This window comes from Schistocerca americana, chromosome X, assembly GCF_021461395.2.
Source record: "Schistocerca americana isolate TAMUIC-IGC-003095 chromosome X, iqSchAmer2.1, whole genome shotgun sequence".
Lineage (NCBI taxonomy): Eukaryota > Metazoa > Arthropoda > Insecta > Orthoptera > Acrididae > Schistocerca > Schistocerca americana.
Genome location: NC_060130.1, coordinates 378,708,513 through 378,780,601, shown reverse-complemented (window position 1 = coordinate 378,780,601; position 72,089 = coordinate 378,708,513). Strand labels below are relative to the sequence as shown.

The 72,089-nt window shown below is 39.4% G+C and overlaps 1 long non-coding RNA gene across 2 annotated transcripts; it reads left to right on the top strand.

Moving 5' to 3' along the window:
* The first annotated feature begins 21,223 nt into the window (after positions 1 to 21,223).
* On the top strand, positions 21,224 to 49,271 carry LOC124556665. Of its 2 annotated transcripts, XR_006968651.1 has the most exons (6): positions 21,224 to 21,256; positions 25,672 to 25,764; positions 26,534 to 26,774; positions 30,483 to 30,592; positions 40,626 to 40,700; positions 43,543 to 43,680. It is a non-coding gene; the product is annotated as an uncharacterized LOC124556665 (long non-coding RNA). The 2 variants fall into 2 exon arrangements; XR_006968652.1 differs by lacking the exons at positions 26,534 to 26,774; positions 40,626 to 40,700; positions 43,543 to 43,680 and adding an exon at positions 48,921 to 49,271 and having other exon boundaries at positions 21,226 to 21,256.
* The last annotated feature ends 22,818 nt before the right edge of the window (positions 49,272 to 72,089 follow it).

Here is a 72,089-nt window from a genome sequence, read left to right as displayed (position 1 = left end):
ATCCTCCCCCATCTAGAGCCGGAATATGTGCAACGACGGACATTCTTTTCCCTGCTCCCTGCAACATCATTAAACTCGCTCAAAACTAAGGAATTGTAGAACTTTTGAAAATGAATGCGTATACTGTGACTAGATTGTCGACTATCAGTCGTGAGCTACGATCCAAAGCACAATAAAATTATTCTTGGCAAAACTTACTGCTGATTTCATCTGTAGAAGGTATTCAGCAGGTATTCGCTGGCGCAACGGCTAGGGCATCCGACTGCAGACAAATAGGTCACATGCTCGGATTGTGGAAGGATGATAGATTTTTAGAAGTTTTACACGGAATATGATAATAGCGTTAGCAAGAACTGATTGTACCAGTTGTTTTGATTGTGGGATGTATTACATATAGCTTCACATTAGTCTTAGTCTGAGAATTGGACAACAGAGGATAAATGCATTTAATTTGCAAACAAACACTTCACTTTTCTGGAAAGGATTACTAGTAGGCCGGCCGGGCTGGCCGATCGGTTCTAGGCGCTACAGTCTGGAACCACGCGACCGCTACGGTCACAGGTTCGAATCCTGCCTCGGGCATGGGTGTGTGTGATGTCCTTATGTTAGTTAGGTTTAAGTAGTTCTAAGTTCTAGGGGGCTGATGACCTCAGAAGTTAAGTCCCATAGTGCTTAGAGCCATTTGAACCATTTTGATCACTAGTAGTGAAGATATGACCACACACCCTCAGTACAACGTAGTGTATAAAGATGTTGTTTTCCATACGGGGAGATGTATGGCGTGCACAACATGCAAATGACACAAACAAAAGAGCTGCGATGTTTGTGAGTGTAAACATCGCCAGTGTCTGAAGCAGACTTACTTCACCTTTATGTAAGATGATGAAACTGCAAAAGTTTAAACAATAGGGACGCTAGCTGGACAGTACGAAGATAAAAACATTGCTTCTAGTAAAGTAAAATGTGAATGGTCACATTAACTACAAAATATCTTTTCGAACGTGACGTGTGTGAACAGTGAATACAAATGTAAGCCCATGTAAACAGTAAGGAAAACACAATAACATTCTGTTTCTGATCGGTATGGTGAAATTTAGTAACTGTGATTTGGTTTTCATATGAGAGGAATGTCGAGTCATTTTACAAATAATTTAAAATGTTCTTTCAGGATACATTCGAACAAGCGATCTATAGAGATTATCTTCTAAATTTCGACGCTCTACCGCTGTAACAACTGAGCTTCCGAATAATGAACGTGTATTTGGGTAAACGATAATTTTCACTTGGAGTTTAATTTTTTTGAATGACACTAGGCTTCGTTGCAACAGTGGGGGAGTATATCTGGCAGGTAAATTAATTTTAACTTCATAGTGCAACACATTTTTAATTAAGTTAGTGAACTTGTGTGTCGACGTGGTGACAGTTTGCCGATACAGTGAAACCACATTTTACGCATATTCTCACTCTCTGGAACACTCAAAAACGACTTTCCAAGAGTTTTTACAGATTTATGGATGTGATTATACAGTTTGGTACTACACATCATTTGTAACCCATTTTCCGAAACGTAAATTCCAAAACAAGACATCACTGTGAATTAGCTTTAATACAGTAGGAGCAGCTAGCTAGCCAGTGAAGTCACAGAACTAGACTCGAATGGAGAGTTTTAGCGGGCTTTCAAATAATCTGAAATTCATTTCCGTTTTTGTAGAACAATATTGAAATTCAAGTGAAAATAAGCATGTTAGGAGGATAAAACGGCTTAATTAATCATTTCGATCACAATTCGGATTTCGAAACATTTTCACTCTCAATCTTGGCAGGCCCCATTCTTTCTGTGTATCCAATGCAAATAAGTTCAAAAGTATATAAGAAGCTCTTATTGTTTTACCTTAGTCCTTATTTCTCATCCTGCTGTTACTCATTCCTTTTCCACTGCGGATTCTATTGCCCTTTTGTGTCTTTCACTCAACAGACCACGTTATTGCATACTGCAGAGTTGCTATATTCTCTGGTCACAGTGCTTTGCTTTTGCTGCATATTCCGGGAATGTGTCTTTTAAAGTAGGCAGATTTCTTAGGAAAAATTAAATCAAAATTGTCTTCCATCACCGGCTGGGGTGGCCGAGCGGTTCTAGGCACTGCAGTTTGGAACCGCGCGACCGCTACGGTCGCAGGTTCGAATCCTGCCTCGGGCATGGATGTGTGTGATGTCCTCAGGTTAGTTAAGTTTAAGTAGTTCTAAGTTCTAGGGGACTGATGACCTTAGAAGTTAAGTCCCATAGTGCTCAGAGCCATTTGAACCATTTGTCTTCCATCCACCAGCAAAGAGCTTGGACCTGTTGTGAACCGTTAAAGACGACTTACAACTGATAAAATCGGACGTTTACAAAATTCTCTGTGAGTGAGTTACTGTACATATATAGGCCAGACGACGCGAACTGTCCGGGAGCGTTGTACAGAACACGAAAGATCGTCAAGCGTTAAATCAGCAGTACCTGAACACTGTATTTCCATGGAAAATTGAATGGAATACAACAGAACAAAAATTTTAGCTCCAGTTTCCAGCTTTTGGGATCCAGTAATCAAAGACTCGGTGGAAATACGTCTTGCCGATAATCTTATAAATCGTGACAACAGCTTTAACTGGATGAGAACTGGAAACCTACTATTAAAATTATCCAGACACAGTGGAATTGATGGGGTCATTCGATACTCAATGTTTAAATCATCTCTCACTTCCACTACCGTGAGAACTCGGCTGTCCCGTCCATGCTATCACCTGACGCGTGCCCCGAAAGACGCCAGCACACTTCACATGCGCGAGATTCGGTATAAATATCGTGAATGTACGCGGGCTCCTCAGTAGTTGTCTACACACCTGAAGATGGACGGACGTCTCTGAGACGAAATATCGTGGTAGAATGTCGACGGGTAGTCCCGAAAATTATTAGAAGAAATACGCCGGGAAAATTTCAGAAATTACATCAAATACACAAAATGTTTATGTCAAGTGTCACAGTGTTATTTTCATCTTCTAAATGTCCATCATGCACAAAAGTTGTAACTTTCGGTATTTCCGTGTCTAAAACTTACGTCAATGTATGTCAACACCATACAAAGTGTTTATTTCAAGTGTTACAATGGTATCATCGCAACCAAAATATCTGTCAAAATACGTAAAGGTATTGACTTCTCGTTCTCACGGTACATTAATATTGGTACAAAGAACGAACCTTCACCACAAGATAATTTTAGTAATTTTTCAGCATTGCTTCAGCACAGCAAGCACCATTTTGGGGGGGGGGGGGCGGGGAAGAAGATAATACATCATAATCTACACCAGTAAAAATGTGACATTATTGCGTATTTATAATACCTTTTTTAAACCTTCATATACCTGTAGTTATATTCTACTGGTGTCCTGTGCACTGATGTCATATTTTCGAAAACTTCAGCACAAAAAGCGTACTGAAGAGGAATATTTTGATGGCATCTTTAATTTGTTGAATCATGTAAACTCTATACTTTTGGAATACACATATATAACTTCATAATGCATGAAATATGAAATGTTTACATACGATATGAATGAAGAAAATAATGGAACGAACTTCCACACAGAGCAATGTTTGATACCTCAAAAATAAGGTCTCTGGACCAATATAAAATTCTTTATCAAACACACACAGGTTAGTTGTCGCAATACAGAAGTATAATTACAGATCTCTGACCACGTATGGTAATTCCATCTTTGCACAGAAGTATAACTACTTATCAACATACCTAACAATTTCGAACACAAACCAAATGTGACATCATTGCCACGACTTAACGGTTCTATAAAATTTTAAAAAACACAATACTACTCAAACTTACAGATTGAGCAGTACTTCTCGATGACTGAAGTTCAGTATTTGTACCACAGTTTGCAAGCTACAATGGACCAAAAAATGATAAATTTCCATATCTAAAGTGTCGATGTTACTTATCAAAATACACATTGCTCACATAATAGCGCAGTTACTAAAAGTAACAGTCTAAGCACCACTTGACTATGCCTAAATTTCAGTTTCTGTACTACATTTTGCAAGGAACAATGGTTCCTCACATTTGTTATTTCCACATCAGAACTATCTATATTACCTATCAAAACCCACACATCTTGCTTTTTGGCAGTACTTGTAACATACAGTGTAAAGTGCACTTGTTGTTGAGAATAGTTTGTTCATGGCAAGAGAGTAAACAATATTATTCTCTAGCCTATAATGTGTGTATTATTTCTCAAAAATTGGTCTTATAACATTTCAAACTGGTATCAGTCAGACAAATGTTATAGGAACCTAGAATATTAATTTCATATTGAAGTTCAAAACATTTGTTATCTCCTGCTAATAATTGTAACTTATGCTGTCACACAGTGGAGACTATATGACACTTCAATTAAACTGCATACTGCAAGATAGTAATACACATTTAATACACATTCACATAGAGATAAAATGAGGGCTGCTATGTTTTCAACTAACCACTTTCAAAGTTACCTAAATATTGTAGTGACTCCATGATAAAGTTATTATCTTGGAGTACAAATCGTTTCTCGAATCCCTGGTAGATACCACTGGGGCAATGATAGTCATTTGAAATGGTGACTGCCTTTACCCTGATCGTTGTGACTACTGTTACCCCAAATGCGTAGTGGATACTACTGACCATCAACAATGGTCAGTTTCCATAGTGATTGCCATTACCCCAATCACAGTGATGCCCATTTCCTTGGATTCATCGTCGATAGTATCATGTAGGAGGGGAGGGGGCAATGATGATTAGTTTTCATAATGAATGCCATTACCCCAATAATGGTGACAACCATTACCCTAACAAATGGTGGGTACTTCTGGATGGGACAGTAATGGTCAGTTGACATATGGGCATTGTTGTTTCCCTGATCAGAGTGACTACCATTACTCTAAATGTATAATGGATTAAAGAAAAACTTAGTTTCCACAGGGAGTCATTTAACACTCTTACAAAATGCCTTTTCGAGACTGATATCTAAAATACTCCTCTGTGGTGCTAACAAGGGAGAAATTGAGTCAATAATTAAGTCACTGAAGACTAAGGACTCTCATGGATATTATGGAGTAGCTAGTAGAACAGTAAAGTATTGTGCTGCACATGTCAGCCCTGTACTTAGCCATATTTGTAATTTTTCCTTTAAGAATGGCCAGTTTCCTGAATTTTTAGAATACTCAGTAGTAATTCTGCTTTATAAAAAGGGAAAAAGGGAACTTTCTATGCCTAAGTGTTTGCTAAAGTTATTGAAAAGGCTGTGTATATAAGGATGAATGATTATTTTATATCACATAATTTGCTATCAGATATACAGTTCAGTTTTAGAAATGGTTTAACATCAGAGGTAGGGGATAGATTAAACAAAAGGTTTTTTGATTTAACTAAAAACTTTGATTGTGTTGATCACAAAATATTGCTCCAGAAATTAGACCATTACAGAACACGGGGAGTAGCTCTCTATTGGTTCACCTCTTACTTTAACATCAGAGAGAAAAATATCATTATCCACCATGTTGAGAATGGCTATGATGTGGAGCCTGAATGGGACACAGTTAAATGGCAGTGCCCCAGGGCTGGAGCCACTTCTGTTCCTTATTTATATTAATGATATGCCCTATAGTATTACAGGTGACTCTAAAATATTTCTGTTTGGTGATGTCAATAGCTTGGTAGTAAAGGATGTTGTGTGCAATGTCGGCACTGTTTAAAGTAGTGCACTTCATGACATAAGTTCATGGCTTTTAGAAAATAATCCAATGCTAAATCACAGTAAAACTCTGTTTTTAAAGTTTCTAACACAAATTCAACAAAACCCAACGTTATCATTTCACAGAATGGGCATATGATTAGTGAAACTGAACAGTTCAAATTTCTAGGTGTTCAGATAGATAGTAAACTGCTGTGGAAAGCCCACATTCAGGATCTTGTTCAAAGACTTAATGCTGCCATTTTCACTATTCAAACGGTATCTGACGTAAGTGATAGTTCGACGTGAAAAGTACTCTATTTCGCTTATTTCCGTTCGCTTGCGACAAATAGTATTATATTTTGGAGTAACTCTTCCCATTTTCAAAGGATATTTTTGCGTCAGAAATGGGTGGTTTGGGCATCAAGTGGTGTAAGTTTGAAAAACCTCTTGTAACACCTGTTCATTAGTCTGGGTATTCTGATACTGACCTCTCTATGTATATAGATTTTTAGCTGTCGTTTCTTGCCAACGATATAAGCTTATTCCCAAGAATTAGCAGTTATAACTCAGTTAATACTAGGCAGAAATCCAGTCTGCATTTGGATCACACTTCCTAGACACATGTGCAGGAAGGTGTGCAGCATACTGCTGCATCCATTTTTAGTAGGCTACCACAAGAATACAAAAATCTTACCAGTAATCAACGTGCTTTCAAATCGAAACTGAAGAGTTTTTTCATGGGTCAGTCCTTCTATTCTGTTGAGGAGTTCCTTGAAACATTAAGCTGATTCCTGTGTTATATTGTTGAATGTGTTTATATAAACTTATGGCTTGTCTTCTTTTGGATTCATAAACATGTAATTTCATCTACTGACACGTTCCATGATCTTGAACATTTGCTCCTCACTCTGGTCCTATGCAGCTAGATGTGTAAAATAAAAAATAATATTGGGGAGCAGTGAAGGTTCACTGACATGGTGACTATTATTACATCATCCTTGGTGACTCCCATTACCACAGACACATAGCTAATACTTTTAGGTAGACCAACAATGGTCAGTTGACATATGGTGATTGCTTTTACCTTGATCACAGTCACTACAGTTACTATGAACGCTTGGTGGGTACTACAAAGCGGCAATGATGGTCAGTTGACCTGGAGATTGCCATTATCCCGATCATTGTGGCTAACAAAATGGTTCAAATGGCTCTGAGCACTATGGGACTTAACATCTGAGGTCATCATTCCCCTAGAACTTAGAACTATTTAAACCTAACTAACCTAAGGACATCACCCACATCCATGCCCGAGGCAGGATTCGAACCTGCGACCGTAGCAGTCATGCGGTTCCGGACTGAAGCGCCCTAACCGCACAGCCACTGCGGCCGGCTGTGGCTAACACTACCTCGAATGTATGGCGGGTACAGTTGCGTGAAGCAATGATGGGCAGTTTACTGGGTGAGTACTGTTACCTCAGATACCATGAGGTGGCGGCAATGATGGTCAGTTGACATGTGTTGACTGTCATTACCCATACTGTGGTTACTATTCTTGTACTGACTGTATGGTGCACACTATTATAGAAGCAGTTATGATCAGTTGACATAATGACTGCCATTATCCAGATCACGGTGACTATCCTGAATTCATGGTGAGTACTATGGAGTGGGCAAATGACCATCAGTTGACAAATGGTAACTATCATTACCCTGGCTATGATAACTACTGTTACAATGAAAACATGGTGGGTGCTATTATGGGAGGAAGGATGGTTAGCTGAAGTGATGACTGCTGTTGGCCCAATCATGATGACTGCCATTATCCTGAAATGCACTGTATTATTCTACAATTAAGAAAAATTATGTGCTTACAATTGGTGTCAGTTAATGGATATTAAAATTGTATTGTAAAACCAGAAGCTGACCTGATTTAACGAAAATAAAAATTTTCTGTATTATGTGTCAAAATCAACTCCAAAAAACTATGACACCTTCATTGGGCATGTGCAAGTGTCAACAAGCCCTGACTTTCCTGAGACAGTTCATGTGCATTTACGTCAACTCGCGAAAATATGACATCCCTGGATATTGTGTCAATAATGCACATGCACAGGCATCAACAGGTCCAATCATTTTGTCACTTCCAGTTATGCCTCCTAAATTGAAGACAACTCTCGACTCATCTGAGAGCTTACTAATTAACAATGTGTACACACCTCAGGACAGCCTCTCTGACATCTCGTGCATGCAATGAAGAGGGAGGAGAAGAGGTCAGAGGTTGGATGGATGTGTGAAACTTATGGCTATGGCGACTTGGCCCAGGATGATCTCCAATCATCTGCTGAAGGTCATCACTCATCCATCATGTGCAAGCATGATGTCATAATTGACTATGACTGCATGGTGTCATCAACAAAGTGGTGGTGGGAAATTTAAAAGTGCAAGATAGTTTTGGTGGGAACTTAAAAAGAATGCAAGACTACAGTGACAGTAACATTTTTAAAAAAACTGGGATGGCACTGGTGGAAACTTAAAAAAGCTTAACATCCATTAAAATGAAACATCCAATCACAGCACAATATGCTTTTACCTATAACGAAAAAGTCAAGGAATACGTAGTCAGTGCATCAATAATGCTGCATTGTTTACCATAAATAAAACGTACTACTTACGTTATGGATGTAGGTTAATGATGCAACTGATGTTTATCGATATTGTGTTTGATGTTTCTATTAACCACTATGGAAAGTATTGTAAATTTCGTTTTGCAGCTCATGCTTGTCGTCAATGAATCTGAATTATCACAGCAAAATATGACACTTGTTTTGATTACTTGGCAAATAACTGAAACTCAGAACTTGTTGCTGAGCATTTTGCTTGTTGGGATAAGTTGTAACTTATCCTCACTTGCCTGTGAGGAAGCACATTTCCATTTTTGTTGAGTCGGGGAAATGTGACAGGCTTGGAGTTTACAAAATTACTGACATGCTGACTAAGTGAAAAAATAGGTAATAAAGTAAGGTGGCTACTCTTAGAAAATTATTAATGTTCAGCCAGTGGGACAATCACTCAGCGCTTTCTTCACACACACACACACACACACACACACACACACACACACACACACACACACACACACACACACAACTCCACAAAAAATTGAAACTCTGACGTACATTACTGTTAACAACTTTACATTTTCCAGCTGCTGATTATTTATAGCAATTCAGGAATGTTTTCTCTCATTCAGTATTGCACAATCTGAAGCAGCTGGGAGCACAAAATGTACGCAGGGGCAGCTGTCTCCAAAAAATACCTGACCATGATATCATTCAGAGCAGTGGTCATCATCGTGTATCTGAAGGACTGCAAAAGACTGAAGACTGAATTGAGTTTCTGATCTCTGGACATATCTCAGTAGGCTGAACAACAAGGACACTGGGGATATTTGAGATCGACTTCTAATATAGCCCACTGCAACATATTTAATGAACGCTCAAAGTGCCTCTTCCTCTTTGGGACTAATAATCATCTGTTTATTTTGCAACAAGTCATTTTTATGTAGTCTGCAATCAGATGCAGCTGTCTGCTAAACCTATCGATGCAGTCAATATTTCAGTACCGCTGAATCTCCGAATATTCATCAGTGTAACCGCCGTACACATAAAATGCAGTACTACGTGGTTTGTAGACATGAATTTCGTTGCTAACGTCCCACTGTATCAGGGAGTCAGCGTCTCAATAAATGACAAATGGTAACTTTAATTACTTGCTATATCAGTCGAATTTTATATATTGTTTCTCTAACTGATATTGCATTCCACTTGAAAATAAAACGGAGGTTGGACTAATGAAAGACATTCTGATGACGCTGTTACTGAATTTGTTGGTCTGTATGCTAAAACATATGTGCTTAAGACTGAGTCCAGATGTGTTACTTGTAAAGCAAAGGGTATGGAACAGCTTTGTGTTAAAGAGTTAAGCATAGCTGATTAACAGCAATGAGTGTTGAATTCTGGAGTTTAATTAACTGTACAGCATCCCATTGCTATGTCCTTTCTAGTGTTAAACAGCACAAGCCATGTTTATTAGCATAAAATGATAAACGTTTTATATTCCCAGATAAAGTGAATGTGTTAGCTTAGAGTCAAAAATTACCTGAAAAATGGTGATGATGACTAATTTTGTGGCATGTGTATAAAACTACAAAATGTTATTTTTAACTGATTTTTACTAGAAGATATAGTTAAATGTGATTTCTGTGTATGTATGAAAGCATACAGAACATTAAATGTGATTTGCAACTAATTAATTACATGAAAATATGAACAAAGAATTAAATGTGATTTCTAACTGATTTACTACGTGAAAAATAAAAAATTAATGTATAATATATTTATTTTATTCATGTAATCAGTAAGTATCTTCAGTTCTTTGGTTTAAGAGTGCATCTACATCTACATCCATACTCCGCAAGCCACCTGACGGTGTGTCGCGGAGGGTACCCTGAGTACCTCTATCAGTTCTCCCTTCTATTCCAGTCTCATATTGTTCGTGGAAAGAAGGATTGTCGGTGTGCTTCTGTGTGGGCTCTAATCTCTCTAATTTTATCCTCATGGTCTCTTCACGAGATATACGTAGGAGGGAGCAATATACTGCTTGACTCTTCTGTGAAGGTATGTTCTCGAAACTTTAACAAAAGCCCGTACCGAGCTACTCAGCGTCTCTCCTGCAGAGTCTTCCACTGGAGTTTATCTATCATCTCTGTAACGCTTTCGCGATTACTAAATGATCCTGTAACGAAGCGCACTGCTCTCTGTTGGATCTTCTCTATCTCCTCTATCAATCCTATCTGGTACGGATCCCACACTGCTGAGCAGTATTCAGGCAGTGGGCGAACAAGCGTACTGTAACCTACTTCCTTTGTTTTCAGATTGCAATTCCTTAGGATTCTTCCAATGAATCTCAGTCTGGAATCTGCTTTACCGACGATCAACTTTATATGATCATTCCATTTTAAATCACTCCTAATGCGTTCTCCCAGATAATTTATGGAATTAACTGCTTCCAGTTGCTGACCTGCTATTTTGTAGCCAAATGATAAGGGATCTATCTTTCTATGTATTCGCAGCACATTACACTTGTCTACATTGAGATTCAATTGCCATTCCCTGCACCATGCGTCTATTCGCTGCAGATCCTTCTGCATTTCAGTACAATTTTCCATTGTTACAACCTCTCGATACCCCACAGCATCATCTGCAAAAAGCCTCTGTGAACTTCCGATGTCATCCACAAGGTCATTTATGTATATTGTGAATAGCAACGGTCCTATGACACTACCCTGTGGCACACCTGAAATCACTCTTACTTCGGAAGACTTATCTCCATTGAGAATGACATGCTGCGTTCTGTTCTCTAGGAACTCTTCAATCCAATCACACAATTGGTCTGATAGTCTATATGCTCTTACTTTGTTCATTAAACGACTGTGGGGAACTGTATCGAACGCCTTGCGGAAGTCAAGAAACACGGCATCTACCTGTGAACCCGTGTCTATGGCCCTCTGAGTCTCGTGGACGAATAGCGCGAGCTGGGTCTCACACGACCGTCTTTTTCGAAACACATGCTGATTCCTACAGAGTAGATTTCTAGTCTCCAGAAAAGTTATTATACTCGAATATAATACATGTTCCAAAATTCTACAACTGATCGACGTTAGAGATATAGGTCTATAGTTCTGCACATCTGTTCGACGTCCCTTCTTGAAAGCGGGGATGACCTGTGCCCTTTTCCAATCCTTTGGAACGCTACGCTCTTCTAGAGACCTACGGTACACCGCTGCAAGAAGGGGGGCAAGTTCCTTCGCGTATTCTGTGTAAAATCGAACTGGTATCCCATCAGGTCCAGCGGTCTTTCCTCTTTTGAGCGATTTTAATTGTTTCTCTATCCCTCTGTCATCTATTTCGATATCTACCATTTTGTCATCTGTACGACAATCTAGAGAAGGAACTACAGTGCAGTCTTCCTCTGTGAAACAGTTTTTGAAAAAGACATTTAGTATTTCGGCCTTTAGTCTGTCATCCTCTGTTTCAGTACCATTTTGGTCACAGAGTGTCTGGACATTTTGTTTTGATCCACCTACTATTTGACATCTCTTGGTTCTGACAAAAGAAGGGGTAAAATGTGGGTAAGAGGTGCTGTGACGACCTTCTCATCGATTGACACCTCCACGGTGACGTTGGGCAGAACTGTGGAGAAACCTCGTGCTAACGTGACATACAGCTCACATAAACCTCTGAGCTGTGGCATTTTTTCAAAGGTGATATCACTAAATGAACGTACAAAATGTCACTTTTAACTGATTTGTACTGCAAGAGAAAATTAAATGTGATTTTTACGTGTGTGTGATATTATAAAGACAATTAAATGCGATTTGCAGCTGATCAGTGCTGCTAAAATCTAAAAAACGAATTAGATGTTGTTTGTAATTGATTTACTGCGTGAGAAATCAAAAATAAACATATAATACATCTATTTAATTTATCTCATCTGTAAGTTCCTTCAGTTTTTTGGTGTAAAAGTACTGTAGTGTTGTTAATATATTTGATAAGTGATTCGATACTCTCCAACGTGATGGCTACATACTGACTGGTTGTTTCTTTTTAATGCCCAGTAGAATACTAGAGGTACTGTGACGATCTTCTCATCGTGTGACACTTCCACGATGGCGTTGGACAGAACTGTGGTAAAATCTGGTGCCAATGTGACATCATTTACCCACCTTACGGCTCACATGAACTTCCTAGCTGTGCCCCTTTTTCCTATGGGATGTCCCTAAACATCTTAAAACGAATTTCGGTGTAGTTCCTTTGAAAGAGCAAGTCCTATTTCTTATTACATCCCGAGCTTCCGCTTCATTTCTAATGATGTAGGCGACGGAACGTCCAGTCTTAAAGTTCATTACATACTGTTCAGGGATAGATTAGACGCATTGCGTCACGTGATGACAGAGAAAATCAGTCAGAGGGAACCGGGTCAAAAGACGTGAACCTCACAGTTTGCAAACATACAGAGTTATACCGGAAACAGATGGACGAAGTGCTAAATAAGGTTAGAGAACAAGCAGTCCACGCCATCGACAAAGGTACTAGAAGGCAGAACGCGAAAGGCAATCATGTTTCAGTGGTCGAAAAGGATGTAGCTAGAATTAGGAAGAGAGTCACACATTAGGCTCAGACACGTATATACCCACAAGAGCACATGCTGGAAATTCCTCTCCCGAAATTCGAATGTAACAAAGCATTAAAGAAAGTTTTTCTCTTTTAGTCACATATTTCGAAATTAAAGATACTGCTGAATACCATAAACCATATTTATATCTGACGCTAATCATTTGCACTAAAACGGCTAGAGAATGAATGGTTTCGGGATAGGGAAAAACAAACACCACTACAGCGACATAAATCGTTAACAACACCTTACCACTGATTTGTTCCTCTGTGCTGAATCCTATCTGCCAGGTCATGAGTGCCGAGGAAAAAGTCTTGCTCATCCGCTGTTCTTGAGTGCCCAGAAAGAAACTTCCTTTTCGAGCTGAATCGTCTCTAGAATGGTTCCCACAGTGAATGTAACTGATCAGTTCTCCAAGGTAAGTCCTAAGTGAGGAGAATGTAATGTGGAGGTCGCTCATTCTGCTAAACAATTAGTAAGTGGCTAGAAAGCTACTCGATCGAGGGCCTCTCATCACTTCATAAACATCAGTTACTTGTGATAGGTGGCTGAGGACGCTCTCGACAGGAACATAGACGAACCTCTGCCATTCCACCACTCTAGCGATATGTACACGGTGACAATTATTGAACTACATGAAAAAAGAAAATTAGTTAAAAACTAAGGTGTGCACACACTTTATTTGACATATAAACGTCACTACAGATATCCGGATATAGGCTATAACATGTTTGATATGCCTGCCACCATTGACGACGATGTGGCGCAAACGAATAGCGAAATTCTGTATGACCCGCTCAAGCGTCACAACATCGATCCTGTCGGTGTCCTCCTGAATGGCTGTTTTCAGTTCAGCAATGGTTTTGGGGTTATTGCTCTACACCTTGACTTTAATATAACTGCACAAAAAGGAGTCACGTGTGTTCAGATCCGGAGAATATGGAGACCAATCGAGGCCCGTGCCAGTAGCCTTCTGGGTACCCAGAGTGAGAATGCGGTCCCCAAAGCGCTCTTCCTGGATATCAAACACTCTCGTGCTTCGATGGGGTTGAGCTCCGTCTTCCATGAGCTACATCTTGTCGAAATGAGGGTCATTTTGAATAATGGGGATGAAATCATCTTCCAAAACCTTCAAGTGCCGTTTGGTAATCACGGTGCCATCAAGCAATATCGCACCGTTTATTCCGTGAGTGGACACTGCACACCACACAGAGAGTGAAGAGACTTCCCGATCGCGGAATACGGATTCTCAGTCCCACAAGTGCGTCGGTTTTGCTTATTGTCAGGCCCAGCCAAATGAAAGTGGGCTTCGTTGCATGCATGCGCATATTAATTCCCATCATGCTCCGCGGCCAACCCAGCTGTTTGAACGTCCTAACGAAAACCGCTCAGAAATTATGACGATTTTATTTCGTATAGTTCAATAACTGCCACCCTGTAACTGGAGTGTAAAAAACGTGGGCACATGGCTGCAGTCGGTCAAAGCTTGCCTAGGCCTTAGCATGGCGTGGCACATCATTGCAAAGCATCAAGGCGATGCCATCAAACGATGGCAAAAATCCACTCAACCTGATGTTCCCACTGATCATCAGCAATATGGACGTGGATCCTCAAGTGGATACAAGAGTTTCCATGTGCCTAATTAACGTTAGAAGCTGCAGGTGCATCGTCTCTTATTCTTTGGTACTACTACTGTGAACATCATATCATAATATATAGAGTAGTCAGCACATTACAAACTGGCAGAATGCGGCGCTGCAGTCGGCAACGCCTATATAAGACAGCAAGTGTCTCGAGCAGTTGTTAGAGCGGTTACTGCCGCTACAATGGCAGGTTATCAAGATTTAAGTGAGTTTGAGTGTGGAGTTATAGTCGGAGAGCGAGCGATGGCACACAGAATCTCCGAGGTAGCGATGAAGTAGCGATTTTGCAGTACGACAATTTCACGAGTGTATCGTGAAAATCAGGAATCCGGTAAAATATTAAATCTCTGACATCGCTGTGGCCGGAAAAAGATCCTGGAAGAACAGGACAGACGACGACTGAAGACAATCGTTCAACGTGACAGAAGTGCGAGCCTTCCGCAAACTGTTGCAGATTTCAATGCTGCGCCATCAGCAAGTGTCAGCGTGCGAACCATTCAACGAAACATCATCGTAACGGGCTTTCGGAGACGATGGCCCACTCGTGTACCCTTGATGACTGCATGATACAAAGCTTTACACTTCACCTTGTCGCGACAACACCGGCAATGGACTATCGATGACTGGAAACTTGTTGCGTGGTCGGACGAGTCTCGTTTCAAATTGTATGGAGCGGATGGACGTGTACGGGTATGGACACAACCTCATGAATCCATGGACCCTGCATGTCAGCAGGGCACTGTTCAAGCTGGAAGAGGTTCTGTAATGGTGTGAGGCATGATCAGTTGGAGTGATGTGGGACCCCTGATACTTCTAGATACGACTCTGACAGGTGACACGTATGTAAGCATCCTGTCTGATCGCCTGTATCCATCCATGTCCATTGTGCACTCCGACGGATTTGGGCAATTCCAGCAGGACAATGCGACACCCCACACGTCCAGAAATGCTACAGAGTGGCTCCAGGAACACTCTTCTGAGTTTAAACACTTCAGCTGGCCACCAAACTCCTCAGAGTTGAACATTATTGAGCTTATCTGGGATGCCTTGCAACGTGCTCTTCAGAAAAGATCTCCACCCCCTCCAGGATTCATGGTGTCAGTACCCTCGAGCACTACGTCAGACATTAGTCGAATCCATACCACATCATGTTGCGGCACTTCTGCGTGCTCACAGGGGCCGTTCACAATATTAGGCAGACGTACCAGTTTTTTTGGCTCTGCAGTGTATAAGACCATGTATTTAGAGAAGAGTATCATTTTTTCACGAGTAGCAGTTAACATTTTAAATTTGGACTCCTTTACTAGCTTTAGTTTTCAAATACAATATTCAGGTTTCATGTTTTCTAATAGTTTCTCTTTTAGTGTTTTCCGCTTTACGTAAGGATACTTTGATTTATTTGAAGCTTATCTGGGCTATGAAAAGAACTTTGAAGGACATATGCCATTGAAACCTAACGCTATTCCTCCTTTACTCAGTCTCGACACAAGTCTTTTGGTATGAAGCAAATAGTGAAAGCAGAACTCGACTGTTTGGCGGTACAAGGTTAGACACCAATTGCATCTGACAAATAGGCGACGCCCATGGCAGTAACTAAAAAGCATGGCAGAATCAAATTATTATATGGCAACCATGTAACTTTCGAGCTATATCAACCATTTAGTGTTGCTAGAACCCCACAATATTTCAAAAATGCTTGGATCAGCTTATACAAGAGTACCACCAGCAATGAATTACTCGACGATGTTATAGTTACTGGAACTACCAGGAACCAACACTTAAGAAATTTAAAATGACTGTTAATAGACTTTGAGTTAATGGGATCAAATGCAAATTAATGATACGTAGTTTCTATACCTGAGCAGTCAATATCTGAACCATATACTGAGCGAAGGTGCTCTCATGCCCTTGCCAGCCCAAGTCGAAACGATTATCAATCTTCCTGGATTCAGAGATTTGAGATAACCCCAGTCTTTCTTGAACCAGGTAAATTATAAAGGCAAATTTATGCCGAATTTTGCGCAGCTGACATACCAAATGACTCTGAGCACTATGGGACTTAACTTCTGTGGTCATCAGTCCCCTAGAACTGAGAACTACTTAAACCTAACTAACCTAAGGACATCACACACATCCATGCCCGAGGCAGGATTCGAACCTGCGACCGTAGCAGTCCCGCGGTTCCGGACTGCGCGCCTATAACCACTAGACCACCACGGCCGGCTTACATACCCCCTTAATTATCTTCGGAAAAGGGAAGTTAAACTTCAGTAGCCCGTGACTTGCAAGTCAGCGTTCTTTAGCAAAAAAGTGTTTGATGCCTACTCCTTGTCTGATAATACTTACTCAAGGTTGGTGTTTAGTCCTAGTAACAGATGCTTCATATGGAATACGCGCCATTCTATCACACAAGTCCCAAAATGACATGTAAGAACTGAGTGCGTATGTGACTAAAACACTTACAATAGGAAAGGTTAATTATAGCCAAATAGAAAAGGAGGCACTGATTAATATTTACGGTGTTGAGAATACCTGTATTTTCTTGTACAGAACAAATTCCACATGGTCATGAACCACAAACTGCTTATTTTATTCTTTGGCTTCCAAATGAATCTATTAGATAAGATGGCATAATAGTTAAAGTAGTTGATGGAGTTTTGGACCAACTACCACCATCGGATATACTACTGACTGACTACTCATCATACTAATTCCAACTCCCTATTGTGTCTGCTGTTGGTTTCTGATTATCAGAAAGATAAGCCAGAGGCATTTTGTTTCCATCTCGATGAAAATATCCTCACAATGGTACAGAAGACGGATAGATTCACAGATCAGGACCAATGCTCGGCAAAGTAGCACGCTATGGGTGACTCGACAGGCCTGAGCACCCATCCAAGCTATTGAACTAGAACTATGAGCGTATTTCTCGAGGTGCCATAGGCTGTTCTGCTGATCACAGAAAAGTCAGTGTGCTAGGTTGTAATCCAGACTCAAATTCACAAGCTAAACTACGCTCAGTGAGAGTTGTTGAAGATGAAGGAGATTGTAACGCACCACACACTAACGGAAAAAGCGTCAACGCCAAGAAGGAGCTGTGCAACGTAAAAGAAAATTGGCTGGTATGTTTCTACATCTGAAAGCTGATGTCTGTTCAGACTGTGCGCCAGTCGCATAGGAGAGGCGCTAGTAGTTCCACTATGAGGACATAAATCAGGTTTGCTTTAAATACAAGCTGTAACAATAGTGAGCATTAGTTACCTTTCACATTGGACGTGGTAAATTGATATTAGTCAAGAATGCTGTGGAGACCCACATTCCTACCAAACTCATCCACCCTCACCACACTACACTTTCTCTGCAGGCCATACTTCTCTGTAAATCCCATAGGCTCTATCGCTCATTCCTCTGCACCCATGAGCAGAATACTCTCCTCTGCCACTGGCAATTACAAAGACACATTGGCAATCTCCTCACAGCAAAGAAATGCTGGGTGTGGCGCCAGAGATGTACACACCTCAACTCCACCCTCCTTGTCAACTCCTCCAAGTACTGGTCTGCTTTCCACCACCGTACTGGTAGCCATCCTGTCCCGCATAACCCTCTTCTCCACGACAACTGCCCCTTCCCTGACAACCTCAGTAAGACCTCTCTGAGGTCTTCTCCAGTCCTGACGATCCCCATTTTGATTACTTCCTCTTCCCCACCATCCTTGAACGCATGATACCTCTGTCTCGCCACTCCTCCTCCCCCCCCCCCCCCCGGCAGTTTCTTGTACTTGGATCAGCTAATCCCTTCCGACATAAACACTCCCATTAGCGTACATGACATCACACTCGTCCTCTATTCCAAACGCAACACCGCTCCTGGTCACGATGGTGTCATCTACTGCCATCTCAAGGAATCCCCCCTGTCCTTCCTCGCTGCCTTTGCTACCCTGTACAAGGTCCTCCTCTCCACTGGCATTTACCCTGGCCTGTGGAAGACTTCCCATGAAATGCTGTTCCCTAAACCCAACAAACTCCCCTCTGAGATCTCTTCCTATTGTCCCATCTGCCACACCTCCATGTTCAGTAAGGTCTTCAAGTCCATCATCTCCCGCCATATTCATCACCAACTTAACCAGCACCACCTGCTTCCCCTTACCCAGTGCAGCTTCCGGCCCTCCTTCTCAGCTGACTACCAGCTCCTTAACCTTACCAATCTCCTGTCCCTGCAACGTTACTCCTATCACTCTGCTATCTCTGCTGCCTCGACCTCCAGAACGCCTATGACCATGCCTATTATCCTGGGCTCCTCTTCAAACACCAGACCTATGCTCTCTCCACGAATTTCGTCCATCTCATTGCTTCCTTCCTCTCCCATAATCTCTCCTATGTCACTATCCACAATACCAACTCTTGTACTTTCTATCCCACTGTCAGAGTGCCCCAAGGCTCTGTCCTTTCCCCTCTCCTCTATCTCCTGTACACTACCAATATGCCCAAACATCACCCACCTGATCATCTCCTCCAATTTGCTGATGACACCGCCTTCCTGGGCCTTTATCCTACCCTTCAACGGTCCCAATGTACCCTGAAAAGCCACCTTGACCAGTTCACTGCCTGGTACAACAAGTGGCTCCTTCGCATCAATCCTTCCAAGACCCAGGCAATCATCATAGGTTGTACCACCCACTCCTCCCAGCTCCACTATTTTCCTCACCATTTATGGTCTTCCTATCCACCTCACTCCTACCATGAATTACCTTGGCCTCACCCAGACTGCGACCTCACCTGGACTCCCTATCTCCTTATGATCCAACACAAAGCCCACAATAGACACTGCCTCCTGAAACTCCTCTCTGGCCAGACATGTGGACTGCATCCTTCCACCATCCTTCACACCTACAAATCCTTGAGCTGCCCCATCCTTTGTTATTATGCCAGTGTCACTTGGATTTCCGCCCCTCCCAGATTCTATCAAGCCCTCCAGATCCTAGAACACCATGCACTCCACCTTGCCTTCTGTATCTGCCTTCCATCCCCCATATGAATCCTCTACAATCTCATCCCCTTCCCCCACCTTCTTCTTTTCCTCAAACACATCTGAACCCTGTACTCCAGCGACTCAGATCTCCCACAACCCCTGGTGTCCCCCTTCCTCTCCACCCCCAGCCCATTGACTCGCCTTTACCATTGTGTCCCGCTCTTTCTCCATCTACACACCCTCCACCTCCTTTCCCAACGCAACTTCCAGCACCTATCTCTCGCAGATGATGAGCTTCGCCCTGGCATCTACCCTTCCTACCAACTCTAATCTCACCTTCCCCCTCCTCTTCCTCAGGGTTCCCTCTCCCCTCCTCTTCACTTTCCCTGAGCAGTTTTCCTGCCTCCCATGCCCCCTCCCCTTTCCCGTGCCCCCCTTCTGTGTCTCTGCGTTTCCTCCTGCCTTGCCTTTCCCCTTTATATCCCGCCCCGCCTGTCCCCTGCCTCTTCTTGCACCCTGACCACCTTTTATTTTCTTTTTCTCGCACCCACTCCAGCCGCTCCCCCCCCCCCCCCCCCCACCCCCACTGTACATTCCTCTCCCCTCTTTTTCTCTCCTCTCAGGCCTCCCGTCCCACAGCAGGTCCCTACCAGCGGCTTTTATTCTTCGTATGTTCTCTGTCACTTACAGTGGTTTTTTGTCAGTCTCTCACTCTGTCTGTTTTTATCCTGTGGCCAACATTTAACTTGTGTGTGTAGCTTCAGTGTATTTTAAGTGCCCCACAAATCGCTGACTGTGTTTTTTTAACTCTATGACGACTCTTTTAACCGTCCCCCAATGAATGTCCCCTGTGTTATTGTATATTTTAACCTCCATTATCTCCATTTACTGCGTTTTTATATCCCCTTTCTTATGTATAAGTTTGCCCTTTTGTTATTTGTATGCCACTCGGCTGAAGAGCAGTGGATTGTGCTGCTGCCCGCAGGGGAATGAAATTAAAATATAGGGAAAAAAAGGCTGTGAAAACAGGCCGACGCTCCTGACGATGACGATGGAGGAAGGAATTTGGAAGACTCGACTCTCAGTATTTCTTTGCAACCACATTCTGTTTCTGTATTTTCCTGTTTTTTGTTTGCTGTGTGAAAGTGCATGAAATGAGTCTTAATAACGTTGAGCGACAGACTATTTGAAGAGAACTAACCAAGAGACATGCAAAACACACACACACACACACACACACACACACACACACACACACATATATATATATATATATATAATATATATATATATATATATATTTGTGTGTGTGTGTGTGTGTGTGTGTGTGTGTGTGTGTGTGTGTGTGTGTGTGTTTTGCATATATATCTGACCAGTTAATCGTAATTTCAGTCCCAAAAATTATAACAGATATGACATCTTCAAGTCCAGTTTTATAGACTTTGTAAATAGCAGATTTTAATTTTTTGACAGTGCGTACATGTTACTTTTGTAATAATGAATGCAATTTCTATAGGTTTTCAAAAATGCAAACGGTAACAAAGGCAAATCTCTGCTCCAACGTATAAACTTTGCACATGAGCTTTAGCCACAACCACAATCTTTGGTTTGTTTACATCCTGGAAAGCACGTTGGAGTCATTGGCTGTGGTAAAGTTTGTGGTGTCAGAATCTGTATTTATCTGCGTGTCTGAAAACCATAAATTTACCCCTCCTTGTGCTATGTTCACCAAGATTAAACCAATGGATGTTAATAAGTTTAAATAAAGCCTTCTATTTGACGTTGTGGTGTAAATAATTCCTGTCGTCACAGCAATTGCTTGTTTATTTTGTTTTATTTCTTTGTATGTCTTTCACATTAAGAACCTTTCTACAGCTACTTCTCAGTCTTTAATGTTTTAGTACATATAAAAACGAAGCATGCTAACAAAGTGAAGACGCCTTTAGGTTTAGAAGAGATGAAATTTGGGGATGAACTAGGCAAGATTTCCATTGCTATTGCACGCAGATATGTTTTCACGTGGATTTATTTCTGATCTGTTTCTTGTAAATCTGTTAAGAAGTGTACAAAATTAGCAAAATATGAAATATTATTGTTGTTATGTTTCTAAAATACCGTGAAGAGCTATAACCTCCATTAGTAGGGGAGTAAGTTTATTTACGTTCCCAAGTTCTGCCGGGCCATGTCAACCAAAGTTGCTTTATCATGGACCATAGCGAAATGATTTACAGGGTGGTGGTACAAAAACAAATTTAAATAACAAAAAAATAAAAAATCTTGAAAGCGAAACCTGCATTAAAGTATATACAAATAAATTGTGATAGCACCAGAGACTGTATGCGACTTGTAGCTACTCAAGGAGAGAGAGAGAAAGGAGTTGACCTCAGTGAAGTCTTTCACATTAGTAAAAACAAAGAAAGCGTGTGCTACATAATGGTATTTGAGTGTCACAAATGTATTACTCATTTACAAATGTGATTTCCTGTATCGATTGTATAATATATAGAGCATATGTAAATGCTTGCCTTTAAACAAAACAGTTCCCACAAGGGGTGTCAGATGTTTGTTTTGCCACACATTTGATATAATTTGTTTGTGGTTTACAGTTGTATAAAATTTTGTAAATGACATCATCATTGGTACCTACAATTCTTAAAGGTATTTATTTGCAATTTTGGCCATTATGAAGTGGTTTAAGTGTGCTTTACCTTGCATCAAAATCTAGAAATCTTATGGCATGCATACACGGTGTCATATCTTTGTGTTGGATCTTTTCAGCATTGTTAAAACAGTCTCACCAAATTGCTGCTCATGGACACTGGGTACACAGGAAACATCTGTGCACTATTTATGTTCCATTTTGTTGATGTATTGGATATTCTGGTGAAAACAGAATTGTGACTGGATGAGTGTAGTACTTGTTTCAATCTCATGTTTGATATGATTCAAGAAGTTGGAGAAATTAAAAGTAGAGCTACATTCCTGTGCTCCAAATTTGTATCAAATGTTTAATATGCTAGACTACAAATGGGACTATGTTTCTTTTGAAAAGTTGTTTAATTTAGAGGAACTGGAAGCTGAGAAACATACAATAACTTTTTACCTCTTATTGAATCAATTTGCCTTATTTTATAGAAAGAAAGAGAGTGATGAACTGCATTGAGTAAAAGCAGATTTTATCACTTTCTTTCGATACGCAAGTTAATTCATAAAAGTAATTACTGGTAGAAATTGTGAACAGATTTACAAAGAAAACTTTACATTTTATACACATATTCGTGCAGTACTTCACTCGTGTTCTCCTGTAGCAGAAGTGGGAAGAGAGAGCTTGAGTTATCTTAAAATATCTTTTGCTGCCAAGAGAACTCTACTTAAATTGGAGTATGGGCTGTGAACAGGAATAATCAGTCTGCAAGAAATGACACAGAAAGGTAAATAAAAATTGAAGAATGGCATAAATTACGTTCATACATCAGTTGCAGAAGGAAATGAAATTCATTACACACAAAAGGGACAGTTATTCGACTGTGGCCTTACAGTAATCGTTATTGCAGCATTTGCCTGAAGTAATTTGAGGAAACCGATGAAAACCTATATCACGATGGTTGGATGAAGATTGGAGCCTCTACCCTTCTGAGTACAAGGCCAGTTTCTTTGGAACAGTGGTACTGCATTCACTTTTTCCTAGTGTACAAAACAGTGTTAGATTCACTAGGCTAGACATTGAGTATGCTGCTAACAGTCACTAATTAAAACTGTGTTACACATAAAGAACCTAAACAAATCACTAGGCTATATTAAAGTTATGTTTCGTATGGGGATACGGAGGAGTGTTTGATACAACTCATCAGCTTTGACCAGTGGCATAGGAATCATGTGACAAACACCATAAACAGTATGGCGACTACAATATGACATTATTGAGCTACAGGTGAGTCTGTCACCACAGCCAGATTTCGTAGTATCATATTTGTTCATTTCACCTACTCAAAACTGAACCGTTACCTTCCAACCTAACCTGTACCTCAGGCTAAGCTACGGGTCAATGTGTCACTACAACCAGCCTTGCCCCACCCATTGGCTTCACCATCTAACAACAAATCTGTGAATATATGCACCGAAAGCTGACCCAACAGCATCCATTAACATTACGCCATTGGCCAAATCCAACAACTCGTATTGAACATGCCTCTTGACCCACTTATAGCTGTGGTTGCGTTTTTAGTAGAGTACAAAATATTGTGCTTTTGTGAGAAAGTATTCTTCAATAGAGTATGATTTATTTTTATGAGAACTACTTGTCAACAGCACCTCAGGTTGCTTTATGCAAAGAATGAATTATTTACGGGGACCATATTTGTATGTGACCTCACACATGAAGCCTTGGCAGTGCTAAAGAGAGAAAATATTTACACAACACTTTCAGTTGTTGATTGTGTGATCCATAAAATTTTGTTTGACGAACCTGGATTGTTATTCCATCAACAACATGCTTTCTTCTTCTAGATGGAGTATAACCTTCATAACAGAAGACAGTGGGTCTCATGGACAAGCTGCTCCTTAGGATTAAAACTAAATTCAGTATAGGAACACACAAAATATGGAGTCTCAGAAGTTCACTGCTGTGTTCAGCATTAATGGTCATATGCTGTTTATAGTACTGTGTCGAAACCTACACACAAAAATGGGAGTCTAAGCAGTCAGTTTGTGTTTTGGTCTTAGGAACATCTTTATATTCTGATGAAATGAAGAGAATGATGTCAACACATTTTGCACAGTTTCATTTCCTGCTGGCATTTGGAATTATGCAAAAGGGGCAGAGAAATATGTTGCACACAGTGATAACCATCAATATTGCATTGCCTTTGAAACTTCTTAGATACTCACTCACTCCTTAATGATATTTGTAGTTAAGGAAATATTGTTGGCCAACTGCCGTCTTAATAGCCAAAATCTCTAAGAGAAAAAGTAAATTTTAGTCAAGACTTTTATTTATCTTACAAAGTATCATTATCTTCAGTCAAGGAACTAAAATGTATCAGCTAGGATTAATGAAATTGTTCGCTACAGTTTCACCAACTCTCATACAAAATGTCATCTCCTAACCTAGATCTGCGAGTATTCGACAGTCTATCACCACAACCAGCATTCCAGAAAAAAATATAGGCACAAAAGAAATAATACATGTGTTGTGGTCTCTCTCTGTTTGGACACATATGGCGCATGCCACATCATAATTACCTTGCAGGATGAAGCCAACACCTGGTGTCAGTATGTTCAATTTACCCATGATTCTTGAAGTTTTCCCAGCGTACTGAATATTCCACGAAGTTTCTCAATTGCAATATCCTGTGAGGTTTTGGGGTTGCAGCTGGATCTTGTTGACTTCTTGCCAAAATATATTGGGTGGCAACCATTTAGCAGACACTCACCTGAAGATGGCTGGAAATTTGCCAGCCACAATATTGTGGCAAGAAGTCAGCATGATCCAGTTGCAATCCTGAAACCTCATAGAGTATTAAATTTACCTATTTGCAGCAATGTTCGTAATGAATAGATGTGTAGGCATACAGCATGTAGACAGCTGATACTCTTTGACCATTGTCATTATATTAATATAAATATTAAATAATTAAAATAAACAGCAGCTGCAGTACCTAGTATAATAGGAAGTCTACATTTTCTTTCATGGTTGTGATTTTCTTGCCTTTTGTATGCTCTGGTCTGTATAAGAACAAATAAAAGTGTAGCAACTCTATTATAGGCAATTGTTAATATACTCAACACATCTGTTTTGATAACTATAGCTCTCTGTTAATTGATATCTCTACTTATTATAGATTCCTAACAATTTATTAACGTACGGGCTCCTCAGAATATGCTGAATGGGAAGTTAATCATGGCAATGAATAGTAGCCTAATCCTAGCTTGTGCTCAATCTCTAATGTGTTGTCAATGGTATATTAAACTCTAAACTTACTTACTTCCTTTCTTTGTGCAGGATAATGTCAAGCCAATGATTAACACACCACCTATCAGTGATAAAGCTTCTCTTCTTCCACAGGTCATGAAAGCATTTGAAACAGTACACTACATGCTAGATGAATTGTGCGTATTCAGAACTCTGTGCAGTGATCTGCCAGTATTCAAGTAGAAGGTGGGTGTTTGGAATGTTTTCTTTAAAACGATGTGAACTATTCATAAAATGCAGCAGGTCGTGTCATGAACAGGTGATCGACAGAAGTACTGTGTATGGCAGTCTCATAATTTTGAAAATAAACATATCTGACCCTTTATTGACCCACAATTACTTTTGTTTACATGGCTTTAATTTTAATTTAGTTACAATACCAATATAATTAGGTTTAAGGGTTTTCTTCTTTAGAAAGTCACTGAGTTTTGTTGACCCTATCACTGTGTACATTTTATTGCAAAATATTGTGAAGTGATCTGTGAGCATGATCTGCAATTTTTTACATTAAAAGCAACAATTGTCATCTAGATAACACAGGTGGTACTCATGGTATGGTACAAGCAGTCATAGAGGGTGGTTACAGCAGACAGCAAAATAGTCATTAGTGGGAAAATTCATGGGGCACCTGCTGTATGACAACCCATTAACGAAAATCCAGAGGACAGCCATTCAGATCCAGTGTCCTTAAATCAAAACAAGTAACAGGACGCATCCAATGTGTCACAAAGTTTGTGTGTGTAAGAGAAAATAGTGATTCGTGGAGGAAGTATTTCCATTGTATGTTTAAAATGATTTAAAGGGTCTGGCCAGAACTCTCTGAAATGCTCTACTTGTGGAAACTTCCATCTACAGTCAGAAAAATAATTTACTTAAAGTAAGATTCTTTTCAAATGTGTAACAGCAGCAGGTTGTACAATACTCTGAACTATAGCAAGAGTGTTGTTTCTTGTAGGGATGTAATGGATATTAGCACTTTTGAACTGTAGGAATGGGAAGAGGATGGAATTACGAAAGTGAGAAACATAATGACAAAGATTAACTGTGACCTTTAAGCCTTTGCCTGAATATATTAAAATGGGCCTTTTACACCCCAAGATATGGCTGTACAGTTCAGACCACGCAAGATATTACAAGTGCCAGAAGTTTGGCCAAACATCTTGGGATCTGTCCCTCAGGAGAGTGGAGTCTCCCAGGTGAGTTCTAAGTGACATCTTGTATTCTTTGATGATAAATGTTATATAATCCACAGTTAGAAGTTCTGTTTAACATTCTGTGTTTGTGGATGACTTCTTTTTGTTTGCTGTTAATTCTGTAGTCTTTTGTTGTGATGATCTTCACTCCAAAGACTGGTTTGATGTAGTTCTCTACACTAGTCTATAGTGTGCAAGCCTCTTCATTTCTGTGTAATTACTGCAACCTACAGTCATCTGAACCTGCTTAGTGTACTAAAGCCTTGGTCTGCATCTGCAACTTTTACTCTACACATGATTCACCACATAACTAAATTGATGATTTCATGTTGCTTCAGCATATGACCTGTCAACAGACCCCTTCATTTAGCCCATTTTTGCAATACATTTCATTTCTCCCCTGTTTCATTCAGTTCTTTCTCAGTTAACTGACCTACCTATCTATTTTTCAGCATTATTCTGTGGAAAACATTTGAAAAGCTTCTCTTCTGGTCTGAACAGTTTATTGTCCACATTTAATTTCCAACCGAGGCTACATTCCATACAGATATCCTCAGAAAAGACTTACTGGTAATTAAATTTATGTTCATGGTTAAGGAATTTCTCTTTTTCAAAAACGTTGTTATTGCAAATTTCCTTTTTATATCCCATCTTGTTTTGCCATTGTCAGTTATTTTTACGCTCAGAAAGAAAACTTCTACTTTTAGTGTATCATTTCCTAATCTAACTCCCTCAGCATCGCCTGATTTAATTTGACGATGTTCAATTCTCCTTTTACTTTTGTTGATGTTCATCGAATAACTGGTTTCAAGACACTATTCAACCTGCCTCCATGGCCGAGGATGCTAACATGTGCTTGTGTGGTGGTGCTCGATCCAGGGGTAAACCAGTTCGAATCCAGATGGTGGAAAAAAATTTTCACTGCCACTATCTGGCTGACAAGGGGAGGAAAGGTGGTGCTGTAACGTTGCTGATAAACAAACTTTGCGCCATTATCCTGTTTAAATACAAAACCTCTCCATGGTATCTCATGAAGTGAGGCCATGTGACACAGCTGATGGTGATCCATACATCAGTGGCCCTCTTGGTGCTGTTCGAGAGGAGTAGGCTATGTGCGGGCACCAGGTTTCATACTCTCCCTTCTCTTGCCATCATCAGTATTATCATTGTCAAACAACACAAACATTATGTTACATTTAACTACAAATAACAGCACACTACACTGTACACATAGTGTGTAACAGAGCATGTTGTAAGTAAACAAAAGGCAGTGCTCATTCTATTCAACTGCTATTCCAAATACTTTGCTGTTGCTGACACATTTAAAATCTCATCAAAAACATCACTTTTTTTAATCCTCTCACTAAACTTTTAATTCCTTTCAAAAATCCTTCTTGGTTTCCATCACAAATGGCTCAGTGAACAGATTGAATAACACTGGGGATAGTTTACAACCCTGCTTCACTTTCTTGTCAACTGTTGCTTCCCTTTCATCTCCTTAGACTCTTATAACTGCAGTCTGGTTTCAGTACAAGTTGCAGATAACTGTTCACTCAATGATTGCACCCCTGACACCTGCTGAATTTTAATGAGGGAGTTCAGTCAGCATTGTTGTCAACAGCTTTGTCATAACCAATAAATACTCCAAACATAGGTTTGTCTTTATTTCAAATATCTTGTAAGCTAAGTTTTAGGGTCAATATTAATTCACATGTGGCTACATTTCCCTGGAATCAAAACTGATCTTCAAGGTATGTTTCTACCAAATTTTGAGTTGTGCTGTAATTAATTTGTGTCAATATTTTGCAACAGTAACTTATTAAGCTGATGTTTCGATAGTGTTCACACATGTCAGCATCTGCCTTCTTTGGGATAAATACATGCTCCGTGAAAGGTCAGGGTATTTCACTCATCTCATGTATCCTGCATACCAGGCAGAGTTGTTGTAATTTAACCCAACCCAAAGGAAATCATCCTTTTTTATTATTTTTAAAGTTTATTTTTTCTTACACCCGCCAAAAAATGCTAAGTACCCGACTATTATTTGTGAAAATTTAATTGATACACAAAATTTTACATAGTTAGTCTTACACAAATTAAAAAGAACCATCATATTTATTGAAGGTAACTATTTACTGTTACAAGAATTTCTTTTAAACATTGTGTTTTGACTTTTCGTGCAGTATAAGAAACACAGGTAAATAACATTTATATTTCCAGACAAAAAATAACTCTTCCAGAAGGAAGCTAATTATTTTGTTTAGTCTGAATGCAGAAATTTATAGATCTTCACTGATTTCTCACATCTTTTCTCTCAGAAATTATTCTTAATTTTGGCCAAACAAGCTTGGTTCAAATGGCTCTGAGCACTATGGGACTTAACATCTGTGGTCATCAGTCCCCTAGAACTTAGAACTACTTAAACCTAACTAACCTAAGGACATCACACACACCCATGCCCGAGGCAGGATTCGAACCTGCGACCGTAGCAGTCGCGCGGTTCCGGACTGCGCGCCTAGAACCGCGAGACCACCGCGGCCGGCAAACAAGCTTGTAGGTGGAGAAGATTCTCTCAATGGATACAGTGCTGGTAAGGCAAGAAATGAGGCACTAATAAAGCTGCAGGATTGGGTTAGCGTTTTGAGTAAATTAATCATAGGAATTTAAACTGAACTATTTAATCATCAGTATGAAAAAAACTCCCAAGAAACCCATTAAAACTCAATTTTATCCTTTTTTTAAATTTCTCTGGTGCCTGTTCAGGCAAAAGGAGTGCTTGCTCTGGCTGTAGCAAAAAAGATTCTCCCACTCCTTTCAGTCAAAAAACCCTGTGACTTCATGCCACCCGTCTCTGTATACTTTCGGTATCTGCCGTTAGTGCTATTTGGTACGCTCCCACACACCTGAACATTATTCTAAGAATATACACACAAATGAACTGTAAGTGTTATTGTGTTCAGACTGAGTGCATTGACTTAGTATCCTCCCAGCAAAACTAAGTCATTCACCTGCAGCTGAGCATATTTTGTCATTCCATTTTGTATCCCAACAAATTATTGTTGTCTTAGTTGACTGACTATGCTTGTGAATCATTGATGTTGTTTTAATAGGGTACAGTGTTATTTCATATTGTGCAGTGCAGAATTTTACATTTTTGGTCATTTAAAGCAAGTTGCTAATCGTATCACCTCATTAAAATCCTTACAAAATCTGATGGATTATTTAAACAGTTTTTTTTCTCTTAGATAATGTTTCATTATCAATAACAGCATCATCTACTTTAAGTATGAGGTTGCTATTAATTCTGTTAGTTAGGTCATTAATGTACAACACCGCCCTTTGGTGCAAGCCTGATGTTACTTTCAGTTCTGTTGATGAGTCTCCATCCAACATACAGCATTGGCCCTACCAGGAAATCCTCAGTTCAGAAAGAAATCTTGTTTGATGCCCCAAATAATCATACACTTGTTCATAATCAGTGATAGTGTACAGAGTAAATGCCTTCCAGAGGTCAAAAAACACTGTAGCCAAACAATTCCCTTAATCTGTGACTTACAGTATTTTGTATGAGATAATTACAATCTGTGTTACAGATGGCATCAAGGTGAAATAGGGTTATTTATTTTTTTAAATTAATATCTGTTATGTCTGCTTTGAAAGGTATTACTCTGTGGTGTTTGATTTATGCTTGAATTCAATTTTTTTTTGTAGGTACTGTATACCTGCTCCAAAAGCTGTAAAATAGCCGAATTTTAAAAAAATGCCAAAACTTCCATCACTAGGTGCCAAAAGCCACTCTTTGGTAGCAAGTGATTTGACAGGTAAGACATTTGCTTGCTTCATAGTAGACTTTGAGGGAAATGTGGGCAAAGAGAAAGAAAACAAATAAAATTTAAATAACAAATTGATTTTAAAAATTATCTTGTTGCTATAGAGGTAAGCAAACATTGCAGATTGGCAATCTACAATAAGTAGTAATGTTTAGAGGGCGATTTCTTTATTCCATATTCATGACGCATTTCCAAATCATCATATATGGATTACTATATTGTAGTTATACACTTATCCCAAAACTTATTTGAGATTCTTAAAGAGGAACATTCACAGTATTACCCTGGACTGGAACAACGTAACTGCATTCTTAGGCAAGGGTTTGACACCTTCTCCTTGTGCCTTGAAACAAGGATTATTGTTCCTACAATCCTACCTGTCTCTCGCAAAGTGGTGTTTTGCACCCTGAGTGGCTTTTGAAATAACGTGGTCTGTCTGTGGGCCACACTTACTCACCACCCCTCGCCACATCGGTTCTGTTGCCCCTCCCCTTGCACCACACTCATTCACAATAAATTGTGCAACATACCCAACTTCCCGTGCCTGCGCATTCATGGATCTCCTGGATCACGTACCCGTCCTGTTCCCTCGATGCCATTCGCCCACCCCCTGTTACCCACCCCCTTACGGCTCCTATCACCCAATCTGTCCTACATAACACCTCGCCCCAGTTGGGGTGCAGTGCTAGGACAATGTAGTCGCATGTGTTTAAGAGATTTCTGTGCTTTCAGACAATGTTCACCTTTAGAGCTAATGAAAACTGCATACACAAAGCCTCATTTTATCTGCCTGTCAACCACTCGATCTCCTACCTATATGGTGAGAGGTTACTTTTACTCCTTCCTTTAGTTAGAGGGTGAGGTTGTTTTGGGGAAGAGACCAAACTGTGAGGTCATTGGTCCTTTAGTTAGACTCAACTCATTCGTTGCCAGGTGGGTTTTTTTTTTCACTTAAATCTCTCTTGATTGATATGTTGTTATCAGTTGCACATTTTACTTTCACATTTAATTCTTGTAAATAATTGTTCAGATGAAATGTTATACACTGATCTGCAGGGACTCTTAAGAATGGATTGAAAACTGCAGATATACAGGTAGCATGAACTATCTATTTTAGTGTTGAAAATCCTTAATTTCTTGTTTGGTTGTTTTAGATTTGTGCATAAAGTTCAACATTTTGTTGTAGTAACTCAAAGTTGTTTGTTTTTTGTCAGTCAGGTGAACCACAAGGGAGCAGATACATATTACCACTCATTGACATAGTAGCAGTATTACCATCTGCATCATGAGATGATTTGAATGTCAATGTACATACAGAGCTGCTATCACCGATAGTGAGTTTAGTCTTTGGTGGTGGTGGTGATGGTGGTGGTGGTGGTGCAGCAGCACTTTTAATATTGAGATGCCATTATTGGCATGGGATTGCCCCACTCACCCACATTCCTTCCTGCCCTCCTTCCAGTGACAACTTTCTTCCATACGGGGCTCAGAGCCATTGCAATATTCCTTCCTTTTGTGTGCTGCTATTGCTTTCCCTCACTATTTCTTTCTCTAAAACTAAGCATTCCACAACAGGAGAGAGTTACTTGTGATAACATTACCAACTTATTTCATCAAATAACCTGCCTTAGATACTCTTGTGGTTGTAGTCCCCTGACAACAGATGGATGCACCATGGGTGTTTATTTCAGTTTCCTGCAACAAAAGTCTGTCAACTGTGGTATCTATAGGGAGATATGGCAGGAAACTGACAATAGTCGCAAACTACACTCTCAGAGGTTCTCAGAGTGTTAGCTTTGTGTGTGGATAGTGCTGTGATTTGTGTTGTGATTACAATCTTTCTCATCTGTATGGAAGTTTTGGTAAAATAAATAAGAACAGATGTAAGTATGCCATTGCTCATTATAACAAAGGCACCTAGAAAATTCAGGATGTTATCTAGCATCATTTCCTGAAAATAATTACTATTCAGTGCACATGAGTACTGCGGTGCAAAGAAGTTGATAAAATTAATATACATGAGCATATACTCAGAACATTTTGCACCAGGGATAGCACCCAGAATGCTATAAGATATGCAGCAGTGCAGGAAATTAAAGGTACCAAATGATTTCTTACTTATGTTAAATTTGCATTAACAAACACTTCCCTGAACTAAAACTTTCCTTTTTGTTATTACGTGTATGCATTTGGTGAACTATCATTTTTGTGCACGTTACCAGTGAGAGAATCTATATGTACATTCCTAGGATTTATCTCTATTTGTATGTCATCATGGAAAGACAGCATCACTGTGATATGTGATCTGTGCTAAACACAAAATGAGTTTATATTCATTAAACATGACAATTACTGCTTATGGTTATCTATACTATCTATTTATTGCAATTGTAATTTCAAGCATTCCTCATTTTCAAGCAAATGTCGAACTTTAAGTTACATATTTAAACAGCTCTCTAAAATGCAGGAAGGGTTGCTCTTCTTGTGACAATCATGGCCAAAATAACTTCCAGAAATTTACTAAATATTTTCTTGGTATTTAAATTGATGTCACATGCAATTCTCAGAGACGTCGTCTCATGTTGGGGATCTCTTGAGTTTACTGCATGACGTTTAGAAATTCAAGAAAAATAATTTTTTTTCTTCAGCACATGTATAACAGTTTGTGCAGTGTGATGGAAAAGGAACTATGTAGCTATTTTCACCCTTTGGGATTTACTTCAAATAATATTCAGATAGTTCCTGAAATGCATAATACTATTGTACACACGGCCTCTTCCTCCCATGTTGGTACATTTGAGTTTGCATGTATAGTGTGAGAGGACTCACTGTCCTCCCCTTATTTCCACTCACAATAATTAGTCATAACACAATATCTGTTATAATGTTTATTCTAATAACCTTTACAATGTGCACAGGCAGCGCACCAACTGCGGCTCCTGGCTTAGCTGAGAGACACGCATACCCGTCTGCTAGGGGGCCTCAAAGCTACCTGCTTGGCTGTTACAATGGTGCTAATCTTCCCTGTGCGCACAAAGGACCTGGCAGATCCACTTCTGCACATAGGTTACAAAGTCTTCTGGCAGGGAGCAGACTATACTGGACAGTCTGACCTGCCCAGTTTGGAAGCTGCCACTAGATGGCAGTTGGAGTGAGTTGCAGACTTCAAACAACAATCAAACTATAATTCTTATAATGATCCCTCAGGTCTTGTTTTAACTCCTTGTCATCGTCATGACATCTGGCAAAATGAGTCCTTCATCTATTAAATGGTGTCTTAGCACTATCAATAATTGATACATTACATCCTTTCAGGATATGTTGGGCTTCAGAAATGTGTGTTATCCGCGACAGCTGGAGATGCTTCCAGAGTTAACATGTAAATATATAAATACACATAGATTAACTCTGTTTATTAAATATTATCCTAATACAGACAAGAGTTTCACATTTATTGTTGATCAGCTGTTGAAGGTTTTGTGAGAATATGACAAGCAGCCGGAGAGTGTTGCCTCGCTGCATGTTCTATTCAGTGAATGAGAGCTTCACGGTGTACTGGCAGAAACTGAAATGTCTCAGAAATGATAATAAAACATGCATTTTGAAGTCTTTAATTGCACATAGTGAAAAGGAAAATTTCACTCCCATGAATAATTACCCCAGCCTCAGGGAGAAAAAGAAAAGGATCTTCATTTTTTGGAGGACTACAGTCTGATCTCTTTCTCAAATTGAATGTGGCAAATGCACAAAAGGATGGTGAACTGACAACTTTTCAGATCCACTGAGTGAGGCAGTGCAGTTGTTAGCACACTGGACTCTCATTTGAGAGGACGTCAGTTCAAACTCACATCTGGCCATCCAGATTTAAGTGTTCTGTGATTTCCCTAAATCACTCCAGGAAAATGCTGGGATGGTTCCTTTGAAAGGACATGGCTGATTTCCTTCCCCATCCTTGACACCATCCAAGCTTGTGCTCCATCTTTAATGATCTTTATGCCGTCGGGACATTAAACTCATTTTTCCTCCCCTCTTTTTAACTTTTCAGCTCTGAGGTATACTGATTCCAATATCAATGCAGCTTTAGACTGTCTTATACTCTTAGAATACTCAATTAGAAATGCATTCATGAAACACCAATATTTAATCTCAATATTCTTGAATTTGCAGAAAGTGCAAGATCCTATCTGGCCATACCAGATCCGTTCTACACTCCACAACTGGTGCTTCCAAAGGCTATGCATGTTTCTTGTTTTAGTCAGATCATTTGTCAGCAACAAATACATACAAGTGAATTGTGTCCCCAGGGTATAGATCCCAAATGTCACCATTTCTGTAATGGATATCAATGACATTGAGTGTGCATTGGGCTTCACAGTTTCTGCATAGCTGTGTGTATATGACTTCTGTCTACATTGCAGCTCCATACCAATGGTAGCTCCTGCAAGCTATTCAAATGGTTCAAGACTGGCAGCTAAACATTTGTATCCAATCCTTCTCTATAAAAACCTACATCGAGCTCTTCTGCAGACTCTGAACTGACACCCCTATCCTGAATGAATTAGAGATATTCGAGTATTCAAAGTGGTGCAGCGATGTTACTTATGAGGCTTGTATTTCATGAGAATCTAAAATGGTTGCCACATGCGCATCAGTTAAAGATTACTGTGTGAAAAAAGTACTCTTAGATTCATAAGTGCACCTTGTAGGCAGCTGCCCACCTTCTTATCTACAAATAAATAATCTTATCCAGCCTAGGGTAGAGACGCATAGCATGTGGATCAAGAGTACCAATGGCATTAAGTTAGAACCTGTATACTATAACCCCATGAGCGTGACAAATGGAGCCATTTGCACAGGTCCCATTTTCAGCCTTCTGGTAGAAGAGATGGGCAAAACTGTTCTTTTCAGAGATTGGATCAGAACTGGCCACACACTGAAATACGCTAGCTCATTTTCATGACTCAGCACTCACTATTCACTCACAAAAATAAGTAAAAGGAAAATACATTGCCTTTTAAATTCAGGTCACAAAAACTGTATTTTTATCTGATTTGGTCTTACTTAGAAAGAACATATAAAGAGCAGTAATAATTTTGAGTTGTGTCCCTAGTAATTTTCAGATACAAGAGTTTTAAATTTCATATGCTGTAAAAATTATAAATATTACAAGAAAATCCTAAATATGTTTCATCAAGTGGAAAAATTTTAAGAATCAAGACTGATCCTTGTTATATTTTTATTCTTTTATTGGGAAAAAAATGCAAAAATTATAACAACTGTAACTGAAGTGTATCTGCAGTCATCAAAACTTACTGTCAGTGTTACCACATACGCTCCCATCAAGGAAAAATTAATCAGTGTTGTCATTTATACATAAAATTTGACCCATTTTAGTTGATGTGAGTTTCTTTCACTTCTTAGTGGACATTTGTCCTGCATTTGAAAATATTCATTCACAGGCCACTCATGTTGCTGTGACACACGCTAGTTTTAGAACCAGCTGATACAGCGCTGGCCACAGCAATTTTCTCGTTTCCCACCAGTTTAAGGGATTGCTGTTTCTAGGCAAATATCCCTCTAATAAATATTTGTCCAGTTTGACAATTGCTGCACTTTCTAAGTTGTGACTTGCTTGGAGCTGACTAATAGTTTCTTTGAACTCCTCCCAGACTGAAGAAGTCTCATGTGTCACAGTTGTAACTGGTTGAGAAATAAGCTCTGTTTTTTGTTGTTGAACAACCAACACATCCATTTCTGCAATATCCTTCACATAGCAGTCCTGAAATGTTTTGCCTTCTGAAAATCCTTGCCTTTGAATCGGGGGTCTAGTAACATTGCCTGACTAATCAGTTCGTTGATGGAGATAACCCCAAACCACTCTGATAACTCTTTAACTCAAATTATCAACCAATAACTGTTCCTTGAGGATATTCTTTATTTTTATCTTTAAAAGATTTTAGTTGCCATTCCATTAATCTTGGCAAGATTTTAATTTTTAAAAGTGAGACTGTTTTCTCTGAGGACACTTCTTTGGTTATCTTATTGAAAACTCTCAAAATCCTCAAGGCTTGTTGCGTTATCTCCCGGTCTGTGCCTTATGAGTTTATGGTGATCGATTTTCCACCCAAAAGAGTGAGGCTAAAGTAAATCTTTGCAACATTTCATAAGTGATGTTCCATATGGTTGGCACATCTTGTTTCAGTTTCAGTCAGTCTTTTTTTTTCCCTCTAGTTTGCTTAAAGCAAAGGGTTTCTTCTTAAGAAAGATAACAACTCATTTGACCTCGTCAACGGTTTTCTATATGGACTTCTGAATTGAGTGATGTGCAGTGAGGTTTAAACAATGTGCAAAGCATGGGATATGTCGAAGTTTCAGAAGCATGGTAGTTAATTTCATATTTGACACATCATCTGTTATTATGGAAGTGATTTTTAAACTGATATTGCATTTGGGATAACAGACTTTACTCAGTTTGACATGTTTCCTGCAGTGTGTCTGCCTTCGAATTGTGAGCACTTGAAAAGGCGTGACTTCAGTTCACTCTTCTCATCTATGAAATGTGCAGTGGGTGACTAGAAACTAATGTTATTTACACTTATGCATGCATCAGAAAAAAGGAAGACTGCCTTTGCAGTGTTCAGATCATTTTTAATTTTATCAGATAACCCATGTTGTGAACTGGGCATTAGGGAGTTTGACAACATTTTTCGTCTTGATTAATTATAATCTGGGCAAAGCATATGTACTAAATTCTCTCTCTTCAACTGTAGAGAAAGGATGGTATTCTCTGCAAATCAATTTTAAAAGCTGTACATTTAATAACATACTTTTATTTAATATGATCGGCTTCACAATATTTAAAAAAAATTACTTATTGGTTGTTGTAAATGAAAAGCAGTTGGGGATGAGGCCACCACAAAAGGAAATAAATCAGGACTTGGTCCAGAAACTGATGACACTGATGGGCTGGATACGGCTGAGATACACTTGCCTTTCTGGGAGGATACCTTCACCAGAGGTGGAAGCTGATGTCTATGAGGATAGTTGACGAGAAGTAATTTCTCAAATTTCTGCATCGGTTGATGGCAATCTTATTTGGCTTCCTGATCCACATCATTCCAGTGGAAGTGTAGGGTGCTTCATGTTTAGATGTCTCTTCAGGTTTGATGATGTGCTAGAAGCAATGGTAATTATTTGCTGTCTGTAGTGGCCTTTTCCTTTTTCTTCCATTTTGGTAAAATTGTACTGAACATCACTCGTAATTTCGCTATGTGAAGGCAATGTGGATGACATATTGTTGTGCAGCACTGAAAAGTACACTGGTAAAATTAAAATATTTACTAGTAGCATCACCATTTTAAACTGAAAATGCTTAAAACGAGAACAAATATACATGCAGCCCATTCTGTAATCAGAAGTTATAGAGAAGGATGTAGAACATTGTGATCTGTGAAATCTACACCCACAATCGTGAAGTTTGTATCATATACAAAAAGGCCTGAAACAGTTATAGTGATTAAGAAACTCACAAAGGCAAGCCCGATAACACGCAAGAATTTCACTGCTGAAAGATAAAAATTGTGAATCGTGATCTCTGAATTTGGGCTACATAGCAAGTGAACAAGAGATGGCAGGATAAAGGCTGGAGAAAAGCAGAGCAAATGAACTCTAAAGCCTGTGCTTTAGGAGCTATGAACTTGTCTATTCATACAGCTACTAGTTCTACCAGTGTGTCTGTATTGTTACTGTAAAACAATAAACATTTACATATTTTTAGTGAGTTGTTACTTCTTATCTTTTGACTGAGCACTGCACTCGGAATGTGTTGGCAACCATCAGAAAATCTGTGGTTTTCAGCTACCATGCGTTTAGAGATTATCGCAAAGTGATCCAGGTGTCAAACCCCTCCCAGGAGCTCAGGCTACCCACCACTCTCACCGATCAGACCCTAGGCCATGTCACTAGCTCACTGCTCTCCCCACTACTCTGAGGAATCAGACTGCAAGATTGCTGTGTATCTCACTACTCCCCACCACTCCTACAGATCGGATTGCAAGCTAGCTCATTGCTCCCCTCCATGACAACTTGCTCTCATGGTGACTTGAGGCATCAATCCATTCACTGCACTCTTTTCACAATGATGCAGCTTACAACTGTGGGCTTTCCAATAGATAAAATGATGAGGTGGTGGCCCTCAACTACGTATTCTCCGACTCAGAGATGCAGTATTAAAAGTTTTGGCTGGTTTCATTGTCTAGGGGCTGGGATTCATAGTTGCTGCAGTACAGGCCAAATACTGCTGAGTCTACAGTATATGATAAGAATACACACATGAATCGAATTGCTGAAGGTTTCTGTCACTCGGCAATTGTGAATTTTTAAAGCAACATAGTAATTTATAAATGAAAGATTGCAATTAAATAAAATCTGTAGGTGTTATCTTAATGACTTTAAATGATGTGTATAGTCATAAAAGTACTTTTGAGAATGTGGTATATTTCTGCAAAACACTTATTGGTGTCGACGGTCCAGCAATTAAATAAAATATAAGTTGAATAACAGAGAAACAATAGATTCTTACAGCACATGATTAGTTACGAACAACAACACAGCTCACGGGTTATTCACTTCTCAATGCATACTACGTCTTCACTGTAGAAGCCATGGAAATCTCACAAGTGCACAAGTTGGCACTCTAAAGTTTTTCTATCTGCCACGAACAAGCGCAAACCGCTCCACACTCTCCAAGTCTCTCCGCGACTGTGCGTCCGTCGCACTGTCGTGTCCTACACTTCCCATGTCACGTGCTGTACCCTCCAGCACTGCCTCGTGTCCTCTCTCCTGAACTCACTTCCATCCAGTCTCCCCATTCACGAGTGCTGTAATTGGCTAGAGCGCTCGTGCTATGTCTTCAAGCCAACGCACCCATACACATATTTAACACATACGAATTACTGGAGTTACATTTAAATAACTTTAAATTAAATAAATATTCCTATGGCTGGACCATAAACATGCCTTAACACACATTATTAAATACATAAACAATTTAATAAACATATATCAAAAGGAAGGAAGCAAAAGGTAGGCCAGGAGCCTAATGTCTCTGTGCTTTCTAAAACACAGTAAATAATTGACCAGTTTCTTCATGAATAGCATATATCGGATATTAACAACAACATGGGTAACTCAATATATTTATAACTATGCTGCTACCACTTTTTCGTGTAACTGTGGAGTACTTATGGCCTGATGCGATCGATAGTAATCGGCCACTTTGACCTCCAATAACTCATGTACTATTTAAGTTACATGCTTGTAATTCATACCAATTTAGGTTAACACTAATAGCTTTCTAAAGACATGGCAATTGACATAATTGGAGGAAGCATTTATTTTTTGGAAATTTGTTGCTGGGTGTTACTTGTATAATTTACCTTCAGATACTAAACTTTAAACTAATAAAGATATTGAAAATCTGATGACACCATCAGAATCATTGTGTAAATAATAGTAATGTACATGTTTCTTTTTGAGGTATTACGATTCATCTGACTACTATTAATTTTTATACGAACTGTGAAATGTCTGCCATTAAGGTTTCACAAAGTCCACCATTTTGGCACTCCCAGTGTAGACATCTCCTTCATTGACACAAAGCACCAGCCTAATCACAGTGGAATTCCCAGCCATGTGGCTGGACCACACGCTGGGGCAACCCCTCTCATCCGGCTAACTTTTGGCACCACGTGGTCGCCCAGCCGAGTGGCCCACGCCCACCGACCGGCCCGTGCGGCCACTGCTTTCTCCAAATTTAGAATATTTAAAGGGTGCCATGACTCGCCTGTTACCTCATACAACTCACTTCCCTGACTGAGCACCTCTCCATCCAAGTTCAGCTCTTTATTCTTATTTGATTTGTTCTAGTCATCACCTTATGTCATTGCTTCTCTGTTTACTTGTTGTGTGAGTGTTCTTGTTAGGTGTACTATTATGTCTTCTTCTGTGTCTGTTGCATTTATAGTTGCCGTTGTTGGTGTGTTGGTAGCCTTTACGATGGTTTTAATTACTTTGGTTGGATTGGATACTAAATATAATGGTATGTATTACACACAATTATTTTAACATACATTATAGCCCATGTATAATGGTTGTCTCAGGAGAAATAGTCTATGTTCAGAAATATGACAGGAATGATCATTTGAAGCAAAAAACTAAATGTGGACATATGCCCTATTCCAAATTGTTTCTGAGATGGAACATATTTAAAGTTCCTTTTGTATGTTTTTCTTGAATAACACAAAATCTGCAGTCTCTAACGAAAACGTCTCGCAATATAAAATTAAACTAAATTAAATTTCCTTTAAAAATGACTATTCATTTTTTCTCAAGGACTTACAGTTTGCCTGAAGAGAGTGAGAGAATATGGAAAATCTTGTGCAACATGCATGTGTTGAGGTGTAAGTAAGCAAGTTTGTGGTAGTTTCCCGACTTGATAGACCATGTGTCCAACATCAAATTACTCATCTCAACTGTGTCTAAACTACTGTGGCACATTGTAAACAGTAACAATGTACATTAAATATGTTCTGTCTCAGAAACCATTCAGAATAGTGCATATGTCCACATGAAGTTTCCTGCTTCAAATGATTGTTCCTGTCATATTCCTGAATATTGATCATTCATCCTGGGAATATTATGTTCAATTTTTTTATTTATTCATTTAACCTGAACAGATTCATGCCTTCAGGAGTCCACTTACATCAGATCAGAGTTTTATATGTAATTACAAAACTTATTGAAATCACAGTTACTTAAGAAAATCGTAATATTTTTAAAATGATATCTCTTCTCTCTGCATATATCAGGCATTTGCCTGTTATGTTCTCTTGGTTGAAATTGTTGATTTTCCTAAATCTTCCTAAGTGTCTTCCGTTCACTCGGTAATAATTATCACCAATTTTGGTAATCTGTCATCTTCCCTTCTTGTGACATAAACCTTCCAGTTGTTTCTGTATTCTTTAATCTGCTCATTTATGTTTTTCACTCGCAGTTCTTTTCTGACTTCTGCATTCACTCTCCTGTCAGACAGAATGTACCCACCCATTCTTTTTAGCAATCGGATCTCTAGTGCTTCTATTCTGATGGTAATGAGTTTTTCTGATGTGTTGTCCAGGCAAGAGCTTCGATGTCTAGGGAGCAGCAGTTATTGTGAGCAGTAGTGGGTCAACAATAAGCTTGATTATTCGGACTGCAATGCCATCCCGTACAGTAAACACTGAGCTGAAGGATTTTTCGACAGTGTTTCAGCTACTACGATCATTTACCTTCTCAAAATAATCAGTAAGTCTATGTTTTGTTTATGGTTCTGTGAAGGTTGTCACTAAAGTCAAGTACTGACTTAGTTCTTTGGTTGGGACAGTGGGATCAGCTGCAGCATCTACTTTGCATACTCTTCCCTAGATCAGAGAAGCTTCTCCATAGAACACCTGGTCTTTATGTTTTAGATTAATGTATTGGCATGTCTTGGTTATTGTTTCTCTCAGATTTATTGATTCTGTTTGCTTTATGCTTGTAATCAATTTTATTTTCAAGGGTAGGAGGTCATTTGTAAGCCTGGTGTGCAGTCTCTGAGATACATGAACTGTTTTTGCTCTTCCATTAGCCAAGGTGCAGGTTTTCCCTTCAGTTCTTTGGGGGAGCATATTTATTGTGTAATAGATTTAGTTTGGTACTAAATTCATGGAGTTGGTCTTTCACTTTCGAGAATGGCATGGAAGGCATCCACCAAATCATCTCTTGTATCTCCCTGCAAATGCAGGCACACTGATACACTTAAAGTCTCTGTATGTTGGCACAGTTTATTTGTTACCTATTTTAGAGAGTAAGTCATGAATATTATGTTGTAAGCTAGTATTACAGGTACTAATTTCTTTGCTTGTGGATTTAGTGGAAAATATATGCACGGGGGCCGGACTGTAGGCTGCTTTATGGATAGGTACAAAGTGGAATACTGTTACATTTGTGGAAGGAACCACACACTTGAATTTCACAGTGAAGGGGCAGAGTATTTATGTTATGGGTTCCTATCATTATTTGTATGCTCCTAAGTAGAAATGAATTTTGAAAGATCAGTTTTGAAACGGGCTATCCCACCTACTTTCATAGGTCTGTGGAGGATGCACACTAGGCAAATTTTCTTAAGGGATTTGATATTTATGAACATATATTTGATTTGTTTGTATTCATTAGTAATGTATGTGAGTAGCATGGTCCGCAGTAAGTTAAAGCGTTTGTAAGCAACTACCCTCCTGAGTCTATATTTACACAAACTGGGGAGCATGCTTGGCTTGAGCCAGGTGTCCACATTATTTACAAGAAAGACATGGATATTGCTATTCTGAAAAAATGTGTCAGAGTTCATTGGAATGAGTTGAACGTGATAGACAACTATGTTCTAAACTAACAATACAGACACACTGGTAGAACTAGTGGCTGCATGAGTAGACAAATTCATAGCTCCTAAAGCACAGGCTTTAGAGTTCATTTGCTCTACTTTTCTCCAGTCTTTATCCTGCCATCTCTTGTTCACTTGCTATGTAGCCCAAATTCAGAGATCTCGATTCACAATTTTTATCTTTCAGCAGTGAAATTTTTGCGTGTTATCAGGCTGGTCTTTGTGAGTTTCTTAATCATTATAACTGTTTCAGACCTTTTTGTATATGATACAAACTTCACGATTGTGGGTGTAGATTTCACAGATCACAATGTTCTACATCCTTCTCTATAACTTCTGATTACAGAATGGGTTGCATGTATATTTGTTCTCGTTTTAAGCATTTTCAGTTTAAAATGGTGATGTTACTAGTAAATATTTTAATTTTACCAGTGCACTTTTCAGTGCTGCACAACAATATGTCATCCACATTGTCTTCATCTAGTGAAATTACGAGTGATGTTCAGCACCATTTTACCAAAATGGAAGAAAAAGGAAAAGGCCACTACAGACAGCAAATAATTACCATTGATTCTGGCACATCATGAAACATGAAGAGACATCTAAACTTGAAGCACTCTACAGTACCTCTGGAATGATGTGGGTCAGGAAGCCATCAACCAATGCAGAAATTCAAGAAATTATTTCTCGTCAGCCATTCTCACTGACATCAGCTTCCACCTCTGGTAAAGGTATCCAACCAGAAAGGCAAGTGTGTCTCAGCTGTATCCAGCCCATCAGTGTCATCAGTTTCTGGACCAAGTCCTGATTTATTTCCGTTTGTGGTGGCCTCATCCTCAACTGCTTTTCATTTACAACAGCCAATAAGTAATTTTTTTTATTTTTTTTATTATTCTAAAGCCGATCATATTAAATAAAAGTATGTCATTACATGTACAGCTTTTAAACTTGATTTGCAGAGAAAATCATCCTTTCTCTACAGTTGAAGAGAGAGAATTTAGTACATATGCTTTGCCCAGATTATAATTAATCAAGACGAAAAATGTTGTCAAACTCCCTAATGCCCAGTTTGCATCATGAGTTACTTGATAAAATTAAAAATGATTTGAATGCTGAAAAGGCAGTCTTCGTTTTGTCTGATGCATGGATGAGTGTAAACAACATTAGTTTCGTCACCCACTGCACATTTCATAGATAAGAAGAATGAACTGAAGCCACACCTTTTCGAGTGCTCACAATTTGAAGGGAGACACACTGCAGAAAACATGTCAAACTGAGTAAAGTCTGTTATCCCAAATGAAATATCAGTTTAAAAATCACTTCCATAATAACAGATGATGTGTCACATATGAAATTAACTACTGTGCTTCTGAAACTTTGACATATCCCATGCTTTGCATATTGTTTAAACCTCACTGCGCAACACACAATTCAGAAGTTCATACAGAAAACTGTTAACGAGGCCAAATGAGTTGTTATCTTTTTTAAGGAGAAACCCTTTGCTTTAAGCAAAGTAGGGGAAAAAAGACCAACTGAAACTGAAACAAGATGTGCCATCCGCAGGGAACTTCACTTATGAAATGTTGCAAAGATTTACTTTAAATAAAGATGCCATAATTTGTTGCCTCACTATTTTGGCTGGAAAATCGATCACCATAAACTTATAAGGCACAGACTGGGAGATAATGCAACAGGCCTTGAGCATTTTGAGAGTTTTCAACGAGATAACCAAAGAAGTGTCCTCAGAGAAAACAGTCTCACTTTTAAAAATAAACATCTTGCCAAGATTAATGGAATGGCAACTAAAATCTTTTAAAGATAAAAATAAAGAATATCCTAGTTATTAATTGATAATTTGAGTTAAAGAGTTATCAGAGTGGTTTGGGGTTATCTCCATCAATGAACTGATTAGTCAGGCAATGTTACTGGATCCCCAATTCAAAGGCAAGGATTTTCAGAAGGCAAAACATTTAAGGACTGCTATGTGAAGGATATTGCAGAAATGGATGTGTTGGTTGTTCAACAACAAAAAACAGAGCTTATTTCTCAACCAGTTATAACTGTGACACATGAGACTTCTTCAGTCTGGGAGGAGTTCAAAGAAACTATTAGTCAGCTCCAAGCAAGTCACAACTTAGAAAGTGCAGCAATTGTCAAACTGGACAAATATTTATTAGAGGGATATTTGCCTAGAAACAGCAATCCCTTAAACTGGTGGGAAACGAGAAACTTGCTGTGGCCCGTACTGTATCAACTGGTTCTAAAAGTAACATGTGTCACAGCAACATGAGTGACCTGTGAATGAATATTTTCAAATGCAGGACAAATGTCCACTAAGAAGTGAAAGAAACTCACATCAACTAATATGGGTCAAATTTTATGTATAAATGACAATACTGATTAATTTTTCCTTGATGGGAGCATATATGGTAACACTGACAGTAAGTTTTGATGACTGCAGATACACTTCAGTTACAGTTGTTATAATTTTTGTATTTTTTCCCAATAAAAGAATAAAAATATAACAAGGATCAGTCTTGATTCTTAAAATTTTTCCACTTGATAAAAAATATTTAGGATTTTCTTGTAATATTTATAATTTTTACAGCATATGAAATTTAAAACTCTTGTATCTGAAAATTACTAGGGACACAACTCAAAATTATTACTGCTCTTTATATGTTCTTTCTAAGTAAGACCAAATCAGATAAAAATACAGTTTTTGTGACCTGAATTTAAAAGGCAATGTATTTTCGTTTTACTTATTTTTGTGAATGAATGGTGAGTGCTGAGTCATGAAAATGAGCTAGTTCATTTCAGTGAGTGAGAAATTCTGATCCAGTCACTGAAAAGAACAGCTTTGCCCATCTCTACCAGAGGTGCATTTTGAAAGCAGATGAGCTGCCAATCATTATTTCTGAATCATCCATCATCCACTCTTTAGAAAGATTTTGCATCAATTTAGGAGTGGACTGCCCATCTCTAGCTACCACCATTGTGAGTCTAGTGTCAGGAACATCTAGTTAATTGTGTAATAATAATTAATAAGTTGCCTGGCAATCAATGCCATCCTACTCTGTCTGTCAGTTAGGAAAGTATGAAGGAATTATCTTCAGCTATATCCAGTAACAAGCATGCACAGGCCCTCTTTCAGACCCTTCCTTGGCACATAGCTCACCCAAAGATATCGTTTGATCTGCTCTGTGGAGCTGAAGGTAACACAGACCTTAATGTCTATAGACAACTGTTTCTTTTAACTTGTGTTGAATATGCAGTTGTGTACACAAGTAACTATGAACTATTGTTTTTGTCAAATGTATGTAGCACATTGACTGCGGAGCCAACAGTAACTCATTGGAAACAAAGAGAATAAAAATTTTCTGACATGCTGTGACTCATTATACTGTCTTGATGCTGTTAGCCAGCATTACCCATGGAACACATTTTGTGAACTTGACCAGGCTATTGCTGTCATGATACTTCAGTGGTCACTGAAGCATGTAGGTATACCAGGAAACAGGCTTGCTGACTGACTTGCTGAAAAATCTGCTAAGAATGAATTACTAGACATTGGGATACCTGGTATTGACTTAAGATGAAACAAAATCATCTAATCCTGAAAACTTGGGGTAGGGATTGGTAAGCTTTTAGTTCCCCCCAGTAGATTGATAATGATCAAGGAAACCACTACCAAACATTGTGGAAAGTATCTTATCACTTTATGCAGACTGCAGATTACCTACCCTAAGCCTACTCGTAATTTTGTCTTATGGAAAGAGGAACAACTCAAGTTTGTGTGCCTCCCTTCTCACATTGGCCCATATATTGACAAAGTATGTTGTCCTGGCTGACCTGAGGAGAGACGGGTGCTAAGTACTTCTCTCCCTTCATACTGACATATGATGAAACAGGTGTTGGATGAGTCCTAAGATTTATGAGGCTGGATTCCACCACAAAACTAGTTGATACTCTCAGCTTTCTCACTGTTCAACATAAATGTGGAGGGAGGGACACTTGCCACAGTTAAGAACTCTGAAGGGCCTCCACCTATGCTGCTCCCCCATATTGATGTACTTGATAAATTCTTATAGCCTGTTAGGAATTCAGTTCTCTTACACCCAAACCTTCGGATGTCAGACACCCAGATCAGTACCAAACATTGTATGTCAATGGAGTATGAACTAAAACACTGATTTAGTTCATACTGTGTCTTGTCGTCCAGTATAACATGCGTAAATGATAATTAAAAGTATCACCAGAGCTATGGAGCCCAGGAAAAACATATCTGTGAGTGATTGTGTTGTTGAGCTTGTGTGGGAGAAGATACAGCATTCAGTCCCCACTGATGACAATTTTTCTTAACTGTTTACATGTGAAACTGGTATATGGGAGAACATTTTCCTGACATGTAAAATGTCTTTTTGGTGTTTGTAGTAATTTTCTTTTGGCAGTCTGCTTTCGCTTTGTTAATTGAACCTTATGTACTTATTATAGATCTTATTATTTTCTTTGAATCTTCAGTGTTACAACTCTCAAAATATTTGTCACTGCTCTCTGCCCTAAAGGAAAAAAAAAGTGCGTGGGTTAAATTTTCTAATCTGGTAGTAACTCTTCCTCTCTAGACATTATTATTATGCAATGCAAAAGACAATTTAACTCCAGAGAAGATGCTAAATCTAACAGCAGGACACAATAAAAATGTTGTTAGTACCAAATTTCTACTATTCTCAATGTTTCACGAATACTCTCAGTGTTCAGCCCTCTGTTTTAAGTCACATTTTCAGTGCATTTACTTTGATCTTTAATAAATCAATCTGAATATGCACTCTCAGCAATATCTCCATTAATGGCATTAACTACTCAAATGACTATTTTGTTCAGTGGTAATTATGGTAGAAATTTTTCACTTCAAATTGACTTTGTCATATACAGTCTACAATACCTGAATTTAAGATTTTACCCATCTACAGTTATTATTGTGCAGTGCCCAGTACTGTTTCACCTTCAGCTTAACCTTAACAATTCTTTCATAGTTATTAAATGTTACTTGAACACTGTGACTCTGTTACCAATATTGGCATACTTAGAGGATGACGGGGAAAAATCTAATAGTAAATAAAAGATTACAGCTTTGAGGAAAAGACTAGTTTGCTGAAACATGTGTTCTGATTCCTTTTAAATTTCTCTCAATTACACCATGAGCAAATAGCTTATTATATTACTGACAAAACTTAGAGGACTCTCCCCATGACTGTAGTGGATGTTGGGCAAATAGTCTTTGTGCAGTATGGTACTTTTTTTGTCCAAGCTGGGAATATTGGAAGTTTATAGAATCAGGTAAATTGGGTTAAATCCCTCTCAGAACATATGTACACATTTTATACATTTCCTCCTACAATTAGCGCCATGTGAAAATGAAGTTTTGGTGCACTGCTGATATAGATGCACCACTGCTGATCTGAAATAGAGCAACTTACACATCAGAGCATTGTTCTCACATACATACATTGTTTTAACAGCACTTAAAATCTTCTTCTGCCCAGTCCACTAAGTCACTAACCCTACGTCTCTGTCTCCACCAATGTGTCTGTTCTCTTTCTCTGGTGCAGATATGTCTCAACCTAAGTCTACCTTTGTTGCTTTTTCTCTCTTGGACATTTGTCTATGGCTTGAGTGAGAGCTGAGGTAAAGCCTTCCCATTAGCTATGAGACATCTCGTAGTCTCTTTGAATATTTTTAAATTAATGTACAATTTTTATATTCATAATGATTTTTCTTACATACAGATATTTATTGACAGTAATACACAATTTCAAATATTTTTCTTTCTGACATTTCTTTTGCTTTTTGAATTATTTTCAGAACTTACCTCAGCCTCTATACTTCTACTCTACCTCTCTTGCCTGTTCCACATTCATCCTGTACTCCATATGTAACTGGGTCAGGAAGAAACTGTAATATGTGGTTCTATGGGCAGTAGGTATGGAGCTACTGATGATAGTGTTGCCATGTACCTGTAAAACAACCGTGATCATACATGATCAGTAGCGAAGGCAGCAGCACCAGGAGCAAGCTCTATTACTCATTCAGATATTCACTTATGAAAATATTGTCATGTCTTGTTGTTTACACAAATTATTGATATGTTTGGTTTTTAAATGATACTGTTCGAAGCTGAAATCCTATAAAAATATATTTCTGTGATACACTGTTCCTTAGTAGAGTAATTTAATAATTATTAAATTTTTCAGCCAGCGTCTCATTTTGTCAGTTACAATAAAATGCCTACTTTTGTTTCCATTTCTTTTGCCGAATTCTTATCCAGTCTTATCCTCTATTTCCCTTTTGGTTTGGTCTTCCCTTATACTAGCCATGTTTGTGGATTATGCTCCTGATTCTTTTGTATCATGTCATTTCTGGAATAGTTGTTATAATCCTTATGTTTTACCTTTCAAATCAGTGTGTGTCCTTCATTATTATCGCTCATAGGCTTGGACATGTTTGTTTTCCAGCTTAGAATTTATTCTCTTTTTGTTTATTTTACCTTCTTGAGGAGACTGGTTTTATCTTTGGTTGTTATTGTTTATGCAAAACATTAATTTTTAGAATGATGACAGGCATATCTCTAAGAGCTTTCTCATCTGTCCTGGATATAAGATATGTATAAGGGCTACACAGCATGCATGAAGATCTTTTATTGCTCATTACATAGCATTCTTCATGCTTTTAATCTTCCTAAAGTCTAATGAATGCATCTTTTACAAAATACTCTCCATCTCATGCTGGGGGATCCAGACCATTGAGACCTGAATTACCCACAAATCCAATTGCTGAATGGCTCTCCATCTCAAGGAAATAAAATCTGTGCAAAAGAAAATCAGAGTCACTATGGCACTAGGAATTGTGACACTTGAGGTCATGGTTACCCATTGTCTACCATCCTGATACTGTTCAGCATGCTAGATTGGTTGCTCCATGGTGATCTGATTCTCCTGTGTGGCTATTGTCTGACCAAGAGCATGAACTAGACTTTATTCCCAGGTATCATTTGGGAAGGTATGCTTTTGTTTAGGAAACATCTCCAAGGGTTTGTCCAGCTATTAGAGGTGTGGTTGTGTTATATTCAAGTGAGTAACTCCCTTCAATGTAGCTGGTAAATGAAACATTGGTCCCATAATATCACAGATGGTTCCGTTAGCTAACAACTCACTGCATCTTAGCCCCATTTGTCTTGTTCCCATGAGCTTCCCCTGTTCATGATAATTCTCCAATACTATCATATCACTGTACACTGTGTGTACCCGATGTAGACCACACACTGTAAGTATGGCCTCTGTTCCATCACCTCCTTTTGGCATGGCTGACCCTCTGCCTTGCCCCTGAACAATTGCATGGCACAGTCTGGTTCTTTCAAGTAGGACATATGGTGATCACCCTGCTTTGACAGTCCTGTAATTGTTCTTCTGTCATTACTGTGTGCTGATCTCTGTCTTCTCCTTATTACTAATGTACTACTGTCTTTTATATACACAAGCTGTGTCACCATTTCTAACCTTACTGGATATGTGTGTACCATGTAATACCTACACAATACATGTTTGCTTGTCATTGGTACTTTCACTGACATGTATAACCATTCTCACTTCCACAGTTGCTTCGTGATAGCAGAAAGGCAGATTTTGACTGTTAGGCTCCGCTATTAACTATACTTCCTGTAATAGCTTTTTCCACACCTTTCACAGTTTGCTCAGGAGACAACAGGACAGGACTCAATTGCCCATTTAGGGATCAATGAATGACTTCCTGCAAGCACATTAAATCTACTCCTGCATTCAAGACACTATCACTTTGTGGTTGCAAAAGTCTTATTAGCATTATTCTCACATCCAACACTTTCATTTGTGCTTGAACTGTCTCTAAACCCCGCTTTAGAATGCTAGCTGGTGCTCTGACATAATTTATTACTTCCCCAGTTAGCTGTCAAGGCATGCATGTGTTGTTCAGCACACCACTCTCCAAACTTACAATCTGTGGGGAATGCAACTGTACAAGTGCTCTGTTACCTTTATTCAACACTCTCATTGCATCTGATGTCCTGTTTAACTTGTTTTTCGTTTCACATACATTAAATGTCAAACTCAATGCCCAGCTGTTACTAGACAATAAGATATCCTAGTGCCTGGAAACAAAATTCCTCTTCCATGCAATGTTTTTTTACCACTCCTATTCCACCCCAAGTGGAAAGGCCACCAAGACTAGCATCCTTCCTTCCTAACCCACACCAAACAGTAACCTAAGGGTAGGTACCATCATCATTCCCGATGCCCAGATACCTGCTGTGTCTTGCAGTCAGAATCTCTCACACAATAACTACAAATACTTGTAATACTACTCAACACTAATATCCCGTGAAACACAATAAAACATAACACAACACATTGACTACCCTCTTGCCCTTACTGAATATTGTGTACAAGGCATGCAGTCCTCGTCCTACTATTGCAAACTCTTCTGCTCCTTCTTCTTTACTTTTGTATTTGGTTCTACCAACACTCCTCATGGGATCAATTCTGGTGCACTCATGGAGGGTTTTAAATATCCAACATGTAAGATCATTGACCTTTTTGGTAATTTTTTCCTCACATTTGCAGGTGACATGTTTTCTTTCACCTAGTATGGGCCCAGGTATCATGTCACAAACTTCTTTACTTTTGTATTTGGTTCTACCAACACTCCTCATGGGATCAATTCTGGTGCACTCATGGAGGGTTTTAAATATCCAACATGTAGGATCATTGACCTTTTTGGTAATTTTTTCCTCACATTTGCAGGTGACATGTTTTCTTTCACCTAGTATGGGCCCAGGTATCACGTCACAAACTTCTTTGTCTTTTCTTTAGGAATGCATGGACTCAACAACATCACCCATTGACTCATCTCATACTGAAATAAGGTTCCCATATGCTTCAATGCCTTCTCTTGCCTCACCAACACCTTGGTGTTACTTTTTGGACATTTTTCCGAACTTCCCTTACAGTTCTTGTGAATCCTCAGACTGACTCTCCGTTCCTGGACCCTTTCTGCTTAATCATTCTGAATGATCATGGTATCTTTTTACTATACACCACCTCAGTTGGTGACAAAACCATCCTGGCATACACTTCCAAATTATATGCAGTCGCTACAAAAGATAAATACTTACCCAGTAACTATGGAGGAAGTTGACATATTAACTGAGCATCCTCCTGTTCATCTGATGAACTCACTCCATCCTTCCATTTGACTGAGAATGAATTTGACTTAATTTCTTCACTCTCAATAGCCAACAAAGCTCCTTCATCAGGTTTGACATAAAGTTTGTCCTCTGAGCCCTTTGGCACCATAAACTTCAACACTTATCTATTCACCACCACTTGCATGGCCTGTCTTCTGGCATCTCATCCAACTGATGGCACCCACTCCTCAAATACACAATTGAGAAATACTGGCTCTGCCAAAGATTATCAATTGTTTTAATGATGATTCGACTAGACATTCAAATGTCAATAGCTGCAGCAAAATGGATACTTCCTTGAACTGTCTATAGATTTTTTGGGTATGATTACAATTCCTGTCGCCCATAGGCTAGCACTTTCTTTTGTTCTCCTGCCAGCTAGCTGGCCCCTTCACTCATTGTAGGAATCCTGTGTTGCATCATGGGCACTGCAGGTGATGACCCCGGTGGAAAATCTAATCCTGAACCTCCAACAGTTCTGCCATGTGCACTCTCTGTTCCTCTGATGTACTCAATATTCTCATGCCCTGAAGTGTTAGTGATGTCCTGTGCATGTTCATAGCATACACTTTCTATGCAGCAATTGTCCTCTTCTGTAATCCCTAACAACATAACATCCTTGGGGTCAAAATTGCTTGCATTGATGGGTGTTACTTTGCCTCCGTCCTTTATCTGTAAGCCTACAAAACTTTGTCTCACTAAACAGCACACGGCATATAATAAACCACTGCCCTTCAGCAGTTTCACAACACACAACATTCTAACAGCTAAGTCAGCCTCCACACTCACTCCCAGTGGCTTCTTGGTGCCACTAAACACACAGTCATGTGAACTAAGCCTTAACTCTACCCACTGTGGTGCATTACGCCTCTGTCTTCATATTTCCTGCACTTGTTTTTACTGGGAATGCCTATTGTCGGTTCTGGGGTTCCCATTTGAGTTTAACAGGTGCGTATTACCAACATGACCTCTGCTATTGTTATTCCTGTAATATTGCTGATGGTTCATACCACTCCTATTCCTTCATAGCTGGCAGCACTGCCTTTGCACATGCCTCATACACTAACAATTAAAACATTTTACATTAGTCATAAACACACCTCATCCATCTCTCACCCCTCTTGCACTATCACTTTCTTCAAATTCCAATGCCAGTGTTACCACTGCATGGCAATCCTTAGGTGTATGAGTGCACAACCTCTGGGGCCAAACTCCTAAGGAATGCATCAGACACACTTTAATTGTCTTCCTGTAACTACACCTTGTTTGCCTCATCTCTCTGCATTAATTTGTATGTACGTGCATTAACTTTCTTAATTCTTTCTGAAAAATCTTCCATGGCTTTATTGGACCTGTCAGTAATAATACTTAGCTGCTCATGAAAAAAAAAAACACATTGTATTCTGCTTCTTGTACTTTTGCAATAATGCTTGCCTTAACTGCTTAAAAGATTCTGCCTTGTTTAGTACTTCTGTCTATCATACAAAGGACTTCACTTATCTTGAAATCTGCTGTCTCATACTTGCGACAACTACTTGTCTGACCACCCCCTATCTCAGCAGATGACAAGAGATCCCCCAAAACAGTAACGCAGTCTCAGGTGCCATAAAACAATAGGGAGTAACAAAATTCATCAGCTGAATCTGATCCTAGACTTTGTGATCTCAATGACCCCAACTTCTCATTCCTTTCCATTAGCTCATTATTTTCAAACCTATCTTCTGCTCTTAATCACATTACTTCATTAACTAACAATTTCACAGTTTCCAGACTGGTGACATCTTGTGCCCTTGATTCCACCATCGCACTAACTTTACTAATAGTTTATAAGCCTGATAAAAACAACAAAAGAACAATCTTTAATCAACAGCACTGCAATATTTATATCATATATCTAGAGTTGCACACTACCAGAATGACAGATCAGTAGTTTTGGTACACTATATAAATGCTGTAGTAAATGATAGGATTGCCAGTAGTACTGGTAGAACTGGTAGGGAAAGGAACATAAATGAATGTGTAAGAGAGATAAAAATGAGAACTGATTACTTATATTTTTATTTTTGTTTGTTTGTTTTTTTTGTACATAATTAGAAGCACACATCATTCATTGTCAGTCCAGTGTACATTTTATATCCTTGCAGAATAGTAACTGAAATTCAAAGTAACAAAAGTTGGTTGATCACATAACTTTTGCACTGGTATGTAATCAAAGCAATAGCTTTTGATGCAAATACAGTTTAAATGCACAAAATATATAATTATTGTTGTTATTTTGTACTCAATAAAACATTCTTAGCCCTGCGGAGTGGCCGCATGGTTAGAGGCACCACGTCACTGACTGCGCAGCCCCTCCCATCGGAGGTTTGAGTCCTCCCTTGGGCATGGGTGTGTGTGTTGTTCTTAGCATAAGTTAGTTTAAGTACTGTGTAAGTCTAGGGATTGATGACATCATCAGTTTAGTCTCTTAGAAATTCACACATGTTTGACATTCTTCATCATGATCAAAGGCAAGAGTTTCCTATTATTATTGGCAAATGTGAAAGTTCTTTGTGGATAACAGAAACATGTTTCATACACTGAAGAGGCAAAGAAACTGGTACACCTGCCTAATATCACGTAAGGCCCCTGCGAGCACACAGAAGTGCTGCAACATGATGTGGTATGGACTTGACTAATGTCTGATGTAGTGCTGGAGGGAACTGACACCATGAATCTTGCAGGGCAGTTTATAAATCTGTAAGAGTACGAGGGGGTGGAGATCTCCTCTGAACAGTACATTGCAAGGCATCCCAGATATGCCCAATATTGTTTATATCTTGGAAGATTGGTGGCCAGTGGAAGTGTTGAAACTCGGAAGTGTGTTCCTGAAGCCACTCTGTAGCAATTATGGATATGTGGGGTGTCGCATTGTCCTGTTGGAATTGCCAAAGCCCATCGGAATGCACAATGGATATGAATGGATGCTTACTTATATGTCACCTGTCAGAGTCATATCTAGACATATCAGGGGTCCCATATCACTCCAAATGCTCATGGCCCACACCATTACAGAGCCTCCATCAGCTTGAACAGTCCCCTGATAACACATGCAGGGTCCATGGATTCATGAGGTTGTCTCCATACCCATACATGTCCATCTGTTCGATACAATTTACAACCGTACATGTCCATCCGCTCGATACAATTTACAATGAGACTCGTCTGACCAGGCAACATGTTCCCAGTCATCATCTGTCCAATGTCATTGTTGATGGGCCCAGTCGAAGCATAAAGCTTTGTGCAATCATCAAGGATACACAAGATGGCCTTCGACTCTGAAAGCCCATATCATTGATGTTTCATTGAATGGCTCATATGCTGACACTTGCTGATGGCCCAGCATTGAAATCTGCAGCAGTTGGTGGAAGGGTTGTACTTCTGTCACAATGAATGATTCTCTCAACTCGTTGTTGGTCCCATTCTTGCAGGATCTTTTTCCGGCTGCAGCAATGTTGGAGATTTGATGTTGTACCAGATTTCTGATATTCACAGTGCACTCATTAAATGGTTGTACAGGAAAATTCCCACTTGATCGCTACCTCATAGATGCTGTGTCCCATCGCTAGTGCTCCGAATATAATACCACCTTCAAACTCACTTAAATCTTGATAATTGCCCTTGTGAGATCAGTTACTGCTGCTACAACTGTGCCAGACACTTATTGTCTTATACAGCCATTGTTGAGTGCAGCACTGTATTCTGCCTGTTTACATATATCTGTATTTGAGTACAGGTGCCCTACTAGTTTCTTTGGCACTTTAGTGTATATGTTTATTGAAGTGATGTTTAATATATTTTTATTTTGCATTCTTTTTTATTTTTCCTTTTCCTTGAGGATATTATGTTTTTTAATGCTATATGATAAGTCTGTATTGTTTTCTTTATTTTCATTACACCATCCTTCTGTTTCCTGCTATAAATAAATTATTTTCAAATAATATCTGAATTAAATAGTGAAAATTTCAGTTTTGCTATAGACACCATTTATTCTTAAGGAAAAAACAAGAGGATAACTATGTACAACAAAAATGTTATGTAGGTCACCTGGCCCTTTAGTTATCGTTACTCAGTTTCCAGGTTGTTCACCACTTGCAGTTTTTAAGGGACTCTAGTACTACACTGATGACACACGTAAAGAATGCAATCATTATGAGGTAATGCCTGATGTGTATGCAGCACACCCAGCCTTACAACCTGGTACAACCTTAACTGACCATAACTATTAAGTAAACTACAGTGGCATATGCTTACTTATGGTAGTTTCACAGCTCTACTTACGCCTAATCATAGGCCACCAGGACTGTCTCAAATTATGGCCAAAATGGTTATATGTAAATCAGACAACTGCCACAGACTTGGCATAAGGGGCAGAATATTCAAGGAAATTACAGTGTGTACAAATCATGGGTTCCAACCACTGACCCTTACAATTGCCCCACAACTGAGAAACATCCACCAGTTCTTCCAGCCCCGCAAATGTAACTATGAAGTTGAGATGACCCTAATTTCTAACTCCATGTCTGTGACAAAACAAACAACAGTTTCATTAACACCTCAATGAAGATACTGCATGCTGTGGCTCAGGTGTCACACCCACCACTGTCCACTGGTGGTGAGGCCAGCTCTTGTGACACCACTCTGTAGTGGCCATCTGGCTGTGGGTGGAGCTGAGTGGTGGGCCAATGGGATCCTGTGACAGATTGGTGGTTGAGAAGACACTTTATCACCTTTAATTACAACATTTCTCCATTGTCAATGAGAGGCAGAGATGCCTCACTCTAGTGCAGGCAGGTAGTGGTCAACAGGTGTCTGCCATTCACTACAGGTAGACTGTACTTGCATTGGTGCCCAGCGATTCTGATTTCAGCCCTGTAAACTGAGCTGATTGCCCATCAGCAGGCCAAGGCTCTGATATCAGTGGAACACTCCTTCTTATTACTGTGTCTGCCCTCTGATGCTGAATGCCCTGCCTGAGTGACCAAAGTGTGGCTTGCATCTTCTTTTGTGTCGAAGGAAGACTGCCATTCATGGTGAAATGGGGAACAACCTTCTGCCTCCTGGCAGGAGTCTGATGGTTGCTGGCATAGATGGCAGTTCCACTATGCTGTAGCACCAAGTCCTCCATGCTGGACGTAGTGCAAGAGGCTGCTGCTCTGCCCAGTCTTGAATTCATGGCTGCAGCTGGCAGTGCCCTGTCTTCTTGTCATCTAGCATAGTCCTGGCATGGTAGAAGCACTGCTGGGCTCTGTCTGCCTCTGTCTCAATATTCACCAGTATTTACTGCTCTGGAATGCATTTGTTGCACTATTGCCTGGCTCTGAGTCATGCTGCTCATACCGTAGTTCTAGCCTTGGTATTGTGACAGTGTCCTGCCTGCTTCAGCTATTACTGCTGCACAGTGCTGGCTTCACAGAGCACAGCTACCCCATCTCAAAATACTTTTGTGAAAATGTTGCTATAAGCTGTAGGTCACCACACTGTTCTTACCAGCCAGTGGTAGCTAATGCATTGCTCCACAGCAGCGACTTGCAAATTTCATCTAAGACTATGTAATAGCCCTACAATTTGTATGAATATCTAGAAAGTATCAGCCATGATGATCTTGTGTTTTAGATCCTGGCAAAGAAAAAATGTCAGTACATGAATCACCATGGCAATGCAAAGGACAAAATAATGTAGCTGTTTCTCATAGTTAATTTTGAGAGGTATTGCTGCCTAAATTTTGCAATGCACAATAAAGTTACCTCTTTAATTGGCAAAAAGGTTTTCCAGTATAACATTAAAATATGTCAGTATGTACTCTTAAGGAATAGGAATGAATAAACTACTCAATTTATTATGTATTTTGTATTTATTTATTTATTTATTTATTTTATTTACACTTCAAGTCCCGTAGGACCAAATTGAGGAGCAAATCTCCAAGGTCATGGAACGTGTCAGTACATGAAATTACAACATAAAAGTAATAACAGATAAAAATAAATGTTTATGAACCCAAAAAAAGTCAGTCCATAAGTTTAAGCAAATGCAATCAACAATACAATAAGGATCACCTTAATTTTTCAAGAAACTCCTAGACAAAATAGAAGGAGTGACCCATGAGGAAGCTCTTCAGTTAGGATTTGAAAGTGCGTGGAGTACTGCTAAGATTTTTGAATTAGAGTGGTAGCTTATTGAAAATTTTTGTGCAAGAGTTGAGGAAGTCCGATCCAAATGCAGGTTTGATTTCTGCCGAGTATTAACCAAGTGAAAGCTGCTTATCCTTGGAAATAAGGTAACATTGTTAACAAGAAATGACAGTAAGGAAAAAAAAAAAAAAAATATATATATATATATATATATATATATATATATATATATATATATACACACATACACACACACACACACACACACACACACACACACACACACACACACACATATTCACACATTTTGAGGGGCCAATGTCAAAATACCCAGACTTGTGAACAGGGGTTGACAAGAGGTTTGTGAACATACACCACTTATTGCCCAAACCGCCCATTTCTGAGCCAAAAATACCCTTTTAGAATGGGAAGAGTTACCCCGAAATATAATACCATGAGACGTAAGCAAATGAAAATAAGTGAAGTAGACTAATTTTCGTGTCAAACTATCACTTACTGCTGATACCGTTCGAATAGTAAAAATGGCAGTATTAAATCTGTGAACAAGATCCTGTACGTGGGCTTTTCATGACTGCTTACTATCTATCTGAACACCTAGAAATTTTAACTGTTCAGTTTCACTAATCATATTCCCGTTCTGTGAAATTAAAACGTCAGATTTTGTTGAATTGTGTGTTAGAAACTGCAAAAACAGTCTTACTGTGATTTAGTGTTAGTTTATTTTCTACAAGCCATGAACTTTGGTAATGTACTGCACTATTTGTAACTGAGCCAATGTTGCACACAACATCCTTTACTACCAAGCTAGTGTCATTAGCAAACAGAAATATTTTAGAGTTACCCATAATACTAGAGGGCATATCATTTATAAAAATAAGGAACAGGAGTGGCTCCAACACTGATCCCTGGGGCATCCCACTACACTGTCACCTTTAAGCTTAGCCAGCCTCCCCTTCCCATACCTACTGAGGCACAGGCCATGCCTAGTGAAATCCGATCTACTGATAGACCCAACTGGCACCACTGAGATGTGACCCATGTCCTCTGCCATCAGTACCCTCCCCAGCCCTATGTTAACCCTAACAGTTGCATCAAGGTGAGGCTAATCATGACGCTGAAACAGTTGCATGAAATGCAACTTAGTGCCACAAGTTTGAGTAGCTATCTTTACCAGGTTACCACCTACATCATATTCCACATCCTTATCAAGACTGTTCCCTGCTCCACCCACTATCACTACCTGACCCTCCTTTGTAAAATTCCTACATAATTCCCCTATGCTGTCAGCCACTTGAGCCAATCGTGCAGTAGGCTTCACAATGGTGGCGTCCTGCTACTCACTCCCCAACACTTCCAGCTAATGCTGGCCCACACCTCTACCATGAGAACTACCTAGCAGCAGAACTTCCTTCTTTCTGCTAGACTTTGCAACTAACCTAGGCCTGCTAATTGCTGAGGACTGCTGCATGTTTGCCACATCTACAGCTACATGAGGCTCCTCTCCACTCCACTCTGGCAGTTGGTCAAATCTATTGCATATATGTGAAGTAAATCTGAATACCTCCTCATCCTAGCTGCCTTCTTGCCAACACACACACACACACACACACACACACACACACACACACACACACACACACACACACACACACACACACACACAGTTAACAGTTAACAGTTTTACTGGCAGTTTCATAATAGGTTGAAGTTCTCATGAAAGGGGGGTGAAGTTATGCACACTACTTCTGTCATGTATTTATGTGTTTATAGCTGGATCCTTGGGACCTTGTAAGTCAAAGATACTTGGTCATGGAATGAGTCAGTATATAGTTGAAAGAATTCTGATGAGAACCTCCATAAAAAAAGAATTAATAAAACATGAAGAAACAGAGTATACAGAGAAATAACTCACTGTGGGGAAAAGTCCTCAGTTACTGTAAAGAACTCCTGTACAGAATAGGTGTAGTGTGCTACAAGGAAAACTTTCAAGTGGAATTTGAATACTTGGTGTTTATCACAACTTTTTCAGCTCTGCTGGAAGCCTACTGAAAATAAAGCCAGCTGTGTAGTGGACAACTTTCTGTACAATGCTTCTTGAAGTGTTATTCAGATGTATATAATTTTTCGATCTAGTGTTCACTGAATGGATCAATATTGTGAGCAACAAATCCCATCATGGAATGTATGTACAGGGATGGCAGAATTAGAATTCTGAGACACCAGAACAATGTCCAACACAAAGACTGCAATCTGACACTGCAGATTAGCCTAACTGCCTGTTTCTGGGCTAAGAATATTCTTGGTGAGTGCACAGGGTTGCCTCAGAATACACCACCATACACAATAACTGAGAAAAAACAAGCAAAGTAAACAAGCTTTTGTGTTTCAGTGCTAGAGACAGCAGAGATCATTCTTATACTTAAGATACCAGCATACACTTTCTGTGCAATATCTTATGAATATGACACTTCCAAGACAGCCTTTCATCAACCACCAGTCTTAAAAACACAGTTCTAAAAAAAAAAAAGTTTTTTTCTATTTCTGAAAAAATACATTGTCATCCTAGTTGTACTTTGAGTGCTGAATTCAAATCTATTTTTTTTTCTTTCTGTCAGGGACAGTTTATGAGTAATTGCAATTTTCTTTCTCTTCTCTGTTCCTGATATAGTGTAGCATACACGAGGCGAAATTCGATAAACAAATTCATGTTTTTATGATGCTATAAGTTCATCACATTAATGGAGGGTGAGCTCTAACATATAACACAGTAATCTTTGTGTATGCGCTTTGTAACATTTATTTGACATGAGAAATTGCAGTGAATTGGGAAAAAAATAAGCAAGCCACTGTATTGTAATGCACATCACTTTTTTCTCTTGTATTGAGAATCTTTCTTCTCTCGGCTGATATTCCAGCAATAACCTGCTAACATAGAAGGTACCCACTTCCCTTCATAATGCCTTTCTGTGGTAGAAATGTCTTTATGGAATCTTTCACCATATCCATCCAATACATCACTACAACTCTCTGTGAAGTAGTTCAGATGCGAGTCCATCTTATGTACCTTCAAAGACATATTGCATCCCAGATCTTGATATGTTTTTTCATGCCATTCACAATTGCTTTGCAGTTAGTAGCTCTTCTTCTTTTGAGGAAGTTTCCCGACACCATCTTGAAACAGTCCCATGCTGTCTTTTCTTTGTCGTGATGTTTTGTAGGGTGGGCAACCACGGCCAAACTTCTACATTTTTTTCAAAGAAAATTCTGCACTGGCTGTATGAATGACTTTTATTAACTCTCTGACTGGTTTCGCACCACTTATGGGTGCATCCTCAGGCAGTATATGCTATTTATAACATAGTAACATTGAACATTGCCCTGTAGCCACTCTCCATCATTCACATCCAATATACTGTCATCTGGTGAAGTCGGTATTTAAAATTTAAAATTTTTTTAAACTTTTAAGTGATGGGAGCGGCAATGACCACGCAAGTTGAGAGGAGCCACTGGGCGAAAACAGTCATTCAGGCCATGTCCACTGCCGCATGGCTCCTCTCAACTTGCACGGTCATTGCCGCTCCCATCATTTGAAAAAATTTTTAAGAAAGATTTTTGAATTTTAACTACTGCTTTCACCAGATGACGGTATATTGGACGTGAATGGTGGGGAGTGGCTACAGGGCTATGTTCAATGTTACTCTGTTATAAATAGCATGTATTGCCTGAGGATGCACCGATAAGTAATGTGATTTAATAAAAATCATTCATCCAGCCAGTGTGGAATTTTCTTTTTCAGTTAAACTTGCTTTAAAATTTGTATCTTTCTGCAGCTCCTTGATTTGTGGGGCCACAAATACACCTTCCATTATTTTTGCAGGTGAAAGACGGGGGAATCTGATAGCTAGATATGCAAAACCACTGCCTATTGTATCCATGGTCTTTACAAATTGTTTTATTAGGGGAAGTTTGATGTGAAGTGGTGGAAGTAGTGTATCTTGAGAAGCTACCAGACTTTCATATTGTACATTCTTTTCACCCACTTCCCATCTCTGCCTAGGCCATTTCATGTCACATAGTGAGAATTTCTGCCTCGACTATCCCACTTGCAAAGGAAACAGGCCAGACATACTTCCTGTAGCCTTGTTGCATTTCCAGTACCAAAGCAATTACTTTGAAAAATGCACATATTTTGCATTTGTATTCATTGTATTGTAATGGATTTAGCATCCTTTGTACAAATTCATAATTCTCTTTGGTCAAGCTGGTGTAAGGTACTGGAACAGTGGGCATTTTATTTCCGTTATGGAGCAAAACATCCTTGAGACTTGTTTTTGATGCATCTATGAAAAGTCTCCACTCCTGTGAAATATAGGTGAAGTTCAGCACTTTCATTAGGTGAGCAACATCACTGCAAAATGTCAGTGCTCTGTCAGTTACAAAATGGAAAATAAAGACATGTTCTCTGTGCCTGAAAACACTGATTTTTGTACTTTGGTGGAGTAGATTATACCCTTGTAATCTTTAACCAAGCAGCTTTGCCTTTTGTTTACTTATTCCTAGATCAAATACTAAATTGTATAAATCTCCTTGTGTTAAATGTGGTGATGACTCACTTGTGCAGTGATATAAAGGATCTGTGATTTCTTCAGTACTACTTACTTCACTGTCACTCTGAATTTGATCTGGAGCTCTTGAAGGTACTGGAAGGCTGTCAGAATGCTGCACTGGCATTCTTGCTGAAGGCAGATATGGGTAAATAATTCCCCTTCGATTTTTTGTTTGTAAAACCCTGAATTTTTTATAGATAGAAATAACAATCAGAAATGTGGTCCTTCGGCTCTCTCCACACTGTGGGCACAGCAAACAATGCCACATTCTCTTTACCTTTCCACCACTTAATTGTAGTAACATGTAGCGCAACAGAAATGTTGTGCCCATTCTTTATCTTGGTCTCCTACCTCTACTCCAAAGTAATGTTTATATGCTTTCTTTATGACTGTTGAAATTTTCTTTTTATTTCTGAGAAAGGTAATCTTCCCACAGATATAGCAGAAGTTGTCTGGCTTATATCAACATTCATGATAACGTGGCATTTCTGAAAATTTAAAAATACCTCTTCAGTAATACACCTGTACTACATTAATACTAGAGAACTAGAAAAATGGTGATATGTAAAAACAAGCAGTTAATTTACCTTCAGCACCAGGCAAAATCAGTTTAAGCACAGGAACTTATAAGATCAACTGTGCTCAGAAATATGACAGAGATGGTTACTTGTCATCCAAAACACTCACTCATTAAGACTGCCACAAATTATGACTAACACCACTGTTGTAAACTCGATGCACCTGTCTCTAGGAAATGTAAGGATTACTGCTGAGGCAGCAACCAGCTGTCACCGTTTGAGTTAATGAGCTGTTGCAGGTGGTCTTGATGACATAGGTGTGGCGGGGGATAACCCAATGACATCTGATTCTTCCCACCTGCTGTTGAACAAGAAACTGTCACATTCCATCACTACTGGATGTGGGAACATATCTGTTTTTCTGTATAATGCCCCTTTGTTTGTCATGTATTGTGGATATACATATTTATACATATTACATAAAAAGTATTCTTGATAATGATATTTTGTTTACATATTTGAATTTTCCATGATAAACAGATTTAGAAGCACACACTTTAATATCAGAAATAAAACCCTTGTTGAACAGTGAAATTAAAAATGCTTGACTTCACTGACAGTTTGATATCTTCACACAGTAAAATTTCACTTTTATAAGTGTTCTGTGTCAGATACTGTAGGTATTGTGGTTTGTTGTAGTCAGACATTAATCTGTTCTGAGAAAGACATATGCTGTTGTTACTTACTGCCCTATTGGCTACATAATTTATAGTCTGTTCCATGTCCTTATATACTTTTCAAACATAAAATAATGGTTATTTTCTGTGGACACTCCATTCTGGAAGCCAAACAGTGTCTCACAGCAAATTATGTGTACTAAGATGTGCCATTGCTTTCATACTCTTCTGTATGTTCTTTTATTATGTGTACTTTAGTTACATATGGTATCATAGTGTAAATAAGTATGTTTCCTACTATGTTGATCTTACTTTATATAATCTCTTGTGGTTTACTCATGTTGATTGCCTGAAAATGCTTGAAGATGGATGTACAAGTAAGAATAAGGTATCTAAAAAAACCTTTGGAAACACTGGCAGCAAAGAAATTGGCTACTAATTGTCTTTGTTATCTCTTTTTCCCTTTTTATAAAGTGAACTGAACTGTGATTTATTTATTTCATAACATACAAATGATAGTCATTTGCTGAGACAATGCAAAAATGGGTAATACAACTTCATTGATATGTTGATGTGTCAAAAAACTATAACCACCTGCTTAATAGCTTGTTTGTCCATCTCTGGAATGAAATACATCACTGATTCTGTGCATCAGGGATCCAACAGTTTCTTGGTAGTATTGTGGAGGTATTAGATGTCTACGCATAGGCAATGTAATTCACATAAATAAGTGGCTGCTGATTCATATACGTGGCGATGGTGCTTGATAGCAACTCAAATGAGTTCCAAAGGATTTACATCGGGTGAATTTTGTCATTGAGAGATCAGTGTGAGTTCACTATAATGCTCCTCAAATGACTGTTGCCATGTTTCTGGCTGTGAGACATAGACAATTATACTGCTGAAAGATGACATTGAGATTGGGGACGGCATCAAGCATGAAGCAATGTGGGTCGTTTGCAGCAGTCAGCATGTCTGCAACTACTACTACAGGTACCAAGCAAGCGCAGGAGAATGTCTCCTATAGCATAATACTGCTCCCACCAGTCTGTGTCTGCAGTGTGCTACATGTTTCGAGCCACTGTTCACCTCGATGATGGCATTTGTAGAGACAACCATTGACCCAGTGTACCAAGAATGTGATTCACCTGAAGAGCTGACTCATTTCAATCAACGGTCAAATCCTGATGGTCCCGTTCCCACTGCTATCATAATTGATGATCTCATTGGTTCAAAATTTGAACAAATAGGGGTGATCTGCTGTGGAGCTCCATGTTCAACAATGTACGATGAACGGTGCACTTCAAAATACTTGTGCATGTATCATTGTGCTATTTTGGCAGAGATGCCACAGATCACCAGCTGTCTTACTTTACAGACCAGACAAGCCTCAAAACCCCACATCCTGTGAAGAGTTGTGGACATCTAACCACAGGAGCACTTGAAAATTTGACCTGCTTCGCCATTTTTGAGATACTAGTTCACAGGTTTTTCACTAAAATAATCTGCCCTTTGTCAAACTCACTTACCTCAAATGATTTCCTCATTTGTAGTCCGTATCTTGGCTAGGGTGATCCCCCATCCATCTTTGCTCTGCTTACATACTTTTGTTATCGTGGCATGTGGCTTATAAGTGTACAAAACTATACAGAGGGGTCCAGAAAAGTGTAGACATTCTTTCATTGTCAATGTTAATGGAACAAAATGACATACCATTATAATTCTTGCAAGGGGGGTTCAGTGGGGGAAGGTTATTTTGTGTGTTCAAAGTGACTGCAATCAGCAGCCAAACAACATCAATGCCACTGAAATGTTGATTGAACTACACTTGTCAGTGACGGTGGTGTGATAGACATTGCATCTCATCATGTTTTCATACTTCCAGTACCACTCCAATACGGCCTTGTGTTGTTAAAACAACAGTCTTACTTCGTTAATTGCTGCACTATCATCTGCTGGAAAATGTACACTATGATCTGTTGAGAAAACAGTGGACTATGGTACTGCACAAAATTGCAATGGTACATCATTTTGTTCCAAAGATATTAACTACCAAAGAGTGTATACATTTTTCTGGACTCCTCTGTAGGTAATAAGACAGTCTTTGTGAAGATCTCCACAGCATGGCGATTTTGTATTGGAGTTGCTGGAAGAAGAAAAAAAAAAAAAAAAACCGTGAGTATTGAGTCACCACAGCAGTGCAAAGGACAAAATAATACAGCTGTTTCTCACAGTTAATTCTGAGAGGCAGTTGAACATTGTGGTTTCTTCTGAATGAGTCAATGTTGTGAGCAACAAATCCCATGACGGACTCTATGTACAGGGGCAGCAGACATCAGAATTCTTAAGGCAGCAATTCTAACCATTCAGCTACTGAGGCATTCTTGCCATTTAGATTTTTGTACATTTTAATCTCACATACTGCAGAGTGTGAGCATGTAAGTTTAAACTGTGAACTGTGAGTATAAGATTATCTTTCTTTTCATATTATATGAGTGATCAAAACAGTTTTCCTTCAATTAATTCTAAATTGGTATGCAAAGATATGATAATATCATAGATATCATAGATATACCCTAACAGTAAAAAATCGCAACACTTAAGTATAGTGTAGAGTTATAAAATTTCAGGAAGTGATTTGTCTAGATAATGTATTTAAGTGATTAACATTGCAAGATGACAGGTTAATGTAAGCATGAGATAAGCCATTGCAAATGTAAAATGCTGGTATGTCAGTAATCAATGAAACCACCAGATTGTTAAATGCAAGTATGAAAACATACATGCACCGTGTTGTACAGATGCCATGTATCAGTTTGTCGGATGGAGCTCTCTGCCTGTTGCACTTAGTCAGTACAGGGACAGTTAATGCTGTTTGTGGACATCTACATCTACATTTATACTCTGCAAGCCACCCAACGGTGTGTGTCAGAGGGCACTTTACATGTCACTGTCAGTATCTACCTTTCCTGTTCCAGTTGCGTATGGTTCGAAGAACGACTGCTGGAAAGCCTCCATGCGAGCTCGAATCTCTCTAATTTTACATTCGTGATCTCCTCGGGAGATATAAGTAGGGTTAAGCAATATATTCAATACCTCATCCAGAAACGCACCCTCTTGCAACCTGGACAACAAGCTACACTGCGATGCAGAGTGCCTATCTTGCAGAGTCTGCCACTTGAGTTTGCTAAACATCTCTGTAAAGCTATCATGCTTACCAAATAACCTTGTGATGAAACGCGCCACTCTTCTTTGGATCTTCTTTATCTCCTCCGTCAACCCAACCTGGTATGGATCCCACACTGATGAGCAATACTCAAGTATAGGTTGAGCGAGTGTTTTGTAAGCCACCTCCTTTGTTGATGGACTACATTTTCTAAAGACTCTCCCAATGAATCTCAACCTGGTACCCACCTTACCAACAATTCATTTTATATGATCATTCCACTTCAAATCATTCCACACACATACTCCCAGATATTTTACAGAAGTAACTGCTACCAGAGTTTGTTCCACTATCATATAATCATACAATAAAGGATCCTTCTTTCTATGTATTCGCAATACACTACATTTGTCTATGTTATGGGTCAGTTGCCACTCCCTGCACCTAGTGCCTATCCGCTGCAGATCTTCCTGCATTTTGCTGCAATTTTCTAATGTTGCAACTTCTCTGTATACTACAGCATCATCCGCAAAAAGCCGCATGGAACTTCTGACACTATCTACTAGGTCATTTATATATATTGTGAAAAGCAATGGTCCCATAACACCCCCCTGTGGCACGCCAGAGGTTACTTTAACATCTGTAGATGTCTCTCCAGTGAGAACAACATGCTGTGTTCTGTTTGCTAAAAACTCTTCAATCCAGCCACACAGCTGGTCTGATATTCCGTAGGCTCTTACTTTGTTAATCAGGCGACAGCGCGGAACTGTATCGAATGCCTACCGGAAGTCAAGGAAAATAGCATCTACCTGGGAGCCTGTATCTAATATTTTCTGGGTCTCATGAACAAATAAAGCGAGTTGGGTCTCACACGATCGCTGTTTCCGGAATCCATGTTGATTCCTACAGAGCAGATTCTGGGTTTCCAGAAACAACATGTTCTAAAATTCTACAACAGATCAACGTCAGAGTTATAGGTCTATAGTTTTGTGCATCTGCTCGATGACCCTTCTTGAAGACTGAGACTACCTGTGCTCTTTTCCAATCATCTGGAACCTTCCGTTCCTCTAGAGACTTTCAGTACACGGCTGTTACAAGGGGGGCAAGCTCTTTCACGTACTCTGTGTAGAATCAAATTGATATCCTGTCAGGTACAGTGGACTTTCCTCTGTTGAGCGATTCCAGTTGCTTTTCTATTCCTTGGACACTTATTTAATGTCAGCCATTTTTTCGTTTGTGCGAGGATTTGGATAAGGAACTGCAGTGCGGTCTTCCTCTGTGAAACAGCTTTGGAAAAAGGTGTTTAGTGTTTCAGCATTACGCGTGTCATCCTCTGTTTCAATGCCATCATCCCAGAGTGTCTGGATATGCTGTTTTGAGCCACTTACTGATTTAACGTAAGACCAGAACTTCCTAGGATTTTCTGTCAAGTTGATACATGGAGTTTTACTTTCAAATTCACTGAACACTTCACGCATAGCCCTCCTTATGCTAACTTTGACATCGTTTAGCTTCTGTTTGTCGGAGAGGTTTTGGCTGCGTTTAAACTTGCAGTGAAGCTCTCTTTGCTTTCGCAGTGGTTTCCTAACTGTGTTGTTGAACCACGGTGGGTTTTTCCCATCCCTCACAGTTTTACTCGGCATGTACATGTCTAAAACACATTTTACGATTGCCTTGAACTTTTTCTATAAACACTCAACATTGTCAGTGTCAGCACAGAAATTTTCGTTTTCATCTGTCTGGTAGTCTGAAATCTGCCTTCTATTACTCTTGCTAAACAGATAAACCTTCCTCCCTTTTTTTATATTCCTATTAACTTCCATATTCAGGGATGCTGCAATGGCCTTATGATCACTGATTCCCTGTTCTGCACTTAAAGAATCGAAAAGTTAGGGTCTGTTTGTTATCAGTAGGTCCAAGATGTTATCTCCACAAGTCGGTTCTCTGTTTAATTGCTCGAGGTAATTTTCGGATAGTGCACTCAGTATAATGTCACTCGATGCTCTGTCCCTACCACCCGTCCTAAACATCTGAGTGTCCCAGTCTGTATCTGGTAAATTGAAATCTCCACCTAAGACTATAACATGCTGAGAAAATTTATGTGAAATGTATTCCAGATTTTCTCTCAGTTGTTCTGCCGCTAATGCTGCTGAGTCAGGAGGTCGGTAAAAGGAGCCAATTATTAACCTATCTTGGTTGTAGAGTGTAACCTCCACCCATAATAATTCACAGGAACTATCCACTTCTATTTCATTACAGGATAAACTACTGCTAACAGCGACAAACATGCCACCACTGGTTGCATGCAATCTATCCTTTCTAAACACCGTCTGTGCCTTTGTAAAAATTTCGGCAGGATTTATCTCTGGTTTCAGCCAGCTTTCCGTTCCTATAACGATTTCAGCTTTGGTGCTTTCTATCAGCGCTTGAAGTTGCGGTACTTTACCAATGCAGCGTCGACAGTTTACAATTACAATACCGATTGCTGCTTGGTCCCCGCATGTCCTGACTTTGCCCCGCACCCTTTGAGGCTGTTGCCCTTTCTGTACTTCCCGAGGCCGTCTAACCTAAAAAACCACCCAGTCCATGCCACACAACCCCTGCTACCCTTGTAGCCACCTGCTGTGTGTAGCGGACTCCTGACCTATCCAGTGGGACCCAAAACCCCACCACCCTATGGTGCAAGTCGAGGGTCTGCAGCCCACACGGTCGCAGAACCGTCTCAGCCTCTGATTCAGACCCTCCACTCAGCTCTGTACCAAAGGTCCGCAGTCAGTCCTGTCAATGATGCTGCAGATGGTGAGCTCTGCTTTCATCCCACTAGTGAGACTGGCAGTCTTCACTAAATCAGATAGCCGCCGGAAGCCAGAGAGGATTTCCTCCAATGCATAGCGACACACATCATTGGTGCCGACATGAGCGACCACCTGCAGATGGGTGCACCATGTACCCTTCATGGCATCCGGAAGGACCCTTTCCACATCTGGAATGACTCCCCCCTGGTATGCACACAGAGTGCACATTGGTTTTCTTCCCCTCTTTTGCTCCCGTGCTGGAGTAGTCATCCAATGATGTCCCATATGTGTTTGACTAAAGACAGGTATGGTGATCAAACAGGATGAGGCAACATGTCATAACTCTGTAGATTACATTGAGTTACAACAATGGTATGAGAGAGAGCTTTATCCTGTTTGAAAACATCCCCTTAAATGCTGTTTGTGAATAGGAGCACAACAGGTTGAATCACCTGATTGATGTATAAGTTAACAGTCACAGTGCATGGGATAACCACAAGAACACTCCTGCTGTTATACAAAATCACACACTGGACCATAACTCCAGGTGTAGGTCCAGTGTGTCTTGCACACACATGTTGGTTGCAAGCCCTCAACTGGCCTCCTCCTAACCAGCACATGGCCATCACAGGCAACAAGGCAAAACCAGCTTTAATCAGAAAACAGGAGAGACCTCCATCCTGCCCACAATGAGCTCTGACTTGACACCACTAAAGTCACAAATGGCTGTGGTTTGGGTTTTGTGGAATGCACACCACAGGACATCTGGTTTGGAGTTATCCTTGAAGTAACCAATCAGTAACAGTTTGTTGTATCACTGTGGTGCCTACTGCTGCTCAAATTGCTGCTGCCAATGCAGTATGATGTACCAGAGCCATACACTGAACACAATGGTCTTCCCTCCTGGTAGTGCCATGTGTGTATCCAGAGGATAGTGTTCTTGCAACTGGACATTCTCATGACCACCACTGCCAGCAATCATGTACAGTGGCTACATTCCTGCCAAGTCTTTCTGCAATATCACAGAAGGAACATACAGCATCTCATAGTCCTATTACATGATCTTGTTCAAATTCAGTGAGGTGTTGATAATGGCATCTTTGTCACCTTAAAGGCATTCTTGACTAACAACAACTCACCACATTCCATCTCAAAGGTAACTAATGCTCATGACAAAGTGTGTATTTAAAGAAAACTTGATGTACATTCTCATAGTGGCACTACTTGCCCCACTCCTTTGTGACTGGCTCAGAATTTGAACAGATGTAGAAACATACCAACCACCTTTCATTTGTGTGACACAACTTCTTCTGGGTGTTGCAACTTGTTTTCTGTGAGTCATATATGGAGGGAACTGTTAACAATTTCAGATTTTTAAATAATGGACAGCATGCTTGCCTTTAATGTGCAGGACACATTTCTAATGATTCTATTCTGTAGTTTCAGTCTACACAACATGTTGCTCGAATTTCCCTGAGAAACAATACCATGTTTTATAACTGATTGTAAGTAGCTATGGAATGCAATTTTGCTGGTGTCCATAACAGTGACGCTAACTAATATTTGCATTGAAATTGCAAAGCTACATAATTTTATTACCAGATAAACACTTTCATCCCAATTTAAATATTTATATACGTTTAATTTAAAAATTTCCCAGAATCCACTACTATTATGTTCTGAACTGGTTCTATGGGTTTTTAGTATGTTCATAGTTAATCCATTGAGATGAGACTATGTTGCTAGATGAATTATTGTATAGTTGATGTAAACAGGGATGTTTTATGATTCGTGGTCCTCAGT